General features: G+C 48.6%; 1 protein-coding gene and 1 long non-coding RNA gene across 4 annotated transcripts; one reads left to right on the top strand and one right to left on the bottom strand.

Annotated features, from left to right (window-relative positions):
- Positions 1-45322: 45322 nt before the first annotated feature.
- On the bottom strand, positions 45323-66246 carry Gm11468 (predicted gene 11468). Its single transcript, NR_033467.1, has 3 exons — positions 66022-66246; positions 54412-54482; positions 45323-45409 (listed from the first exon to the last, which is right to left on the bottom strand). It is a non-coding gene; the product is annotated as a predicted gene 11468 (long non-coding RNA).
- On the top strand, positions 53565-62420 carry Gm30733 (predicted gene, 30733). Of its 3 annotated transcripts, none has more exons than XR_001783550.2 (4): positions 53565-53889; positions 57480-57591; positions 58046-59340; positions 59840-61938. XR_001783550.2 is itself a non-coding variant. In XM_017319393.2 (4 exons), exons 1-2 carry the CDS (start codon positions 57619-57621, stop codon positions 58887-58889), a joined length of 1068 nt encoding a protein of 355 aa, XP_017174882.2. In that variant the 5' UTR covers positions 57605-57618; the 3' UTR covers positions 58890-59340; positions 59840-61712; positions 62145-62420. The 3 variants fall into 3 exon arrangements, 2 of the variants coding, with proteins under 2 accessions (XP_017174882.2, XP_030108158.1); XM_017319393.2 differs by lacking the exons at positions 53565-53889; positions 57480-57591 and adding an exon at positions 62145-62420 and having other exon boundaries at positions 57605-58129; positions 58333-59340; positions 59840-61712; XM_030252298.1 differs by lacking the exons at positions 53565-53889; positions 57480-57591 and having other exon boundaries at positions 57605-58129; positions 58333-59340.
- Positions 66247-71468: the final 5222 nt, after the last annotated feature.

Here is a 71468-nt window from a genome sequence, read left to right as displayed (position 1 = left end):
GGCTGAGGGCATCACTGATTTAGGAAGATGAATTCCTGGAACGGCTGCATTGAGTTGAAAAGTGAAGTTCTGAGATCCCCGGGCCCCAGTACATCAGTTCCCAACCTGTGAGTTCTGATCCCCTTGGGGGTCGAATGACCCTTTCATGGGAGTCACACGTCAGATATCCTGCATATCAGATATTTACATCACAATTCCTAAAAGTAGTAAAATTACAGTTATGAGATAGCAACGAAAATAACTTTATGGCTGGGAGGCCACTACAACATAAAAAACTCTATTAAAGGTTCCGAGGATTAGGGAGGTTGAGAACCACTGTTCTAGTGGATTCCATGTCTGTGTCATCAGCCTCCATGCTCTGAAGCAGCTCTTGTAACCTCCTGGTCCACAGATAGAGCCTTCAGCTCTGAACTGTGATAATTCTATTTTTTTAAATGTATTTTTGATGTTATTTATATGAGTATTTGCTTATGTGTATGTACATGCAGCTCATATGTGCAGTTCCCAAGGCAGCCAGAAGAGGGCGTCAGGTCCCCCGGAATCGAAATTGCAGATGGTTGTGAGCAGTCCTGAGGCAGGTGCTGCGAATTGAACCTGGGTCCTCTAGAGGAAGAGGAGCGGATCTAACTCACTGCTGAGCCATCTCTCCAGCTCCTGATACTTCTGGTTATAATTGTTGTTTGCTTCCTTCCTCTAAATATTACATGACTGTGCCACCATCACTTGGGAGTAGAGATGGCCACGGCTGGGCGGCTTTGCTGACTGATAGAGCAGACCAGTATGATGCTGGTCAGGTCAACAGTAAGGACAACGGAGCTGCTGACACTCGGAAGCCGATGGGGAAGGAAGATCGCCCGATCCTTGGTAGGTCTTGGGTTTGTGGTTTGGGGGGAACCCTGGGGACGCTGAGACAGACTGTCCTTTTCAGTAAAAAGATTTTTAAAATATTTTATTTGTGACTTCATGCATCTGTGAGTGTATGCCACATGTGTGCAGGGCCCCTTCAGAATAAATATGCCCAACACACTGGAAGTAGAGGGAAATTAACTCCATACAGCAATGACTATAAATAAAAACCTCACACTTCATTAGCTGTCCGTGTGAAAAAGCAAAAGCTGTGTCTCTCAGACCATGCAAGGAGGGTGCTCAGCACTCAACACTGTTCTTTAACTGGGCACTAGGTGGCCGAGACAAAGCAAGAAGGCAAGAAAGAAGGACGGAAATCCAAGCAGAGAAAGACGCAGCAGAACTGTTTCTATCTGTTGATCCTGTCATCTACTGTATACAAACCTCTGAGGAAAGGGGGTGGGGTGGGGGGAGTCTGTTAGAACTAAGAAACAAACCAGCAAATCTGCAGATCACAAACGCAACAAGAGTCAGCTGCATTTGGTCATGAGCTGTCTGAAAAGGAAATTAGTAAACACTGTCACTTACGAGCGGAGAGCCCAGACGTGAGTCCACACATGGACCGTCAGCAGACTTCCCATGAAGCTGCCAAGTTCACACAACGGCAAAAGGCCGGTCCTGTCCAATGATATTGGGAAAGCCAGACCCCAGCACATTCTCTGAAGGGAGAATGTGGAGCCTGTGTTCACACACATGACAATCAGTTCCAACTGCATTGCAGACTTGCCAATGGGAAGCCAAACTTGTAAATTCAGAGAACACACAGGTTGGTCATTAGCCAGTAAGTAGCCTTGGCAATGGTGTGTGTGTGTGTATATGTGTGTGTGTGTGCATGTGTGTGTGTGTGTATTTTTTATATGACATAAACATGCAGGCAAACACAGCAAAAATAGACAGATGGGTTAGCATCAAACTAAAACTTCTGCATAGCCAAGAACAACATTTAAAGTAAAAGAGACAGCCTACCAAGCTGATGGAGTGTTTATTTATCTGATACAGGATCCATTTCTAAAACATGTAAGAAAGTTCTACAACCTAATATTAAAACCAAACCAAAACAAAACAAAAAAAAAAAACCTAATAACAGCTAAAACCACGCCCCCCCCCAAAAAAGAAAAAGAAATCAAACATGGAGGACCTGAGTAGGCCTTTCTCTGAAGAAGCCCCTCTCGTCAGCTGAAGCAGCCCTTGGGAAAGGTGTGTTCATGAGCCGGCACTTGTACGCCCTCACTCCCTTCATGGACCCTTTGTCCTGGGCATGCGCCCATCTGTGGGCCAGGACAGCACCACAAAGGGACGGAGCTGAGCAGGAGCAACTGCAGTCATCTCTGGTCTGGCCTGTTTGCAGCCAGAGGGCAAAGCCTTTGATGGAGGCTAGACAACAACAGGTTCCTGTCCTGTGAGCTAGCTGAGACTGTGAATTGGTCTCCGAGAGCCATGACGGCTGGATTTCCTGTCCTGGAACAAATTAACAGCAAAGAAGATGGGGGCGAGCAGTGCAGCAAACTCTGGGCTGCTGTTGTTTACCCCTGATTCTGTAAAGTCTAGATTTGAAGGTAGAAGTCCACTTCAAAAGAAAGAAAGAGAGGGGCGGGGAGGGAGGAAGGGGTAGGGGAGGGAGGAAGGAAAGAAGGGGGGGAATCTATTTCTTAGCAAAATTTTTTGGAGTTTCTTAGTTTCTCAGAGCAGGTACTGATATGACTTGCACTCCCTCCGAGTTCACCAGCCACACAGCATCTGCTGCTCCAGAGTCCACTGGGTGTTCTAATCAAAGATGCTCTCCGGGGGTAGATGGCAGCTGTGCTCTTCGGCCCCCAGGCTGGGGAATTTACTTAAAGCTGCAGGCTGTCTAGAGACCCCGATGGCTGTCTGGTTCTGCACGGGATACCAAGATCTTAGGAGTGGAGACCTGTTGGCCTTCTCCCTCTCCTCCCCTCTCTGTGCATGTGCATGGGTGTGGGTGGGCAGCCTCCAGAGCTGCCCCTGCCACATGTTTGCACACCGTGGTAGCGGCCCCCAAGTTGTCACTAGTCCCCTTCTCCACCCCGCACCTCTCTGTAGGCGTGCTGGGATTATACTGCATGCAACAGCATCGCATCAAGATGGGTTGTAGTAATCTCCTCTGGGTTGTGGTGATCTAAACAAGGGTCTGCGTGCACAGCAAGTGCTATCTTTACCCACCGAATCATCGTCAAGTCTCTCAGGGTCACACTTTCTTACCTGCTCACTTCTCAGCTATACCCAGGTACTGTGTGCCAGCTTGGATCTGAAATGTCCCTATAAGGCCTTGCTTGGGTCAAGGGTTTAGTCCCCGGGAGGATACGACTGAGAGGCGATAGAACCTTTAAAAGGTGGGGTCTATTTCAAGTCATTGGCAGGGGTGGAAGCTGTGGGACTCTGGTCTCTCAGAGCTTCCTTTGCTTCCTGGCCACCATACAGAGATCTGCTTACTCGTGAGGCACCTCTGCACTCAGGCCCAGAGACGCAGGCACCCCCGAACAAACAGGAGTTGAAAGTTCCAGAGCCGTGGGCCCAAATAAACCTGTCCTCTCACTCAGACAATTGTCCAGGGTGTGCCTTGCATTCACAGAAAGCTAACTAACACAGATACCGCATACATACATACATACATACATACATACATACATACATACTACAACAAACACTCTACACACCCACCCATGAGTGTGTAAATCAGTGAAGCAGGGTTAATGAGAGCCCTTACAGCCATGTCAATTAATGCCAAAATCTAGGTCTTGGGACAGAGGATAGGAATTGGAAATATGGCAGATTGGACCCACTGCCCTGTGGCTGGTAGATGGGTCCACAAAGACTTGCCCAGAGTGAGGGCTGAGAGACCTGTTCATCTGTTTGGGGGTCATGGGTGCTCATTGCCTTTATGTTGCTGTGACAAAACCTGACAGAAACACCCTAGTGAAGGAAGGATTTACTCAGGTGGATCTCAGTTCACCATGGCGGATAGGAAGACATGACGAAGCAGTTCCTCAGCCCACCATGGCAGGGAGCAAAAAACCTGGCTGAGCAGCTTGTGCCAGTGGGAATGTGTTGCAGAGAACGCTCATATCATGGTGGACCCAGAAGGAAAAGGCAACAGGAAACAGTTGAGGCAATATGCCACACCCCCACATCCCCACATTGTGACCGACCTTCTCTAGCTAGGCTCTGTTCCCCCAGGGTCTTAGACCCCCTCAAAATAGTAACCAGTCATGGAGCAAGCATTCAAACCACAAGACTGTGAGCAGTGGTTCAGATTTAGACTGTGACAGTGAGCAAAGGCAGACTTTAATAAGTCTTTTCCACATGCTCAGATCTGCTCTGGGGATGCTGTGAGGTCATAGTCTGGCTCGGCTCCTGCACCTCCAAAGCCCAGCTCAGAAAATAAGTTCCATCCGTGTGTCAATATGGCACCCAGCCCTTCTCACGGGACGTGTTCTTTCCACTCTTCTGGGCTTTTGCCTCCTGTTTGAAAAATAGTTCTTGTTTTCATTTTCCATGTTTCAGATGCAGCTGTTGCCATGGTCTCTGGGAGCCTGAGCATCCATAGTGCAGCGGACAAGTGAGAGTTTCTATGGAGGTAGGGAGCGAGGGGTGGGGACCAAGAGCTGTGGCCTGGCCCGCAGGAGGATCAGGGAGGAAAGACCTGAGCGGACAGTTGGAAAGGATGCCGGAAGGCTGCAGCCCCCTTTATCTCCTAAAATCTTCACATGTATCAACTAAAAACAGAAAGAAGAGGAATAGGGTAAGGTGTCTGCTGTGTAAACTGGTCCCCAGCCCATGTTAAAGCTGGGTGTGGCCATGGTGTCTGTAATCCAAGCACCGGGGCAGGAAAGGATCCCTGGACTCGATGACCAGCCAGGCGAGCTGAAGCAGGAAGCTCTGGGTCCAGTGAGTGTCGTTGTCTCAAAAGATAAAGTGGAGGCCGGGCGTGGTGGCTAACACCTTTAATCCCAGCACTCGGGAGGCAGAGGCAGGCAGATTTCTGAGTTCGAGGCCAGCCTGGTCTACAAAGTGAGTTCCAGGACAGCCAGGGCTATACAGAGAAACCCTGTCTCGAAAAAAAAAAAAAAAAAAAAAAAAAAAAAAAAAAGATAAAGTGTAGAGTGACTGGGAAAGACACCAATGTCAATCTGATCCCCACAAACACCTTCATGGGCAAATACATCTCATACGCTTGTGCACGCACACACACATGCACACACACACGCACACAGGCACACACATGCATGGGCGCGCACCTGTACACACACAAAGAGAGAGGGGAGTAGGAAGAAAAAAGGAAGTCAGGAAAAGAGGGCCATTGGATGGTGACAAACTGAGTCATGGAGTCAGGAGTGACACTGGTATGAGAGATGTGTCTAATTCTTCCCGGATTCCATCTAGTCACAACGAGGCAAACATCAATGGGAGGTTCTGAGCAGGGGAACCGCTGTAACTGGAAGCCGGGATGGGGGCTGGGCGGGAGGGCAGAGGTGAGAAACTCATGAGCAGCTTGTAAAAACCAGGTGGCTCCAGCCAGCAGAGAAGGCAGGAGGGGGCTGGCCTTGGTCCAGGTTCTGAAGATGGGGTGCACACATTTCCTGGTAAGAAGAGGACAAAGACAGCTCCCAGGTATGCTGCCTAGGTGCGGGACGGATGAGCTTGCAGTTAATAGGGAAGCTGGCAGGATCCCTCGATTTGGTCAGGATGGTCATCCTGTCTGGGCGCTATAACAAAATCCCCCTCATAGAATAGTTTACAGAAACCAGAAATGTATTTTATTTTATTTTATCAGTGTAGACGCTGCAAAGGCCAAGGTCCCGAGACAGAGTCTGGGGAGGCCCCTTTCTGGACCCAGGTGTCCCCTTCTCTGTATAGTTCTGTAGTGGGAGCAGGTGATCAAGTTCCCTTGCACTTCTTTCATAAGAGCACTCATGTCATTTCTGGGAGCTCCACCCCTCAGGACCTAATCACTCCTCGGCGGGTCCTCCTAACACATCACCTAGGGGCAGGATTTTACTACATGCACTGGGGGAGGCCCCAGCAGAGGTAACGTGCCCACCCCTTACATACATTCAGGAGCTCAGCGCTCAAGAGGGTTCAGGGCACAGAAGCACACGTGGGCACTATCACCATGCAAGACTATTTAAATCCTTCTTGAAGATTTCCCAGGGAGAGAACAGCTGGTCCCAGTCTCATGCTGACTGTGAGATCCTAGGCAAGGCCAATCACCACTGAAGCTCTCTGTTGGTCTGCAAACTGATAGATCGTAGCAGCTGCTCTTTGGTGTCCTGTCCAGATCTCTAATCTACAGAACAGGACTTCAGGGTGGATGGACCTCTGCTGAGGAAGAGGAGCTACCCACAGGCTAGCACTGATCCTACCAAGATAAGATCTGGATCAGATGGGACATGCAGGACTGAACAATTCTGGTACACTTGCCACAAGACACTAGAGGCCCCTATATCCCCCAAGCTGCCAGGCTGGGACCACCAGTAACCAAACCCTTGACCACATTTAGTTCTCCACAACGTGGAACTGGAACCATTGGGAATCAATTCAGTGAGATGTCTGAGCTAGAAAACCTGCAGCATCCAGGGCCAGAGGAATGGGAAGTGTCAGCCCGTGCCTACCCAGCCTGGGAAATGGATCCCTGTGCCTTCAGCAAGAGCTTTCTGCTCTTCATCCCAGGGCACACCCAAGTCACTACCATCTGTGAGTAATGCCTTGGATATAAAAGGACGGGTGCTCTATGGGGTAGAGTAGATGTCCACCCTGGCAAGACTGTCTCTCTCCAGTTGATGTCTCTGAGGTAGGGACGTGGAACATGGAGGAAGTCTGTTTCCAGGCCAAGCAGAACATTCATGGAGTCAGAAAACAACACAGGGACAGATATATTGAAGAAGTTTGTTGGGTTGGATCGAGAATTTCTGCAGCTAAAGTCAGAGTAAGGAGGACTCGCTTTCAATGAGGTCAGGGTGAGGAGGGAGCCTCACAGATCATGCAAAAGAGACCAGTGCGAACACTCATCTCCGTGAGTGATGGGTGTGGTGCTCAGGAATACAAAATCAAGACACGCTCCCTTGGCTGGAACCCTGCCTCTTTTCATTTTTCTTCCATGTCACCTCGGACAAGAGACACAGCCTTTCAGCGTCTAGAACTTTCATTTGACAAATGAACTTACACAGACAGAGGCCAGAACACATGGTACCACGCAGGGCCTGCTTCTCCGACGACTGGCTGATCCCTTGGCTACATTCCAGATTTCTTTTTACTGCTCTTTGAACAGCTGCCCAGAACACATCTGGATTCAAACTCCACAGGCACACAAGAAGAGCTCGGCCCATGAAGAATGCAGCTCAGCCTTCTCTGTCATCAGAGGAAGTCAGGGTGGCTGCAGTATGGGCAGCTTGGGGCGGTGTGTGTGTGTGTGTGTGTGTGTGTGTGTGTGTGTGTGGCAGCAGAAGACTTTAAAATCGCAGCATGAAGCCAAGATACAGCATGTAATGTGGTGGTCAAAAACAGAGGAGCCAAGAGGTGTTTTGGGATGGTGCCAGCCAAGTGTTGAGAGCTGGCATATGATGGACAGACAGACGGACACTCTGGCAGCCAGGGGGGGGAGGAATGGGAATGTGAGAGCACCTGCTGTCCTTTGAAACCCAAGAGAATCCACTAGAACTCTCACTACTCCAATCTACACCCATTAAGGGGGCTATACCAGCCAATTATAACACCCACACAAAGAAACGTGAAGCAATCCTAGATGTTTCTGGAGAGGGAAAGAATGTAGGAGGAACCTACTGACCAAACTCAGTGTTGATGTTGGGACAGAAAGAGATGGATGGACAAAGTGCCAGTCTGTAAATGAATGGACTCTGATTGTAATGGTTAATTTTCATGGGTGACTTGACTGCACTTAAAATAACCAAGGAGACGCACTTCTATCATGCCTCTATGTGTTTTACTGAGAAGGGAAGATCTACTCCAAATGTGAGCAAGTACCATCCCACTGTCAGGGTCAGGGTCAAGAGGATTCCTAGAGGGCCAGAGTGAGCAAGGAGCTCATGGTTGTGTTGATAAGACCAACCCAGGTATTGGCTCACGTCCCCTCAGTCAAATGGTGGGCGTGGCGAGTAAGAACTCAAAGCTGAGGTGGGTGATGGTGGCACATGCTTTTAATCCCAGAACTCAGGAGGCAGAGGCAGACAGATCTCTTGAATCTCTTGAGTTCCAGGTCAGCCAGTGTTACACAGGAAAACTCTGTCTCAAAAGAAAAAAAAAATCCAAAACTGGGGGCACAATGAGTCACAAAGTTCATGAAGAAATATCAATCTGACAGAAGCATTTGTCTCTCTCTGCTTCCTGACTGGGTGCAATGTGACCAGCTGCCTCGTGCTCCTGCGGCCACCTCTGGAACCACTTTCAGTGTCACATATTCCCCATGATGATGGACCAAACATCTTCAACTGTGAGCCTAGATAAACTCTTCCTTCCATAAGCTGCTTTTGTTGGGGATTTTGACACAGAAATGAGGACAGTAACTTAACACAATGGCCCAACCCCAAAGAGGATAAATCTAAATTCCGTAGCTAATGGAGCACTTGGGTATGATCACAGCAAGTCACTGAGACCCAGGTGAACAAAGCTAGAAAACAGAAGAAGGAAAGAAAAGAGTGCGCTGTACATTCCTAGTGAAGACAGGACTGGTTGACCAGATGTCTGTTTTCTTCATCACCAATCCTCACATGATATTACAGGATGATGTCATGAGGAAAATGGTCTAAAGTGAACTTAAAAATATAAGTCATAAAGTACTTTTTTTTTTGCAAAAGAGAATGAGTGATACATGTAGTCAGGTGTTCTCATACATAGGATTGTAATAACGAAAGTACAGAGCTGACTTGGAGCCAAGCAAGAAAACTTAACAAAAGTTCGTATCCACACAGAGGTAGGTTGATGATATCATAATAATTAGAGGATGTAGATTAGGGGGAGGGGGATGGGCTCCAGAACATCATGGAGACGCACCATGCTCTACACAATCCAGTCCATTTCTCATTATGTATATCAGAATAAACTCCAGATGTACTGGTAAATTAAATGTAGAAATCATCAAAGTCCCAGAAGAGAGTAAATGAATATTTACACAATATTGTGGGTGTTTGTAAACATAAATATGGAAAGCACAAAGGAAAAGTTTGCTGAACATGAAACCAAAATTAAAGAGCCTTCTCTCTCCTCTCTTAAATGCATTCGTTTCTCCGTGCCGCAGACTTACTTCACGTGCCGTCTCTGGCGTTCATTCATCCGTCCTCTGTGCTCATTCCGAGGCAGGTATTTGTTTAGGAAGGGAAACCACACTTATTCATGGCAAGGTCTTCTGTTTGGGGAGAGATTGACTACCATGGGCAGTGGCCTCACTGCAGTGGGAAATATCCTGTCTCCCCACGCTCCTAGGCACGAAGACTCTGCCTCCTCGGCGATAAAGGGTGGAATCAACTCAGCCTTAGTCAGGGACTTCTGTCACCAGAAGTCACACCCAGGTCAGAAGTGATGACTGCAAATCACCCTCCCCAGATCACAGATTCGCCACAGGGCATACGGCACAACAAAACCCATTCTCCACCCCCAGGACAGGAAATCGATGGTCCCCATGCCCCGGGCAGATGGCTGATTTATAGGTGTTGTCTTCCGCTGAGGAGCACAGCCCTCTCCCAGGGCCAGCAGCATGAGAGCATTTATATGCATCACTGTGCTTATGTAGAGAACAGATGGGAAGCCTTCTGCAGGGGACGCAGTGTACATCATTGCATTTCTCAAGGGGGTAGTGGGGACACTGGGGACAGTGGGGACAGTTCTGATGAGCCAGCTTCCTGGAACCAACCCCCCCCCCCCAGCAGTATTCAGGGTAGGAGAAGGGGGTGTGGGAAGAGCACCAGCCGCTCTGGCTGCTAGCATCTTGCAACTGTCACAAGACCCAAATCTTCTCCCTCCACCTTGCAGTCCCAAGAAAGCCCAGCGTCCTGACACATTCTTAGAGCCTTCTTGAACTCTAACACCTTCCTGCCCTGTGACTCTCCTTACGTGGACAAGGTCACATGAGGCAGAATTTACATACCTTCTCTCTGGAGTGACCTTGAAGAGAAAGAAGCCTCACATTGTTCTTTGGGACTTGAGGACTCTCTCCCTTCAGGACCCCTGTCCTGATGTCTCTCCTAATACTCCGGGACTTCATGGTGGCTATCTATGGCCCTAAGACCCGGGCAAGGTTATTCAACGCCTCTGTGTCTGGGTTTCCAGCTTTGTATAGTAGAGTTAATGATGACCCGCCTCTGGGAGCAGGCTATGTGAGTCAGGACACCAGCACTTCGGCAGGCCTAAGCTCCCTCTAGCATCCAGGCTTGTTTGAATTCAGTTATGCCACGCTCGCTCGCTCGCTGGCCTAGGGGATCTCCCAGCTGCTGCTCCCAACCTGGCAGGCCTCTCTGTGAAGCTCCACCGTCACCTGTGACCTCTCCCATGAAAAGCAGCTGGCCCCAGCAGGGCGCCCACTGCCTTCCTGTGGAGGCCTTGACATTCTCAGAAAATATCTTTGCTTTTCTAAACTGACTCATCTTGTCACAGGCCTGACCCTGAGAGATGGGGAAGGGCCTAGAGGAGTGTCCCAGTGCTTTACAAAGTCCCAGTCTTTGTGACCAAAGAAGGGAATGGTGGCCCAGAGAGGGCTCTGGGTGTCTGGTTCCTGCTTTGAGGTGTGTGGAGAGGGTTTGAACTGCCCATGCATGACAATGTCTGCTCTCTTCTGCTGCCTCCCCTATTCCCTGCTGGGTGTGAGGGGTGTCACAGTACAAGTGACACCCACTCCTGGCTGTTGATCTTCCCTGTCCCTCTCTAGCCACCTGGCCTGTATTGCCTTCCCAGTGACAGACTGGAGGGCCAACTCTATCCCAGCCAGATGGACACGTGTCAGTCAAGCATGCCGCACTCCTCCTTGCTGGGTCACAGCACTTGGTACCAGCCCTGTTTGCCAGGGATGTCCACTCTGCCAAGTGCCAGCATGTTGGCTATTGACAGCATGGCGCCATCTTCCAGTCTCCCCAGGGCCATGGCCAACTGCTGGTCAGGGTAAGTCAGTACTTGTTGCCTAGGAATAGTTTGTTTAGGCAATGACCAGTCTGCAGAGAGTCCTTTCCACCATCCTGCCTACATTCTAGAAACTCAAAGAATGTGTTTCCTACTATCCTTCTATCTCTGGCCTCAGCACCTGGGGATCCTTGGTCCAGGGTGTTCTGAGAGGAAGGAACATAGATAGGGCTTCCTGTTTCCACCTGCCCTCCACACAGTCCCCATTTGGGGTAACAACAGTTGACTTTTCCTCTGGAGAATCACACACACACACACACACACACACACACACACACACACACACACCAGGATAGATAGTCTACAAGTAGACATGTGATCTAGGCTCGGCCAACCAGAAGATGTCATTCCGTTGGTCACATAACCACAGCAGGCCAATGAGAGTTGGCACTGAGATCTTGGCCCGTGTTCCGAGAAAAGGGATTTCAGGAAGTGGGATGTCCTTCCTGCCTTGCGAAGCTGTAGAGATGCCTCAGGGCTTCTGGTCAGTAGCTCGGGCCTCACGGGAGAAAAGCCTGCTTACATAGAGTCAAAGGAAAAGCAGAGGGTGGAGTGAGGAAGGGGGTGCCCACCCGGGGCCCCCTTTGCATCAGAGTCTGTTTCTTGGGATGAAAAGATCTCTGTCTGCTTCTGCCACTTCTTCCTGGACATGCGGTATGGTCGTCAAGAAGCAAGGGCCAGGACCACTTCCACCCTTAGGCAGGTCACAGCCGGGTCCCATCACGCTACCATTTTCTATCAACCCCAAACCAACCTGCCCATGTCTCTTTGCCTTACCCTTCGCCAACCCCTCATGCTTATCCTAGCCATCTTCCTTTCCCTCAGACCTGGTGGGTTCTATGCAGTCTCTGTGTCTTCCTGTCTTTTCCTCTTCTGTGTCCCCTGAGGCTGAGACTCTACTGACCAGCCCTAAGAAGACTCCACAGCTGCCAGTGCCTGGGACCAAGACTGCAGCAGGGACCAGCAGCTCCCGGTCGCTGTTCTCTTCCCTCAGCTAGTACCATTTATTTCACCATTGCACCTGGGGGCAGACAAGATAGCTCTGTTGGTGGAGTGCTTGCCTGGCAAGCATGAGACCTGAGTTTGCTCCCTGGCACTCATACAGTGTGGTGGCGAGTGCTTGTAATCCCAGCACGGGGGAGGCAGAGACTGTCAGAACCTGAAATGTGTTCATATACACAAATATGAAGCACACATATAAAATCTACCTTCAAGTCATACGTGGTGCTGTGTGGCCATCTCTACCAGCCGCCCACAGAATCCTTCATGTAACAAAACTGGAACTCTAACCAAATATCTGCATTTGCTCTCCACCTTACCAAGCCCGGGACATCCACCCTCAACTTCCCGTCCCTATGAAAATACCCATGTAGGTACATCATGGGAGAGGAGTCGTACAGAGTTTGCCTTCATGAGACTGGCTGGTTTCGCTGTACCATAACCCTTCACCCATTTGACTTCTCTCCCTTTTGGGAACGGAATACTACTTTACCATGTGGGTAGGTCACATTTTCTTTGTTTGCTCACTGAGCAAGGGGCACTTGCATGATATTTAACGCTGAGGACACCGGCGCATGCGTGTGCACACGTTGCCTTCCATTGTGGAAATCAGTTCTTTGGAATGGGATGGAGTGGGTGAATCACATTGTGTGTTAGTTAGGTTCCCTAGAGGAAGGGATCTGTTTTGTTAGAGTGGCTTAAACAGCATCACCTGCGAAGACCAACAATGACTGGCTCACACGGAAAGACCTGGAAGGCATGAGGTTGGATGCTCTTGCAGGTCCAATCTGACCCTGATGGCCTGGAAGAGGCCCGGAGAGCTGCTGAGTTTCAGTCCATTGCTACAGCAATGGGATAGATGAACCAGCCAGCAAGAGGAAGAGCAAGCAGGAGAAAAACAGCTTCCTTCTTCTGAGTCCCCCATCCCGTGCCACCAGAAGGCGCCACCCACGTGTTTCAGATAATCCAATCAAGAAAAGCCCGGAGCTTGCCTCTTAGTTGGTTCCAGATCCAGACAAGTTGTTTCCTCCTTGGTGCATGGGGTAAGCCTGGAGCCTCATGGGGGCTTGGCAGCTGTTAGTCTCACTTCTATGTGGAGCTGCCATACTGCTTCCAGTGGTGACCTTGCTATTTTACAGTCCCATCATCAGTGTGTAAGATTTACCAGTCTCCACATCCTTATCCCAAACTCATTATTTTCTGCTTGTGTTTGTTTCCATAGCAGCCCTCCTAGTGAGGGTGAGAGCAGCTTCTCAGCCTCGCTAGTGATTTTTAAGATTTTATTATTTTTATTTAGTGTGCAAAGGACTCACCTGCATGCATGTATGTGCACCGTGAGTGTGCAATATCCTTTGAGGTCTTTTCTGAGGAGTAGGATCCCCTGGGACTGGAGTTTCAGACAGCTGGTAGCTGCCCCGTGAGTGCTGGGAACTGAACCTGGGGCTTCTGGAGGAGCGGCCGGTGCTCTTAACCTTTGGGCCCCCTCTGGCATTTTAAATTAAAACTCCCCAGAGTTTTCAATTTCCATCCTTGATGGTGAGTGAGGGGTACTAGAAGTGTGCTTATCTTTCTTGGAGAAATATCCATCCAAGGCGTACCGCCTTTCTTGTCCGTCACTTTCAGTCTTTAGTCTTCATTCAGCAAGTATCTCTTAAGCATCCATTGCGTCAGACGGCATTCTTTGTGTTAAAGATACGACAATGACCTAGACAAGAAATAAAAAAATAAAGTAAAATCAATCAAAAGAATAAATCAAATCAAAGGCCATGCCTCTACAACGCCAACAATCTTCATCTACTTATAACATGATTCCTGCCGCTGGGGGTGGTGTGGAATGGAGTCATGCCTGTGACCCTCTAGAAAAGGCTGGGTACCAGTCAGCCTCCCTCCTGTGCTCACCCATTTTTCCTCCCCTGCTCTCCCCCTACCCGTAGTCTCTCCACAATCTCTCCCCCCCCCCACAACCCCCGTGATGGTGGTGCCGAGAATTGAACCTATGGACTTCAGAATGCTAGGCAAGCCCTCTACTAGTGAACCTTGCCTCCAGCTCTTTTGTTCACTGTATATTTTAGACAGGGTCGAGATAAGTTGCCCAGGCAGGGTCTGAACTCAGCCTGTAGTCCCGATGGGCCTGACCACGCCAGCTCCAGGCTGCTGCTACCTTGTCTTTTTTTTTTTTTTCTGTCCTTGCTCTCTCCTCTTGGCTCCCTCTCTGGTCTTCTCTCGTGCACACCATTTTGGCTCCCTTCTGTCACTTTGTCTCTGAGCCCCTGGCTTTATATCTCCTGTGCCTTTTCTCTTTGTGGGCATTTCAGTTTGGAGCCAGAGCCACCGTGGACCTATGGAAGGGCCTGTTCCTCCTTCAGATTTTTTCCTATTGCTTGTAAGCCCTGTCGTAAGCAGTGTGCTTTTTAGCCCAGAGGAGACCCATATGAAGAAATAGTGAGAGCCATTTCTGATGCATTTACTAGTTGTCTTCTACAGGGACAAATAGTATATTTGAACTCTGAAAACGCAAGACAACTCAGGTCCTTACAGCGAGGATAGATACACGGTACAGCTGTGACACAAGGGACACTGAGCGTGAACCACGGGCGACTGGCTGCACACAGGCAGCCATCTATACGCTTCTGGAAGTTTCTACCCAACATGACAGGGTCTCTCAGCAGAGACCAAACAAGTCTTCCATGCCCTTAGGAAGAGGCGAACAGTCCCCTAGTGAAGGCCACCTTCTTCTCCAGGCCTCTCTCGGTCTTGTTTCTCTGTGTTCATGGAGGGATAGACCTCAGTGCATTCCTGGTCTCTGGAGGCTTGCAGTCTGTACCATACTGTCTGCTGCTCCTGGACCGACCCAGAAACATGAGACAGGAGGGCAAACACTAGAAGCTGCCAGCCGGGCCCTCCTCCATCAGGAGTCTGCAAACCTGTATGTCTGAGCCAGGCATCCCACACAGATGGGCTCTGTTAGCTATGCACACAGCCAGGGGCTCAGTTCATGTCAAGTTTGTGATGGATGGTGATGGGAGCCAGCACTGCCAGCCAGCCATAGGAGATCTGAAACACCAGACAGCACCAGGCCCTGGACCTGGGTTGGGGGCAAGCCTGAGTCCCCACAGTGTGACTTCTACTAACTCAGAAACTAACTCGGAAGAACTCAGAAAGGGTTCGGCCATGGTCAGAGCATAAAAATACACTCTTATGAAAATGCAGGAGGGGACTGATGCCTCATGGGGTCCTGTCTTTCCTCTTCATGACTACTGTCCAGGTCCCCAATGGCATTACTTTAACTGAGTGCCTAGAGACCAGCCTTCTGCCCTTCCTGGGCTGCCCACACAGGGAGCCAGCTACATTCCTCGTGCCTCTTGGAAAGTTTAAGGTGTGTGCGTGTCTCCTTGACAACTGCACTGTTCTCTGAGCTGAACCAGTCTGAGAATCGAGTGCACAGGCATGCGGATGAGCCGGTCAGAGTCCCTCCTGACAGTGTCTCTAATTAGCTTATGGAATGAGAAAGCCCTGGCAAGATGCCAAGACGGTTCCAGCACCCAACGGGGCCTCCCTGCTTGGCTTTTGCAGGCAACAGGATAAAGGCTTCATCTGAGTCAGCCACTGTCATCCAACAGACGAGTCTCGTTGGGACGTTATTTTCTGTGACAGTAGATGCCAAAACAACTTTCTAGTGGCTGCAAGTGGACAGTGGGGTTCAGGGTGTCTCTGCATGGGGTAGGACAGCCTAAGGGTCAGTCCACATGGGGAAAGTAATGAGGAGAGAAGGCAAAAGAAAGAGCTGGAGATGGGAGATGCTGCCTGGTACCACTGCAGTAGGCCTGCCAATGAGTGTCTTGCCTGCTACCTATGTGATGCATTCATCTCAGAATCAATCGACCGACTTGGACCACTCTCGAGAGTAAGGAGGTCCATTGGCACTGTTGGGGGTCCGTGTTACTTTGGGCTGTCCCCCAAGCCAGAACGATGGTCACACTAGACCGGTGTGGGTTACTTTACCCCTTTATCCTGGACCCTTGGTCAAAGGGATGCCCACCTCCGAAGAGATGATGTGGAGACTGCCTTCCCTCACAGGAGCACTTGGAAGATGCTCCACCATGGATGGAGGAAAGCACCAGGGTGCGTCAGCCATTGAGAGTGGTCCTCCTTACCGGTCCCCATTTCAAATCGCCTCCTGTCTAGAAGTTCCCATCTCAGAAGCTCACACCTCCTTGTGTGAGATGTTAGTCTATAATGAACTTTTTTTTTATGCTCATTCAAACGAAATTCCTTTATCCTCGTTGTAGCTAAGACACAGAAAGGGGAAACCTCACAGAGCCAGCTGTGCTTGCCTTCCTGCCCCCTCGACTTTCTGCGAAAGGACGCTTAACTTCTAGTTTAGTCTGGATGGCCGTTACTGCTTGCCAAGGCTTAACAAACACACATACATTCTGTCAGAGTATGTGTGCGGTGGTGGTGGTGGTGGGGGTGGTAATAACACTTTTAAACTATAGGTCTTTAATGTGCCCCTCTCCATGACCATAAGAAGCATGTATTTTCTCTTTGTTATGTTTGCTTTCAGTTTTGACATCAGGCTCCATGTAGCCCAGGCTGGCCTCAAGTAGCAAAGGATGGCTTTGAATTTCTTCTGACCTTCCTGCTTCTAACTCCTGAGTTCTGGGATTACAAGCATGAGCCACGTCTGTAAGCCAAAAGTCCCTGACTACCCCAAAGCACAGCCAGACGCAGATGTGTATCTCTAGCCTTCAAGTGTTTCCCAGTCGCTGCCTTTGAAAATGGCAGCAGAGACTCCAGCTCGCTGCAGCTTTGCTCTGGGGCTCGAGGTCTCCACTGCGTCTTTGCCTTCCTGTGAATGGCCATTATCTTTTCAAGGCGTCTCTTTCTACCCATCTTGGACTTGGGGTGTCCCAATATCTAGAGAGCTTTGTGAATGTATCAGAGCAAAAGAAAACACAAAACAGCTTAGGAAAGCCACAGGGGCCCGCCAGGCCTCTGTACAGTCAGCCCTGAAGAAGGACAGATCTCCTGAGCAGGCCTCTGTGAGCCCTCTCTGACTGGGCCTGTTATCAACACCCTCAAATAACTTATTTGGGTATGAAAGAAGCCTTCAACCCAGGAGAAAAAATTATAAACATCTCTGGGAATAAAATCCCTATTCTGCTCCCAGCTTACAGTTTCCACACTGTTTCTATACGTCCTGTCAGGGCCAGGCAGGGGCAAGTGATAAATGAGGCGTCGAGCGCCGGCTGAGCTGAGTCTGTGTTTTCACAGGCAGACACACATTTGGAGCTGCCTCATCCTGGTCCCTCAAGAGGGATTTGCCTGTGGCAAGCCAGGTAGTGCATCCTCCACAGCCGGCAGCTAGAACACTGGGTTGCCCTTATTATTATTACCATTTTTTTTAAGAAACCTGGGTATGTTTTCAGAGACATCATCAGATCTATGTGAATTTAACTACCATATTTTAAAATTATTATAGAGAAAACCTGGCCTTTGTGTGGGGCATAGGCCTATGAATTTTAATGTGTAGACCACTTTGTGTAAACACCTCCACAGTCAGGGTTCCCTCCCTACCTCTAAACCAAGCCACCTCCTCCCTTTCCTCTAGAGTCACCCCAGGTCCACCCCTTCCCCCAGCTTCCTCTCTATGTCAAAGTTACACAAATGGAGATGTGTGGTGTGGAGCTGTGGAGCCTGCTAATATTCGCCAGGCTCAAACAAGTGGCTGTGTTTACCTGTGGTTCCTGCCTTTGTGTGGCAGGTCTTGGTTGAGGTCCCACCTCATGCCTGGACCACCTGGATGGTTTGGGCTGCAGGACAGTGCCTGTGAGTTTCTGTGTGACTGTAGTCTTCCTTTCACCAAGATCACACAAGCGTGGGTGCTGGGTCACCTGGCAGAGAACTGCAAATTGTTTACCAGGGTGACCAACCGTTTCATCCACTTCTTGCTCCAAAAGAGGAGCCCGGGCCGGGTGTTCCCAGCCTCCATCATCAGGCTCTTAAAGAGGCAGCGATGGCATCTCAGAGTGGCTTCCTCCACATTCCCATAAAGGACAGGGATGGGCAATAGGTTTTTGTTTTTGTATAATTGTTTTGTCTTTGTTTTTCTGCCTTCTGAGTGCAGGGATTAAAGGCATGTGCTTTTTGGGGAGCAGGCAGGAGAACATTTTATCCTGCACAATACTGCCCTCTGTGTGGTCTCCACCCAAGAGTCAGTGTAGGGCTCCTACTGGGCCTTTATTGTTGTTTTTTATTATTATTATTATTATTATTATTATTATTATTTGAAGAATTAGGGAGTGAACTTCGGCTCTCTCAGACAAGCTATCTAAGTTCTCCAGCACTGAGCTGCAGTCCCAACCTGGGATTTAAGGCTCCTTTACATCTGTTGGCTATGAATACTTTATCAGATACACGACTCTTCTTCGATTGTCTCTCCTGGGAGCAGGCTGGACTCTTTCTGCTTTTTTAAATTAACATGTATTTATTTGTTTCGTCTGCATATGTGTATGTGAAAGGGTCCAAACATGCAGTGGCATGCATGTAGCGATCAGAGTGGGCACCGCTTGTCTCCTTCTGCTGTGTAGGCTCCAGGGATCCAACTCAGGTTGTTGGTCTTGGCAGCAAACTCCCCACCCCCACCCCGAGCCGTCCTGCCAGCCCTGGACTGGGTTCTTAATCCTTTGTTTAGTGCCTTTCACACACTGAAGGTTTCCTGAAGTCAGTGTTGTCAGTTCCTGTCCTTTGCTGATCTAGCAATGGTGTTTATGGACTGAAATCACATCTAAAACCACTTTCCTTGCCCAAGGGTGGAAGTTATTCCCCTGTTCTTTGCTTGGGTTGCTTTCAATTGTTCTCAAATCTATACTGCTTCGAAAGTCATCGGAGAACGACATTTCAGTGTTGCTGTTTACAGCTGTCCTTTCTGGTGAGTTCTGAGTTCCCAGGTTCCAGGTTCCCGGGTGTGCCAAGGGATTAGATTTCATCCTGGATGCTGCATATTGTGGAGTGAGACTCCATCTGGTTTAGACCTTGCCTGCCAGTGTCACAGGGTCATAGGAAGGTTGGAAGGGAGGGAGGGAAGTAGAGAGGGAGTTCAGACTGCCAGAGGTTCCCTTGTTCAGAACTAGGGGTTCTCCAGTCTCACCCTAGAAGTAGTATTATCTGTCATCCATTATCCATTCATCCATCCGTCTGTCCATCTGTTTATCCATTTATCCATCTATCCATCCATCCCTCTATCCATCCATTTATCCACCCATCTGTCTGTCTATCCATCTATCATCCATCCACTCATCCATATCTATCCATTTGTCTTTCCTCCCATCCATCCACCCATCTGTCCATTCATCCATCTATCCATCCATTTATCCATCCACCCATCTGTCTGTCTGTCCATCTATCCACTTATCTATATCTATCCATCTGTATGTCTGCCCATTCGTCCATCCATCCTCCGTCCATCCATCTGTTTGTTCATCCATCCATCCTCCGTCCATTCATCTGTTTGTCCATCCATCCATCCTCCATCCATCTGTTCATCCATCCATCCTCCGTTCATCTGTTCACCTGTCCATTCAGCCATCCAGCCACCCCTCTATTTCAAGCTCTGCCTAATTCTGTCTTCTTCTCTGTCTCTTATTCACTTACTGTTTCTCTTTCTGTCTCTTTGTTTTCTCCTCCCCACCCCTACCTATTTCCATCTTTGGGGATTAGAGCACATGAACACAAAATGTAAGAAAGTCACTGTCTTAGTCAGGGTTTCTATTCCTGCACAAACATCATGACCAAAAAGCAAGTTGGGGAGGAAAGGGTTTATTCAGCTTACACTTCCATACTGCTGTTCATCACCAAGGAAGTCAGGACTGGAACTCAAGCAGGTCAGGAAGCAGGAGCTGATGCAGAGGCCATGGAGGGATGTTCTTTACTGGCTTGCTTCCCCTGGCTTGATCAGCTTGCTCTCTTACAAACCTAAGACTACCAGCCCAGAGATGGCACCACCCACAAGGGGACCTCCCACCTTCACCACTAATTGAGAAAATGCTTACAGCTGGATCTTGTGGAGGCATTTCCCCAACTGAAGCTCCTTTCTCTGTGATAACTCCAGCTTGTGTCAAGTTGACACAAAACTAGCCAGTACAGTCACCAATGCAGTGGAATTTAAATTTCCACAATCTACATCAATGGCTATTGAGCCAGAGTCTGTTTGCTCATACTCCAAAAGACCCAATGAATGGAGGAAACATTTCTGAAGCAAGGGGAAGGCTTTGATAGGTAACCCAGTGAGATGATGGCTAAGTGACCTCAAACGCCCTCTTGTCTCACCCAGCAGCAAGCTTCTTTCTTCTAAGAGGGGAATTGACAGTCAGAACCCATTGGCTGTTGTATGGGAAGGGAAATGGAGATGGGGCAGATTCAGGTATACTACCTTGATGAAGGGGCTCACAGGAAGCAGGCTGTGTGCTCAGGGATTCAGGGGCTATCCCTTGCAAAGGATGCTGCTTGGGTTTAGATATGACATGACCTCTAAGTGCTTATGTGTTTGAGAGACTTGAGGAGCTTTGAAGGCGATAGATCCTGAGAGCTCCAACAGTATGCTGACGGCTCACACTTGTGCAGATCTGGAGAGGATAGTCACAGCTGGTCAACAGCCACGCTATGCCAGGAAGGCAGAGTTTCCTCCTCAGGCTCTAGCTGCTATCAGTACTGAGTTCCCCTGGTGGCGATACATGTCTTAAACACCTAGGACACAGATCTTTCTAGAGCATGGAACTTTATCATGAAAACCAAAGGAAAGGGGGCTCTCTACTTCCCTCCTAGAGCATCTACCTCCATATCTCGAAACCGTAACCATTTCCTTAGTTCCAAAGGGGGTCCATGTCCATCAAATCATCAGAGCCAAACTGATGAGCCACGTGACCAGCAAGGCATCACCTATAAAGCTGGGCTTTGTGTGAGTCTTGCCTTCCACACATGCCTGAGGAAGGAGGGTACATTTCTCCAAAGGAAATCAGGCTGTAAGTTGTAGGGAAGGGGATTCTATCATGGCTTGCTATGTAGTAGATTGTTTAGCTCAGCTAAAACACTTCAAAGGTGTGGTCTCATCTTAGCTTCATTATTCAAAAGGATCTGTTGGTTCAGATGAACAATCGGATGATAGGTCTGGGCATCAGGAAGAGCTTTATCAAGGTTTCTGCACTGTTGTTGTTGTTATTATTATTATTATTATTGGTGTGCCCATTTCCTTGTCCTCAGCACAGCTTTCCAAGGTCACTCAATGGCTTTGAAGCTCAAAATTCCAGATCCTTCCACACCAAGAGAGATTTCCAAGAAAATATGCCATGTCATTCGTTGGGCTACTTTGGGCACAGATCACTGTAGGCTGCTTGGATCAGGCCTACATTTGCTGATCTCATTATATGGCAAAGGGCATAGAATAACTCTTAGACCAGCCAGGGCTCACTGCTGTCTCTAGGAGTGGGTCAGTTTCTGTGAGCCTGGAGGACTACAAAGGGGAAAATGAGTGACCCCCAGAGAGCGTGGTGGGGAAGTCAGAAACAGAGTGGGCAAACAGATGCCTCTCAAACCGTCAAACAGAGGCCGTGGTCTTTCCGAACCTGAGAACTGAGCATGGCAGATGCTCACCTAGCACACCATTTAGCAGACACTTGGCATAAAAGTGTTTACGGTGTTATTGAATTAAGAGGAAGGAGTGATTGGGAAAGCACGCATTTCTATTGACAGTTACATCGGCTTCACAGTGCTTTCTCGCAGTGGTAGATACTTTCACTGAAACAGGTATTTTTGCTGTAGTCGTGCCTATGAAGAATTGTCAAAATATTTTGAAGTTAGGTGATGATATGGTATCTATTAAAAATTCTCTCCTCCAAAGCCCCTTTCCGGCACATGGAGCATCGAGGGCAAGGCACACCAATGTCAAAACCTTCATTTTACAGCGCCTTATCTTAGCTCCCAGACTAACCAAGTGCTGTCAGAAAGTGACACATGTCACAAAGCTCAAAACACAGACAGTTCTTAGGAAGAGAGCTGATGGCCGGCGTTGACACAGAGCCCCGGGTGGTGCCAATATCAAATGATGTAGAATTCTAAGAAGGGCTTTGACTTCAAAACTCTTGGTCAAGGTGAGATTTGAGTAGTCGCGAGGACCAGGAAGCTGATCCTGGAAGCCAGGTCACTGCTCTGGTGGAAAAGAGGGTCCCCAAGCAAAGCTGTGGAATCCAATAAAGGAGGGGATGCTATATCAAAGGGCCCCAAGCACATTCAAAGGCTAATGGTTCACATGGATATCTCATAGCCCCCTGCATCTGTCACCCTCTTGGCTAGGATTTATTATTTATTTTAAAAAGAATTAAAAAGCTAAATGATCCTGGGAAGGAAGGTGCCTGGAGAAGAAGCTGGTACCAGCTTGCAGGAACCCACAGAGCATGCTGGTCCCCCAGCAATGATTGCTATACCATACAAGGAGCCAACTACAGATTCACTGCTTGGGGGCTTTGCTGGGGACTAGTCATAGGACACCCCCCTCAGCTTAGCATCTGTCAGGATTCTGCTACCAAAGGCTGAAATGACACTCAGGGTTTGAATAGCTTTGGTTCTGGGAGCTGCTATTGCCTGATGGGATCCTCAATGTCTGAGCCCCAGCCAGGAGCCATCCTATAGAGCCAGGCTCACTGTGGTGGCTTTCCTCTGTGTGACAGCCACATGCCCAGGCATTAAGGTCTGATCTGTCTTTTTCTCCTATGTGTCCAGGCTATTGCTCTCTCTTATTGATGTGTTTTAAGATCCTTGTCATGGGAGACTTTATAGGTGAGGACCTAGAGCCAGCTGTACCATGTCATCCTGCAGCAGGTGGGCAGGGGCATCACCTCCTCAAAGGATATATATGTATGTATGTGTATGTGTATGTGTATGTGTATGTGTATGTGTATGTGTATGTGTATGTGTATGTGTATATGTATATGTATATGTATATATACACACATACATATACATACATATATACATATATATATACATATACACATATACACACATATATATGTATGTATGTATATGTATATATATATTGAATCAAGTGACAACATTTACCTAAAATCCCAGCAAGTAGAAAGCTGAGGCAGGAGGATTGTCAGTCTGAGGCCCCGGTTTACATAAACAACAGCAGGGGGGCTTGAAGGAGGGCTCAGTGAATAAAGGGCTTGCCACACAGCATGAAGACTTGTTTGGCTCCCCAGCACTGTGTAAAAGCCATGTATGGTGGCACATGCCCGCGACCCCAGCGCTGTGGGCAGGGAGCGAAGACAGACAGACGCTGGAGGTTCGCTGGCCAACCGGCTTAGCTGAAATGTGGGAGCCCCAGGTTCAGTGAGAGACTATTGTGTCTGCCCTGCGACGCCCCAGCAGGTGCCCTGCCCTGAGCAGCCAGCAGACCAAGCCCTGCCATTGTCTCTCTGTCCACCACCTGGGTTGCCTTTGGCTACGACTCTCAGCTCCAAAGATTTTCTCTTAGAACACAGGACTGTGTCTCTTGTTAGCTTTTTGTCCCAACAACACTGGTTTCCATGGCAAGGCTCTGCTTCCTCAGGGTGGAGTGAGGGGTTACACAAATACCAGCTTGATACCTAAGAGATTCTTGTCCTCCCATGGGATTCTGGGAAGTCAGCATGCAGTTTCCTTAACAAGTCAGGCTTGGTCTTGCCTCGGGATCTTGGCATTGGATACATGGCCGCCTGATGCACTTTTAAATGCACTGTAAGTTCAGCGCCATCCTCCCCCTCCTTCTCTACCTCCTCTGGGGGAACTTTTCTGATCCTATTATAACAAGGACCCCTCTCCCGTTATCTCATGTACTTTCCGGCCCCTGCTGTCACTCGATGTCCAGCATGAGTGAGGACCTGGGTTCCATTCCCTGTCGTTGAAAATATAAAAATAAAAACACTGGCAAATGTGGCCTCTGACCTGGAACTGTAGTAACCTGCCGGCTGTGGCCAGCCCAGCACACTGGTTGGCAGGAATTGAGAATGCTCCCCGGCACGGTCGGCCCTAGTGCTGCTCACACAGGAGGGCTCTGCAGACCCACTCAGCTGATCAGAGCAGGACTTCAAGCTGCAGCGATAGATAGGTTCAGAATAACTCCTCCCAAGTTCAACCTGGGCCTGCTGAAAGTACCTGCAGCAGCTACCAGGACACATACCCTTTCCAAGGGCAAGCCCAGGGCCCAGAGCCAGCCAAACTATAGGTGCACTTTTTTGTTTTGTTTTGTTTTTGTTTTTTGGTTTTTTTTGAGACAGGGTTTCTCTGTATAGCCCTGGCTGTCCTGGAACTTACTCTGTAGACCAGGCTGGCCTCAAACTCAGAAATCCACCTGCCTCTGCCTCCCGAGTGCTGGGATTAAAGGCGTGCGCCACCACGCCTGGCATTCGGTGCACATTTTATGTCCCTCGCTGCCTGACTAGCAATCATGCCCATTGGTCAAGCAATCTCTAGGCAGACTGTATGAGGCATGCTTTCTCTCCATCTCCGTGTGTGGTAGTTTGAATGGGAAATGTCCCCGCTTGTCTCATGTGTGCAAACCCTTGTTCCCTGGATGCTGCTGCTGCTTGGGAAGGTCATGGAACTGTTAGGAAGTAGGATCTTGCTGAAGAAAGCATCCCTGGGAGGTGGTGGGCTTTATACTTGGGGCCTTGTATGTCTGGCTTGCTCTCTCAGGTTTGTGTTTGCAATTCTAGATGTGATCTATGCCTTCTGCTCAGGGCCCCGCTGCTATGCCTGCACCGCTACCACCACCACCACCATTATGGGCTCTCCCTCTGGAACCATAAGCCGAAATAAAAATTTGGCCGTAAGTGACTTGGAGTTATAGTGTGTTATCACGGCAACAGAAAGTAACTAATACACCCCGTGAAATGGGGAAAGTGTGTTTCAGCCGATGGTGAACCAACCACCACAGAAAGCATGGCCCTAAACAGTGACCCTCACCCCACTGAATGCAGCCATGGGCTAACTTTGGCCCGTCGTATTGCTTCAGTGTGACTTAGTTTGAAGACACAAATGCCAGAAGTTGATGTTCCAAGTGACAAGCCATGGTGCCCGCTGGTGCAAGCACATGTCGTGGATGACTATGTTTCAGGAACTCTGAAACTCACTGACACCAAAACCCCCTGGTAGGTTGACCTGAAGGCATTTGTCCAACTCAGGGATGTGGCTGAGAGCATTGCTCTCTCAGCAGGTAGGGCCATGCCCGTTTCAGCTCTGATTTCCACTCCAAACTGCAGCTGCTGTCGCTGCCTGGGGACCCTATCTTTTTACATGTTATTGTAGATCATTTGCCCTCGCTGCAATAAAAAACCCTCAATGGGCTGTCTGGAATGTGTCAATCAGCGCCACAGAGAACCTGATGGATCAAGAAGCCGGGGTAGGTGTGAGACTCAGGTGAGCAACCCTAACTCCAAGCCTCTGAAGGCCACATCCTCTCTTCCACCAGTCAGGCATATATCTAGTCCCCTACAGAGCGGGGAAAAAAGGGTTGCAACTGGAAACCGATGGGCATGCCAGTTTACCCATAACAGTCAACATTAGAAAAGCACCCACCAGCTTTTTAAAAATCTTGGTTCCCATGGGCTGGAGAGATGGCTCAGTGGTTAGGAACACTGACTGCTCTTCCGAAGATCCTGAGTTCAAATCCCAGCAACCACAAGGTGGCTCACAACTATCCGTAATGAGATCTGATGCCCTCTCCTGGGGTGTCTGAAGACAGCTACACTGTACTTACGTATAATAAATAAACCTTAAAACAACAACAACAAAAAAAAAAAAACCTTGGTTCCCAATGGAGTCTTTACCGTCCCACAGTGAGGCAGACCGTAGAGCAGCCCACATGAAGTAGGAACAGTGGGGATCCTAGGGGAGACGTGATGACTTGTGAAAGGGTCAAAGACACCTACAGCTCTAGATTTATTTAAAAACAAAAGTCAATCTCAGACCCTCAGTTGAAGTGTATCGTATGTGTCGCTTCATCTTCTGCAAGTACTGGTTTCCACCTTGTGGAACACGGGACTTCTGGCCAGGACAATAGCATCAAACAGAAAGTCACTCAAACTGGGTAATGAGAAAGAGTGTAACAGGAACCATGGACAAAGATGGATGGCTAAAGAAAGGCATGAAGTAGCATGTCCCTTGGGGGGGCTAGTGGGGCAGTGGCAGCTAATTTTATTATCACCTGTGGCCAAATATCTGGCCACTTACAGGAGAAAGGGCTTATTTTTGCTCATGGCTTCAAAGGTTCCAGATCCTGATTGCTCAGCTCCTTGGTCATGGGCGGGACATTATGGCAGTGGTCCCATGTGGTAGGGGGCTTTCTTTACATCATGGTGGACAGGAAGCAGGAACAGAAGAACAGAGGGGGTCAGGAGTAAGATACTACCAGGACCATCCCATGCCCTGCTTCCTCCAGTTCAGCCTCACCTCACAAATTTCCCCAAACGTCCCAAGATAGCAGCCACACTGTGGTTCAAGCACTTGACACCTGACCTTATGGAGACCTCTGATATTCCAATTCTAACAGGCAAAGTCTTTCAAATAAGGGGACAGAGAGGTTGTGTAGAACGTGAGTTACAAACAGGTTTAACAGCCCTGGGAACAGGTGTCCAAGCTCACCAGTTATACACACACACACACACACACACACACACACACACACACACACACACACACAATCACCCAGTATAGGAACTCTCTGTCCCCTAACTGGAAACTACACAGGAGGAAAGCCCAGTGATGTAGATCACACAGCCAGCATCCCAGACTGGAGGAGGATGCTCCCACAAAAGATGTCACTCATCTGGAATTTTACAGGGTGCTATTCCTCCTGGGAAAAGCTCTCCAGGGAAAGATGCATTCTGAGATACTGGCCTTGTGGTCTAGAACATCTCTGATAATCCAGGAACATTATCTGGTTATAGCCGCATTCTTTGTTGAGTCCGTTTTCAGTTCTGCGACCGCTGACACTGTAGACATCCCTCCTTTAAAAGCCATCCCATAGATTATAAAACATCTTTTGTGGAGGTCTCGGGAGACAGATCAGCAGGTAAGAGTGGTTGCTACACAAACGTGAGGCTCTGAGATCAAACCTTCAGCAACCACAGAAAAAGCCCAGCACAGCCACATGCATGCCGGTACCCTGGCACTGTGGTGGGGATGGAGACCGGAGGATCTCTGAGGCTTGCAGGGTGCCAGCCTCACTTCATGGTCAATGACTTTGTCTCAAGGGAATAACATGAAGAGTGATATTGAGGGACACCCGGTGTCTTCCTTTGGTCTCGATTCAAGACCTGCACATGTGCGTGTGTGCCTATACCATATACTCAACTACACAAACACACACAACGCATCATGATCACAGTACAGTTTATGCACCTTGAAAGGAGTCCATACATTTCGCTGGTGACATTCAACATAAGCCTGTCCTTTTCACTATTTATGTAGAAAGGCCCTGGGCAGTGGTGCCAAAGAAGCCAGGACACTTTGAGCAGATCTGACAAAGTGCCTGTATCCTTCAAGTGACAAGCAGGGACCATCCCTCAAGGCAGTCTTTGTGAACACAGCCTCCATCATGATGAAGGACAAATATGTCCCAAAGAGATTTTTCTCTTTTATGATTAGTTTTTATCATAAGGTAGGTCTTATTTACACTCTGACCAACTGTGTTCTGCTAATTTACAATGATTTCAATTAAAATAAGTTATTTTAAAATTTGAAGACCCTGAAATTTTTTAACTGTGTATGTGTGTATGTGCTGACTGAGTCAGCAAGTCAGGTCAACTAGCTTGCTCCTGTGATGTGTCTCCACCTTCTGAGCACTGGGATTGCAGGGCGTTCACCACACCGACCTGGTGTTTACATGGATCCAGAGTCTGTTCCTCGTGCCTGCATAGCAAGGGTTCTGCCCACCGAACCATCTCCCCAGCCCCTAAATTTTTAAATTCTCAATTTCAGTCTGTGCCCATATGTTTGCTGTGACATAATAGAGTGATCAACAAAGGCATTCCAAGAATGAAAAATGATACTTAAATCACATTCTGCAGGCTCAACGAGGAAGAAAGAACAATGCAAAATTCCTGACGGAGTGAGACTCCTACGTGCGAGTTTTCAATAAACTGACTCTTAAGAGCACCTGCCACCAAGGTACCGAGCCCAACTGCTCAGGCTTGAAAAGTTATTTTAAAATAGTCTCTTAAATATCAATATTTATAACACGCCAAGTATATCCACTTATTCATTTCATATAAATATTCTAAATGCATATATATATATATATACATATATATATATATATATAACATAGTTACATCCAAATATGCATTAAACTTGTGATAAATATTCAGAGGACCTGTCACATGACATCTAATTCTGGAGGACATAATACAGGGTGTGTCTGGCAGAATTCAGCAGGAGCCAAGTTCATCAGCAAGAGACTTGCCTTGTCTGCTAACAAGACTGAAGGAAATAACAAAGTTCTCAGAGTCAGTTAAGGAGCCATTACTCCATGTGCCAAGTGACAGGGTGACCTCATACCATCAGGGATGATAACTGCTGGGACCTCAGCATGAGATTAGCAAGGACTTGAAGGAGAGTCGAAGAAACTTGGTAGAGTGGAGAAAAAGATGCCCGAAATACTTAGAAAGAGGCAACTTGGGACATGGCTTCTCTCACCTGCTGTCAGCTGAGCCTGCTGACATGTCACTCTGTGCCCCCCCACCCCCCGCACAAATAGCCACACAGAGAGGGTAGAAGACCCAGCCCCATGTACTGAGCAGTGTTTCAGGCTTGAGTCTGAGACTCCTATATTCACTGAGTATTCATTATCATCTCACTGTGAGAAAGTGCCACAAAGGCGACTTGAAGGAGGGAGAGTTTATCTTGTCATGGGTCATGGCCCATCATGAAGGTAACAATATGGTGGCAGAACTGTGAGGTGGCTGTTCACATTGTGTCCCCTGTGCTCAGCTGGCTTTCTTCTCTGTATCCAGATCTCAGCTCACGGGATGGTGTCACCTGCATTCAAGGTCGGCCCTCTCCTTCCTTGGTTGAACCTAGTTGGGAAAGCCACCACAGACACACACCCTGAGCCATGTCTCCTAGGTGATTCTAAAGGCAGACAAGTTGACCATCAAGGTCAACTATCACAGCATCTAGCACCCTGCACTCATTCTGAGCCACTGTCCCTTACTCCTCCCCTGTCTATGGGTGACATCCATGCAGTCATTTCTTCCTTCTTTCATTCTGCAAAAGACTGTTGTGCATTGTCATGTCGGGTGACACATAATGACAGCTTGGCTAATGATGGATCCAATGTGGTGGTATCCTATAGGACTACCATGGAGCTGGAAGGTCCCAGTTACCCACCCAGTGACACTGCGGCTGTCATGATGTCACTGTGCAGCATGTTGCTCACATATTTGAATGATGAGGGTGTGAACAGCCCTGTCATTCCACCAGCTGCTCACAAAAAGGGTGCGTGGATTACAAACTGCACAATCTTGCTGAGGGTGACAAATGACTATATCATAGGTTTGTAAATGTACTTAGAGGCTGGAGAGACGGCTCAGTTGGTGAAGAGCACCCAACTGCTCTTGCAGAGGACTCGGGTTCAATTTCCCACCCTCGGATCCCATTTCTCAAGGGACTTGACACTTAAGGCTCGCTCTCCTTATCTATGATGAGCCCTTTCTATTACCAAAAAGTGTTCATCTCCATGGCTACTAGATCCAGCACTGAACAGCTCCGGGGACTTGAGCATCTCTGGCATGCTGTGTTTTACATTTACAGGGAACATGTCCCAGATGAGCCCTTTCATTGATTTACAACTCCGTGCTCTTCTTCTGAGGCAAAAATAATAATAAAATAAAAATATATTTCCATCCAGTTGGTCTGTCAGCTGTCACCAGGAGATGAACAGGAGGGACCATGCCTGCCACACACTAGGGTGTTGGTTGTGAAGCACCTACCAGCTGTTCAGGCCTGGCCAGGAGTGCCCACACATGTAAGGGTTGATCCCACATCTGCTGGGTGCCTGCAGGGAGGGCCCCCAGCAAATAGTATTAGAAATTCACTAGCGGGAACAGCAACACTGACTGAGTGGTCAGACTCTATGCAGCCCAGAAAAATGTGGTATGCATAGAGCCAGAAAACACAAGGAACTTTACTTTAAAAAAAAAAATCACGCGCGCCCACACACACACACACACACACACACACACACACACACACACACGAGCTGGAGAAAGGGCTCAGCATTTAAGATCATTTTCTGGTTTTGCAGGGGACGCAGGTTCAGTTCTCTAGCACTCAAGTCAAACAGCTCACAACCATTCGTAACTCCAGCTCTGGAATGACATCCAAGAGCAATGGCACAAACACACACGTGCACACACATGCACACATGTACACACACATGCACACACATGCACATAAGCCAGACCTTTTTTTTTTTTTTATTGTAAGAAAATCTCTAAAAATGAGTAAGCATTGGAAGGAAGTATTTGAATTGCTTTGAACTTTGCTTTTAGAACCTGAATTGGGGAATCCAATGTTCTCATGAGCTCGGGCATCCCACTCAAAGCAGAATACACAAGAAGCCTGCTGTGGCAGAGCATTCAGCCCCGAGGTAGGGGAGACAAAAACATAAGGAGCTCAAAGTCATGTCAACTTGAGGTATGACACTGTGTGTGTGGAATGGGGGTCAGGCCACATGACACCAGAGTGGTGTCTTAGTCAGGGTTTCTATTCCTGCACAAACATCATGACCAAGAAGCAAGTTGGGGAGGAAAAGGTTTATTCAGCTTACATTTCCACATTGCTGTTCATCACCAGAGGAAGTCAGGACTGAACTCAAGCAGGTCAGGAAGCAGGAGCTGATGCAGAGGCCATGGAGGGATGTTCCTTACTGGCTTGCCTCCCCTGGCTTGCTCAGCTTGCTTTCTTACAGAACCCAGGATCATCAGCCCAGGATGGCACCACCCACAAGCCCCCCTGTCCCCCCCAACACACACACACACACATTGATTACTAATTGAGAAAATGCTTTACAGCTGGATCTCATGGAGGCATTTCCTCAAGGGAGGCTCCTTTCTCTGTAATAACTCCAGCTTGGGTTAAGTTGACACACAAAACTAGCCAGTACAGGGAGGTTGGACTATATGACACTGGGGGAGAGGGTTGGGCTACAGGACACTTTGGGGGGATCAGGGGAGAACACCCATGTTGTGTCCCAATGTTGCATCTACTTTATGCAGATGTTGAGCCAGTTATTCACAAGAAGGGGCTAAGAGATGAGCAAGCAAAACTGGGCGTACTTGCCTCTGGGTCTCACTGGCTATGTGGCTCCCCTCAGTTTGTCACCATTGTAGCTTCCTAAGAGAAAAGTTGTTTTTTTGTTTTTTTGTTTTTTTTTGTTTTTTTGCCACAGTGTCACCTAGCCCAGGCTGGCCTGGAACATGCTATGTAGCTGAGGCTGGCCCTGGCCCTCCAACGTCCAGCAAGTGCTGGGGTCTCAGGCTTGCACCCCGCTGCGCCACTCCCAGTTTTCCAAGGGCAACTGCTAACATTCCACAGGGCACTTTCTTTCCCCTTCTCAACTGTAGTAAATAAACTATTGATTTTGTTTCCAGGGTAATTTAAGAAGCAATGGAGCTCCAGCTGGTAGCAAACAAATTTAAGTGTTACGATTAGTTATTTCGGTCATCACATCTGCCTGGGGACCATTGGCCCAAGGGACTACAGTGTACGCTGCCCAAGCAGTATGTGGTAGGTGACATTAAGGAACTAGAGTCCAACTGCCCAAGGTTATCGGATGCTGAAAAGGCCTTGCTCCCCCTCATGACCAAAGCCCTCCCCAGCCTGTGCTTCGAGAATATTCTGCTATGTCCCTCTGCCCTTCAGCACCCCCACCCCAGACTCCCCAGTGCTCTCCTGGCCCATTTCACTCCACCTCCCCTTCAATATGCAGACTCTGGGTTTCAGTGACGTTACTGTTCAAACCTCTGAGCCCTCTGCCCCTGCTTGTGTGTCTCTCATGACATCATATGAGACGCAGAGGGCTGGGGCTAGAGCTAACCTCTTTTGCTAAGGATGAGAGCTCCCCAGAGTGTGTCTCTCCTCTCCTGTCCGTCCTCACTCCGCTGTGGGAAGCTCCCAACCCCCTCCCCCTTTCATTTAATCACAAAATGGCCTTGAGCCAAAGGCAAAAAAAAAAAAAAAAAGCAAAAACAATGTGACAAACTTTTCACGGTGGCTTGCCTGCATTGATGAGCTGTGTGCGGGCGAAGCGTGTGTGCGTACGTGTGTGACCAAGGTACAGAAACACAAGAGCCTGACTAGCACTGGGATGACAGCATCTGACTGCTTGTGTTAAATACACGTGCGGAACTAATCTCTTATGCTTTTCGGTGTGGCAGATGTCATAAATGCTTAACGTGGTATGGATTCCGATGCAGTCTTAGTGTTCTGAGCAAAGCCCTGGTTTGATTTTCCTGCAGCAAACAAGGAAACTGAGGCAGGTGACTTACCCACGAAGTCACAAGCCCAGCACTGAACCTTCTCCAGAGAAGGTGGGTGTAGGCTTGACTCCCTCTGGCTAGCACCATGTGGGACCTGAGGGGTGCCCCTTTGGGGTTGATACATTCCTTACCATAGTGTTCTCCCCCCTGCAGGCATGAGAAGGCACACACACACACACACACACACACACACACACACACACGCAGGTACTCACACATACACGTAAAACTACACAAAAGTAAGTAAAAAATATTTAAAGAGAATCTTAAAAATTATTTATCTTGAGACAGGTCTCACTTTGTGGCCTAGACTTGGCCTCCTCAAACTTATGGCAATCCTCCTGCCTCTGCCTCCCAAGTTTTGGGATTGTGGGTATATATCACCATACCTGGCTTTGGCTAAAACTTTTTAAAAGGATTATATCAGTGTCTGTTTTTCTGCTATGCTAGCATTTATGGTCTCCTTAAGGTTGGGTATACGAGCATGCTCCCGTAGGTGGGGTGATTAATGTACTTGGCCTGTGTGTGTTTAGCTAGTGCTCCTGGGGGCTTCCTCGAGCACTCACTGCAGGCTGCACAGTGTTCTTAGCACCTCACAGACATGGCCACTTAAACCAGACACCCACCTTTGGGCTAGGGTTTATGAGCATGCGTACCAGCGCCAGGACTGGCCAGGCAGTTCATGAGAATCGATGTCTTTGGTGTATAAACTGTCATCAATCTGCAGTTCAGAAAGGATGAGAAGGCCCTGGCATTTCACCCCTAGAGTGAAAACGAAGAAAAAGGCTGCCCCGTGCCCTGCAAAGGATAGGGTTCTACCTCCTTTGTTCAAGGCGATGGCCTTTCATGTTCTAGGATTGTCTTCAGCTCTTTGACTCACACACACTAAGGCCTAGGGAAGGTCTTGAGCAGCCTGTCCCAGGGCCCTGCCTACCGCAGAAACGGGATTCTCCTCTTAGGATGCCCTCATGGTGGGGCTGCTGGGGATGGTGCTCTGTGGGTGTGAGGTCTCCATCCTTACACCGCAGAGGGCCATGGAGCGCACAGCTTTCTCAGTGTTCCCTGGGCAGAGTCGGTGTCTGCTCTGTACACAGGAAAGATGCATGCTCTCCATGCAGCAAGGGAGTCCCAGGGAGCCTAGCCCCAGCAGAGACGAGCTTCCTTCTACCTACCCTTCCTCCCTGCCTTCCTCCTTCTCGCTCTCTCCCTCTCTCCCTCTCCTCTCCACCCTCCTCCCCTCTCCTCCTGTTTCTTTCCTTTCTCTAAGCATCACAGTTGTGCCCTCCTCATTCCATGACGTCCTCAGGGGAACAAGATGGAGGTTGTGGAGGGCTATGACTTCCCTTCTGAGCCCTGTCTCTATTAATTAGAAGACAATAACTAATATAAGAAGTAAAGGCACTTTGCTTTACAGAAAATCAAATATTAATTAATAAATAAACTCAAGGACTCAGGTGTTTAAGAGATTCTTGAGGGCCAACTCTCATTGCAACTTAATTAAGAAACTCATGGAGAAGCACGGGGCAATCAAACAGAGGGTGTCAAGTCCGTGATTCAGGGCTGCAGAGCGCCGCAGCCTTCATTAGTCCCGCTCACTTCCATGAAAGCAAAGTAGGCTTGCGCTCCACTCGGGGACTAATCCATTAGTCACTGCAAAATCTCCGAGGACAGGGCTGTCCATTTCAAACCTAATTTGCAGCTACTTGCTCACGTTAGTGGTTTTAGAAAGGAATCCGTCTGCTTCGACCCTGCTATATTTGGTTGCTCGACACAAATATGGAGGTGCTCCATGCCCCTGTCATGGAGCTGCGATGTAATATTAACAATTCGTTTCCCTGATAGCAGCTGCATTTGTCAGAGGCTTGGATGCGGGCCCATAGAGAAATGTCACTCTCAGCCACTTGGTGATGTGTTTTTGCAAGTATCATGCACGGCTTAGGTCTGTGATGATCGTTCCAAGGAGAGAAAAGACAGCAAGGCAGAGGAAGAAAAGAGGGGGAAGGAAGGAAGGAGAGACTAGAAGAGGGTGTCCAAGAAGTGGGGTGTTCAGACAAGAAGACCTCACACTCACAGAACTGTCGCTCCCCTTCAAAGATGAACAGAGTCCAGACGGACAACAGCTGGCTGCACTGTGCTGTCCAAGGGGCACTAAGAGGGGCCGGGGTTGGTTATTCAGGCTTCCCTGGGCCTAGGGTACCAGGCCTGGAGGTTAGAAAGCAAAAGAAGAAGGGTTCTCAAACTGAAGCTGCCTCTCTCCTGGGGACATGGACACGCGTCCTGTGCACATGCGTAAGGACACGTAAGCACGGTGTGTTCTGTCTGCCAAGCAAGCGCTTTCTGGTTCTCCTTTCTCAAACACTCGGTGTCCGTTTTCGAACAATAAAAGGGCACTTTTCCCTGTGAGGAGCCCTCCCATGAAGCGTTGCTTCTGAATATGAGAACTTCTCATATTCAGACAGGGAAGCGCTTAGCACAGCAGACTCCTTAAGGAAGATGTCAGCATTGTGCCGTATTGCAACAAAACTTAGTTCTGAGGCTTAACAAGTATGTGTGTGTGTGTGTGTGTGTGTGTGTGTGTGTGTGTAGTGTAGTGTAGTGTAGTGTATATGCAGGTGTGCACATTTTGAGTGGCTTCAGTTAGTGAGGAAAATAAGAAAAAATATAAAGACAAAAGCATGAGAACATGGTGACGTCTAGCTTAGGAGTCAGCCATCTTGGACGATGTCACGCACTGGTGTGAGGTAACAGGGTCTTGCTTCAATGCATGACTCAACTGCTAGGCTGAGCCTGTAGAGCAAAGGTTCAGGGACTGGGGCGATGGCTCAGGGGATAAAGGGCTTGTGTTCCACGTTTAAGAACTGAGTTCAGATCCCTTCAAAGGAACACAAAGGCCAGGAGGGTGTGGTTACCTGCCTGCAACTCGAGCCACATACACACAAACACACACACACACACACACACACACACACACAAACCAAACCAAACAAACCAAACCAGAGACAACCAGCGGGTGCCCACAGCAAGCTGTCTAGCAAGATCAGAAGCATTAGCGAGCCCTTGGTTTGATTGAATCCTGCCTCAGTGAATAAGATGGAAATGGGGAGTCTGAGGTCAGCCTGAGCTACATTAGACTCTGTCTCAACAAGAAAAACAAAAAGAAGTCAGCCTTCAAAAGGAAGAAGTCTTGGAAGCTCTCTCTGCTTCCTTTACCTGTGAAATCTCCCCAGGAAGATTCTGGAACTTGCTTTCTTGTCCACACTCATTTGCATGGTAATTTTCCCCGGATTTGCTTGTATGAATGGCTCATGTACTTTTTTAACTCTTCAAATTAGCAGCATTGCACCGTCTTTTCTACTCTTTGCCTTTAAAAAAAGAATTATTATTCTTTTCTGGTTTGTTTGGGCCATGTGCTCTCCTCTCTGCAACACACACCCACTGAGCTTTGTCTATTGATTGCCAGGACAGCTGTCTGCCTGCAGGGACCTGGACTTCCTCCAGCTGTCCTAAGCCAGGGCAGTAACTGTCAGGTACAAGTCAGAGCTGGGATCCAGGCACAAGCACAGCCTGGGATGGATGAAAGGAAAGACATGGGGCATTTTGAGGGAGAGAGAAAAAGAGAGAGAGACACAGAAACAGAGAGATAGAGAGAGGCAGAGAGAGAGAGAGACAGACAGAGAGACTCAGGGCCCATGTCTCTATCCCCCACAGAACTTCCATCCTCCCTGACAAGACTTAGGGCCTCACCAGCCGCCTCAGGATGGCCTAGGCCCTGTGTTAGTCAGATCTTCCTTTTATAACTGCCATGTTCCTCTTGAATTCAGGCATCTACACTTGGCTTGGACAGTCTGGATAGTGAAGTCTGTCCTTGGGGAAGGACAGAACGGAGCTCAGAGCAGGGAGAAATCAGGAGAGTTGAGGCCTGAGGCCAGGGCTGACCCTCTCTGCTTTGCCTGGGTCTCAGGGAAGAGTGTCATACGGTAGACAGAAATGTCACTCCCATAGAAGTAGATGGTAGGTTAGGTTGGATTGGATCAGTCAGACAAATGAAGAACTGAAGGACCAAACACCGACTGTCCTTAGCAACAGGGGTGCCTGCAATCCTTATCCCAGGTAAGGAGCCTTAGGCCGAAGCAGCCAATCTATCGTGAGGAGGGATGGAAAGGGTCACACCACCCAAACCAACAGAAAAGCCTCCATGAAATGGAAGGCTCGGCACGCATATGTGATCCTCACTCCCCGAAGCTCTGCTCTGAGCTTCTAAGTGAATCTGTCGTGGGCAGAGCTTATGTGAAAGCGTTGTTCGTGCCAGAAACCAACACACCCGACTCACGGACTTGAAGGTCACACCTATTATCCCCAGTAATGGAGGGGTAAATAACCCAACTTAACCGCTGCCTCAGCCTCCCTCCGCTCTGCCATCCTCAGTTTCTTGGCTTGGTTTCCAAGCGTGTCTATTCACGCTAACATAATGGTTGCTCAGGTGGAGTTTGTGCGGCTGGTTTCTATCCTCAACCTCAGAGCCAGGAAGAATTTCTTCTCCTGGACCCAGTATCTGAACGATCTTCCCTAGACAACATCCCCACACCAGAATGTTAACCTGCTGTGCCTTGTAGCTACTCAGAGCTGAAAAAGAGGCTTGCTAAGACACTGGGGTCATACCGAGGCTCAATAGTGGAAGGCATCCCATGTAAGACAGGAAGACCACACTGGTGCTGACCACTGGGTGGGGTGACCTGAATCTCCTGCCCCTGATAACTGTCTCATTGCGCCAAGGCACATAGTACCATCCTTGGTTCCTCACATGAAAATTCTAGAAATTAGAGTCAGTTACTGTGACAGTTCCCTCTGAGATGTCTTCAAGGGATCTGAACTGACCTTGGACAAGGTTTACAAATGTATGAACTTGTCAACATGGCTCCTGGGTAAGGAGGGTGGGGGCAGGGTACAGAGTGAGCCAGCCAAAGAAGCTATGTTGCCAGTCTGTCTCATAAATGGAGTTTGTATGGCAGGTTTCCTCTCTCTCTCTCTCTGTGTGAGTGTGTGTGTGTGTGTGTGTGTGTGTGTGTGTGTGTGTGTGTGCACACGTGCGCATTTGCATGAGTTTATATGTACCCTGTGCATGCAGGTACCACACAGAAGCCAGAAGAGGGCATCAGACCCCTTGCAATTGGAGTTCCAGGTTGTAAGCCATCTGGTGGGGGGCTGGGAACTGAACCTGGCTCTTCTCTAAAAGCAGCATGGTCTCATTCATAACTGCTGAGCCCTCTCCAGCCCAGGACTGGTGTTTCTGAACACTGAGAAAATCGCTGCCGCCGGTGGACAGACCACCATCTTCTCTTACATGGTTCCTGGAGTTCAGCCCCATGCATACCAGAGATGGCGTTCAGGCTTCTCCCTGACACTGCCCTCAGTCAGGGAGAAGCAAAGAAGTTCAGACAAAACCATCCTAGCTAGTGGCTGACCTCCCTCCGTCTCTCCCTCCTTCCTTCCCTCCCTCCCTCCCTCCCTCCCCCTCCCTCCTTTCCTCCTTCCCTCTTTCCTTCCCTTCCTTCCTTCTTCCCTCCCTCTCTCCCTCCCTCCCTCCCTCCCTCCCTCCCTCCCTCCCTTCCTTCCTTCTTTCCTTCCTTCCTTCCTCTATTCCTTCCCTCCTTCCTCCCACTCTTTTTCCTTGACATTTTTCCTCACTCCTGACAAATTCCCACTTTGATGTTATGTTGGAGACAGAGGGAGAGTTTTGGTTACAATTTTTATTTCTTCTTTTATGATGGGATAATTAAACTTGGCCTGGGATGCTTGCTGTTCCCTTCCCTCAGGATCTCTCTCTCTCTCTCTCTCTCTCTCTCTCTCTCTCTCTCTCTCTCTCTTTCTCTCCCCTTTCACCCTCTTGGATCTCCAAATAGCCTGAGGCAGTGAGAACCTTCAACCAAGGGTTCTAATCCCACTGCCATAACAAAGGGCCCCTAAGGGCACTCTGGAGAGATGTGTGCTAACCCCACCCCTTTTCCAGAGTGATGACAAATTGATCTGGGGTCAGGACCAAGTGTGACTCACAAGGCTCCAGGGACACAGTTCCTTGTTCTGGTCTCCCTGGTGGATGCCCGAGGGCAGTCCCATCAAGCGCTTGGTGGCGTCTGAATCCTTGGCCCAGTTTCTGGCTGAGATGGCTGTTGGGTCCTGACATAGACCTCTGTGTCACAGACCTCGTGCCGCAGAGACAGAGAAACGGGCGAGATGACTCAGCTGGCTGTAAGCCCAGAGGATGCATGCCGTGCCTTCCAGAAGACAAAATAAAATTATTGAGAGACAGAGCAGAAAGTCCCCAGCCTAATGTTCTCCAACTCGTCAACACAGAGGGATGATAATTTGTTAAAATCCAAATAGTCCAAGAAGGAACGACCATTGGAGTCAAATTGCTTATTAAGTCTATTTATCCCTAGCCACATCATTCCCCTACTGAGGAGCACTTGCCACTGTCTGCTCCATTCATGTGCTCCACCCTGTGCTCCGTTCACGGATGTCCCTGACCTTAGAGTCCTGCAGACAGATGACCACTCTCAGAAATAAATCAAAAGAAAGTAGCAGGTATTAGTTCCAAGACGACACAGTGGGATTCTTTCTACTCTGTCGTGCTAGTCTTTGGAACATGTGGCAAGACTGTGCCACCTCCATCAGACTAGAACATTGATCCTCCGTGCTACCTCCATTAGACTAGATCATTGATCCACTGGTGAACAAGAGCCTCCCACAAACCCACATTGAATATATAGAATTTAAGGAGTAGGGGTGGGGAATCGCACTCAGTCAGCAAAAACATGAGGACCTGAGCTTAGATCCTCCATAGCATGTAACATCAGGCTATGGGGACTCCTGCCTATAATCCTCATGCTGGTGAGACAGAGGCAGGAGGATTCCTGGAGTTCTATGGTCAGATAGTCTCAGAAAATTAGATGAGCTCCAGGTCTGGTGAGAGAACCTGTCTCAAAAATAAAGTGGAGAATGAAAAAGGGCACCTGGCTGTTAAAGTGATTTTTATTTGCATAACGTGATTTGCATCTTAGTGGCTTACTGACTCTGTCTGCTGACCTAAGCCTAGGCCTAGAAGCTTCTAGATTCTATACAGTCCAGTCTAGGCCTGCCTGGAATGTTCTCAGCCTCCAGACTTGCTGCGGAATAAGCTCACCCTTTAGCTCTTTCTGAGCTCTGGCTGGCTCAAGTGAGCTGTTCCGGGTCAGACTCCCCTCCAAGCTGACTGATTCCATCTGGCTTCTCTCTTGGTCTCTGACTGAATTGCTCTGCTTGACCTCATACCAGTTTTGACAATTTGTTCTAATCTTCAGGCTCCTCTTTCCTGGTTTGTTCTGTCTTTGTCTTCGCCTAGTTTGTTCTCTCTTCAACCTGTTTCTGTAAAACTCTCCTGGTAAAACTGCCTCCTCTTCTCTCTCCACACGGCCCCTCAAGTAGCTTCCCTTCCTCTCTCTTCTCATGAGAGCTGGGCATATCCTGTTCTATCAAATATGTTTCTGATTCATCATTTTGTCTGCCACTCAATTTTCCATCACTTTCAAACATGGGTGCCTCCTTCTACAAACTAACTTTACTTCACTGTTTGGGATTAAAAGCGTGTAATAAGGGCATGTCTGAATTTCAGCCAGAGGAATGGATTAAAGGTGTGTGTTGGACTGAGCCATACCACAACTAGATACTAGTTTTTTTTTCCAGTAAATAATACAATCTGAGTAAATAACATAGTGTGATCAAATATTCTGCAATACCCAGCACAGACCATTGGTCTCAAAACACCACACACACACACACACACACACACACACACACCACTAAAGGGTGTGTTTTTCTTTTTATAGTTTTTGCTTTTCTCTTGACTTTATTAAACTATGAAGAGTTGAGTCCTGTTTTTTACCTTGGCACAGTCTTGCTAACCCTTACCATCACACCAACATTCTCCTCCTCAGAATCCAACAGATACACACAGTGAAGGCCTGTGTGGTGGTTAACATCAACTGTCAACTTGGAGGGCTCTGAAATCACCCAGAGACCAGCCTTTGAGTGTATCTCTAAGTGGGATTCTAAACTGAGCCAATTGCAGGGGGAAAGCCCACCCTGGATGTGAGCAGCACCAACCCTTGGGCTGGGGTCCTTGACTGAACCGAGGGAAGAAAGCTGAGCGTGGGTACTTAGTCCTTCTGCTTCCCGACTGTGTATGCCTCCCCAGGCGCCTGCCTCCATGCCTTCCCCACTGTGGTGGACTGTCCCCTCAGCTTATAGACTCAAGACCCCCCTTCTTTCTCAAACTTGCCCTTTGCCCTTTGCACCAGCAGTAAAGAGAGTAGCTAATACAATCTTATCCCTCGCTAGAGCCGTGGTTCTCAACCTTCCTAATACTGTGACTCTTTAATGCACGTTGTGATGACTCCCAACCGCAACCTTATTTTGTTGCTACTTCATAACTGTAATTTTGCCGCTGTTATGAATGGTAAGGAAATGCAGGCTATCTGACATGTGACCCATGTGAAACTACACGTTCGACACCATATGGGGGTCGCGACCCACAGATTGAGAATCACTGCTCTAAACTCATACTTCAGGGTGCTGAATGTCGAGCTCCATCAGACCAACACTTTGGTACTGTCCGAGGAGACAGAGGCTGACTTTGGCCACCGGGAGCTGCACCCTGACACCTGGTCTGATGAAGAGACCCTATCCAGATGTTGTCATTGGAGATGGACCATCACAGAAGGTCAAAGGGGGTTGAAAGCAGAAATATGGGGTGACAGCAGGGATGTGCACCCACAGGATTCAGGCATTTGTTGGCATTTGCAATTGTTTGAGCTGCAGACCTCAGCCACATTGAGAGCATCTCAAGTCTCTTAAGGAAAAGACACGTGGGAGACTGTGCCCTGGACAGCGATGCCTTAACCACAGCTCAGAGATCAAATGAGTCCTGGTGGCTTTTGTTCCATAAAGAGGATGCTGTGGGGAGATGTGAGACAGTAGGAAGCCTACAGATGTGAAGTGACAGAACTAATCTCATTTTATTATGGTTTTTAAAGGAGTCTGGGCTCAGCATGCAGACCCGCAGTAACTATTCTTCTCCAAGGCTCACTACGTGCAGTGACAAAGTACTCCCCATATATCCTCCAGGAGACCACCCCAGCCCTGCAGCTGCAAGCCAAGAGAAATGAAAGCACGCGTCCACACGGCTCTGCGTGTACGTGCACACAGTACTGTCAGGCAGACTCACCACACCATGGAGATAACCCAGACCCCTGTGCCCTAAGGGTAAGCTAAAAACACAAGCCATTGAGATGGCCCAGTGGGTAAAGACACAGAGCAAACCTGGGCACCTTAGTTTAATCCCTGGAATTTAGAAGATGGAAGAAGAGAAACCATGTCTCAAAACAAATAAACAAACAAATCATAGCAGGAAAAAGGTCACTGCAATTTTAGGATAGTTCATCTGCCAAGTGCCCCGATTGTGATGAGGTACAGTTTATACCCATGTTGGCACTTCAGTCTCTACATATGGTATGGTGGTTTGAAAGAAAATATAGAATACAGAATATAGAATATAGAACGTAGAATACAGCTCGTATGTTTGAGTACTGGTCCCCAGTTGGTGGAACTGTTTAGGAAAGATGAGGAGGCATGGCCTAGTGGGAGGAGGTGTGTCACTGGGTCAGACTTTGGGGGTTCAAAATAACCATGCTATTCTCTCTCTCTCTCTCTCTCTCTCTCTCTCTGCCTCAAAGTTGTAAATACATGATATGAGTTCTCAACCGATTCTTCCCTCTGCCATCATGGACTCTACCGCTCTGAAACTGTAAGGTGGACTCTTTCTTTTAGTTGCATTGGTCATGCTGTTTTTATCGCAGCAGTAGAAAGGTAACTAAGATGTGTGTTTACCATTGCAGACTTGGGCCCCACAGAAAGCTGATTTGGCTATATGATCATTTTTTAAAATAACATATTTCTAAAATGTGTCTGGTTCTGGAGCCAGGAAGATGGTGCAATGGGTAAAGTGTCATACGGGGGTAAGGAACTGAGCTGGAATCCCTGATACCCACATAAGAAGCTGGGCAGGAAGCAACACCTTACTCCTAGGTCTGGGGAGGTGGAAAGAGGCACAACCCTGGGGCTCACTGGCCCGCCAGTCTAGCCAAAGCAGTAAGCTCTAGGCTCCGCAAACAAGGTAGGAGCTGGAGAGATGGCTCAGCACCTCACTGGTCAAGAGCACCGGCTCCTCTTCCAGAAGTACTGAGTTCAATTCCCAGCACCCACATGGTGGTTCACAGCTATGTGTAATTCCAGAAACAGTGGATCCAACCCTCTTCTGGGTACAAGGGCCCCAAGCATATAACATACCTGGAGGTGTTCACCTGTATACTTAAAACTGCATTATATAAAACTTAAAAAGACCTCAGAGAGTGACTGAGACAGTGCTCAGGACTGATGTCCAGCCTACACACACACACACACACACACACACACATTTATACTCACACGAACGAAAACTCACTCGATTTAAGTTTGACTTTTGGACTCTAACGATCATTTTCAATTAGAAAGTCTTCGGGAAAGAATTAGATATTCCTTTTTATTCAAAGGAATCTTTGGAGAAAATATGTCTGATCAGTACTTGACTGAGCTGATTCCCTGAGGCTTTGTAATTATTGTTTTTTAAAGTAAAATTTCACCTGAAGTGTTGACTCTGTTGGCGTTGCAGTGAGTGAGCGTAGCTCGCTGGAGTGTTTCGCTCAATTCAGGTGAGGAAGGAAATGTTTATTTATGCAATTAACCGCATACATGAAGGACTCACTGTTCAGAAAATATGGAAATGAAAATTTTGAAAGCAGAAGGAGTTGTCACGCCTCCGGAGCTCCGAGGTTCAGGTCCCCTATAGCGTTGACAATGGCTCTTGGCTCTCAGAGAAGAGAGGGTGGGGTCACAGCAGCTCAGACCATAATTAATTCTCATTAATATTCAAAGGACGGAGAAGAGAGTCAGACAGAGGTGGACTCTACTGCTGGGTCACGCTCTTTGTGTCTTTGGGGGAGGGTCATCTTGTTCATTCTTTGATGGAAATACACACAGGGGGTGTGTATATGTACACATGAAGTGTTTCTCTGTGTGTGCACGCACACGCAGAGACCAGGTCGATACCAGGTGTCTTCCTCTGTCACTCTTCAACTTAATTCTTGAGACAGGGTCCTCCCGTCTTTCTCTCCCCAGCGTGGGGCTTGCAGTCATGGGCTATCACACCCAGTTTTTAGCTGAGACCTCCAGCTTACAAGGTGAGCATTCTAACAACTAAGGCATATCCCCCAGCCCAAGAAATTTTTATTTAGAATGGGGGGGGTGCCGACAGAAGAAAGGGCTGCTGGTTCTTGTGAGAAAACTCTCTGTAAGGAAACGCTGCTGGTGTGTCAGAGACACCTGCCTGTCAACCCTTCAGGGCTAACTGAACTCTGCTGTAACTTGCCAAGTGGTTGTTACCACAGCTTCAAAACCGGTTCCAGAGTCTCTGAGCATAAGGCTCTCCATAAGACTCCCAGGAAAAGTCTTTAGAAGAGACCATCTCAGCAGGCGGATAGGTCTGGGATCTGCCTGTCCTGTTGGCTGGAGTGCTCGCCGGCAGTCATGTTGGAAGTGTGAGAACAAAGACAGGGAAATGGGTGGGACCAAGGAAGCAACTCCAGGACCCCGAGTTGTTGATGCCATTCTGTTCCTGGGCTCTCTGGGAACCTAAGTTCCCAGACTTAGGTACCATGAGAGAAAACAAATACCCGAATTATTCAGAGAGGCATGAAAGACTTGCAACTTTAGCCAAAGTGGGAGTCAAGAAACTGGATGCCCGTTTTTTTCAAGCACCTGTGACAAGCATGGTCCTGACGTGACAACACAAATGCTTGTCTAATGCTCCTCTTTCCGGTTGGGACCTTCCTGGCTTGAACTGACAGACACTCCTGGTTTTGATGCTGTTGTTGTTTTTATGGTCATGCAAACATCCTTGATACTGTATGGTTTTCACTTTGCCACACAGACAAATCCTTCTTTGAAGCCAACAAGAAGAAAGCTCCTCCCTCCAGTCGCTTCCTGATCATAAACCTTGGAATATGCATCTAAATGAGTTCCTGCTGGTGGGCAAGGGTGAGGGTGAGGGTGGGTGGGGAGGGTGCTAAACCCTGGAGGTCTCAAAGCTATTTTGCTAACACAGATGCCAAGTCAATCCTCAGATGACTTCTGCTGTGTGCTTGGTAAGCAGTGGGCCAGGGTAGCTATCACAGGGCTCAGTGTCGATGGCGGATCATTAAAGCTGGGGTACCGTTTACAGAGTCCAGCGGGTGCTTACAGAGTCCCCAGCAACATGTTCTGCTGAACCTCCAAGTTCTGCTTAGTTTTATGAAAGACGTGGCAAGCGAGACATAGACTTGCCTGTGCCTCACTCGGTTGATTTATGATTCTGAGATTCCACTGCCTCAGCAAAACCCTCTCCAGGTCTCTCCTGAAGAAACGTCTATCCAACCGGCGCTATCCCTGTGGAGACACAGCCCTGATTGGGAGGAAGCAGGGACGGACTCCTGGCTTTTCTTCTGTATGAAGGGAGGGACTCCACAGCCTGTGAGGCCTCTCAGAGGGTCCAGGAGGACTCCGAACATGTCAGTGCCTCTTCTGTCTTCTGCCAGGGACTGGCTCCCAGTCATGTTCTTCCCCATGGTTGTGTCTCTGCTCGTTAAGTTCTACAGAAGAGTCGGCATGATTGATTCTCCCTGATTGAGAGACGAAGAAGGGAGTCAGGGACGGGTAGAATCAGGTTGCAAGACACAGTCCAGATGTTTCTACAGGAAAAGGTGTTTTTAGCATGAACTTGATGTTGCAATGAAAGCCATTTGCTTCTAGAAGAGAAAGTTTTCCTCTCTGTCTCTGTCTCCGTCTCCGTCTGTCTCGTGTGTGTGTGTGTGTGTGTGTGTGTGTGTGTGTGTGTGTGTGTGTGTGTGTGTTAGAATTCTTAAAATGTTAAAAGTATAATCCTCACGAGTTGGATGGATGGATCTATCCAAGCCGTGTAATTAAAAGTAAATTAACGGGGTGAATCCCATCAGGAAGTGAGAACAGGAACCCCAGGTTGTCAAGGGACAGAAAGCACACTGGGAGGCACGTTGAATTAGAAGCAGCCACTTCCGTATTTTAATGGACAATAAAACCTGATTGCTTGAACTGTCTTTAATACCACCAAGAAAAATGGCATGCTTTGTAGCGCTTGTTTATTTTGCTATTACTAGTGTGTGTGTGTGTGTGTGTGTTTGTGTGTATGTGTGTTAATATGTATGTGTATGTGTGTATTGTGTATGTGTATATGTATGTGTGCATGTGCGTGTATGTATGTGTGTGTATGTGTGTGTGCGTGTGTGTATGTGTGTATATGTGTGTGTGCATGTGTGTGTATGTATGTGTATATGTATGTGTATGTGTATGGGTGTGTGTGTGTGTGTGTGGGTGCGTTCATGTGAGCTCTGAGAACCAAACCTGGATCCTCTGCAGAAGCAGCAAGTACTCTTAACCACAGAATCATCTCTCCAGACCCTTAAAAACTATTTTCAGTTGAAACAGCTCCATTTCAGCGTTCACACCTGTGGTATCACGTCAGCACTTAGAAAGTTTATGCCCGTGCGGAGACGGCTCTGTGGGCAGGGTACTCACTGTGAAAGCATGAGGAGCTGGGTTTGAGCCCCAGAATCCACATAAAGAAAGCCAGGGGTGTCAGAGGGTAATCCCAGCACTGCAGAGGCAGACCTAGGCAGGTGCCTGGGGCTTGCTGGTCAGCAAGGCTTAAGACTCAGTGAGTCCCAATTTAGAGAGACTGTCTCAGAGAGGTGGACAGCACTGAGGAGCAACACTCAAGGTCTCTGTCCCCACCCCCACACGCACATACTCACGCACATGCACGCACACACACATGCATGCACATGTGCATACATGCACACATATACACGCGCACACGCACAAACACACATATAGACATACACACACACATGCATGCACATACACATGCATGCATACACACAAATACACAAGTTCCTGTTTGGACTCTGGAATATTTTGCATTTTCAGATTAGGGACCCTTTACCTATAAGCCACAGCCTCGTGCCACCTGAGAGTCCAGAGTCCCTTAGGAGTGTTTATTGACCTGTCTCTAACTTCTGTTTCTCATAAGCATCCATATACCTGTTTTCTTAGCATGTGTCTAAACATGTCCCCACACCTCAGAGTCGCTCTTGGCACATGTCATCAGTCACATGTCAACCCTGGGCTTCCGTTTGGAACTCAGCTGGACAATGAGGAAGCAGAAATAAACAAGGCCTGATTTCAACCGGAAGAAACAAGAGCAGGTCTCCCAAACTGTGGACTCTGAGTTCCTCTAAATAACACCTCAGAGCCACGGGAGTGGGGTAGGGTGGGTGTGAGGGATGAAGGGGCTCTAGCACGGCTAATGTGACTCTGGAAGACCTTGCCCTTCCCTTGTTCCCTCTTCCTTGCTAAATAATAATAATAATAATAATAATAATAATAATAATAATGATAATGATAATGATAATGATAATATCACATTCCTAAAGCTAGCCACCAAGGTCCATTTTCTTATTTGGCTATTTCCTTCTCCTGAGCCTGACTACCAAGGTCCAGCTATCAAAGAAGTGAAGTCCAACAATCAAAAGCCCCCTTTGGCTCACCTAACTAACACATCCAATTAAAATTAGATACCTCATCCTAACTCGGGGTTCCCCCTTTTACCTTTGTAAACCACCATTGCCTATGGACCATGTCTGCCTGCGTACCTATTCAGAGGCAGTCCTTTCTTCCTTTAGGACAACACTCAAGGTCTTTGCCCCCCTCCCCCCATGCATGCACTGGAACACATGCACACACATATGTATACACACTCATATATACATGCACACACACGCACACACACATGAACATGCATGTACTCCCACCTCTCCCTTGTTCACTTCCCTTTCTCTGTCATCCTATATTTCCTGTCTTTGTCTCTTATTCCCTACCCTTTTTCCCTTTGGGGCAAATAAACCTCCATTGTGCTGAGAACTTGGACTTGGGTGTCTTGTGCCAATACCAGTCCTTTCAAAGGAGGAAGCCATTGGGTCTTGACTTAGAAGGTGCTATGTCTGTTTTCTGTTACTATAACAAAATGCCTGAGACCCTAAGGTTGAAGCCAGAGGTCTGGGGATTCTGATGGAGGTCTGTTTGATGCACCATTATAAGCTGGTGTTGGCATCACATGGAGAAACAGAGCAGTTGAGGCAGCCCTGGGTCAACAAGAGACCCTGTCCGGAGAAGAGAAAGTTTGAGAGGTCTTAAAGAACGACAGCTGATTTTGACCTTGTCCTGCACAATCGTGTGCATACTGGAACATACAAACACGCACACACACACACACACACACACACACGTGCACACACGTGCACAGACACACATATCACACTCACATGCACGCATATACACACCACACACACCATACTCATGTGTGCTTATTCACACTAGAGAGAGAGAATAATAAGGACTGAGGGGTAGAGATGGGCAGCTTCCCTCCCCTGACTTCCCCCAAGTGCTCGCCCTGAATGAGACCCATTCTTGACACGGGACCCTGGGATGACTCTCAACCCCTTTCCTCTGTACTGGAAACAAAGCACGATTTTCTAAACAGAAGGGAGACTCCAGGTCCCCTGTGAGATCTCATCCTGGCCAGAGGACTCCATAGCATGGGACGAGCTAGGCTCACTCCCAGGCTCACATGGTTTCGTTTCTGTGTTTTAGTTTTCATCTGTGGAAATTCCAGCCATCCTCTCCCTGAGGGCGCACACCCTGCAGGCCAGCACACATTCTGAAGGGCCTCCCTCACCCACCCAGGAGCAGCCCAGCCAACAGTGGCCCTGCCCTCAAGCACTTAGTAACCTCTATTCCCTTCCTCCCAGTATCGGATTTCACGGTGATAACATCGTCTAGAGGAGGCTTGTAGCTCCAGCTATTTCTGAAGAACAGATGTTTCCTCTCTGTCTCACACCTTTATTGCTCCAAGTGACAATGTCATACCCGCCTCTGCCTAATAGACCTGCTCAGGCTCATCTGTCTTGCGGCTAATTGCAGCCAGAACCAGCAAGGTGTAGGATTCCTGGCCTGCTGGTTGTCTATTCTCCTACAAACTGTTGCAGCTGATTTCTTTTGGTTCTGATCTATATGTATGCGTGTAGGTACGTGTGCACACAAATGCAGTGACCCCGGAGGCCAAGAGAGGACACTGGATTCTCTGGAGCTGGAACTACAGGCAGACAGGAGCGAGCTGCCCAGTATGAATCTTGCCCTTCAAGCATGAAAGGAGATCCCCAGCATCACCTCACTGGTTCCTGGACGTGGGAAGAGGCCAGAGTCACCCAGTAGCACAAATACTCTCAGGTGACAAACATGGTTTCAGGTTGGCTGTGACCTTTTTACTCAACAACAGCAGTGAACACACCCTCTCTTGGGAGCCAGAGCGGCAGGGACCACGTGACCCCTCGGAGCTTCTCCTCCTCGCTACCCTTCACAGTTCATCCCTCTCCCTTCTCTCAGCTGCGGGCACACTGATCTCACTGCTGTTCAGAAAAGCCACGTTCAGTCCTGCTGCAGGATACAGGATGCTTACCACATCTCCCAGTCGCTCATCAGGTCTCTCTGCTCTGTGGGTACCAGGTTTAGTTTGTATTCTTTGCCACTGAAGCTCCAGGGGCCTCTAGGACTCTCTGGTCACAGAGTGGTTTACATTTGGGGATGACAGGGAAGCCACTGGCCCTGTCAGTCAGGGCTGAGCCCCACAGCACCAAGTGTCAGTAGAGATGAGGTCCTGTGCTGGCTGCTGCTCGGTCAGGACGTTTTGTGTAATTGAAAGGCGAAGTTAACAGCAGTAAAGAAAATTAACTCGGATGCCCAACGGTTGGTGAAGCAGAGCGTGGAAAACAAATGGAGCAGAGGCGACCAGTGAGCTCAGCTTGTCCCTTTATAAAGAGACAGAGGAACCTGCCTGGGGAGGATGCCTGTGTGGTTAAATCAGGGCTGTGGCTGGGACCAGGACACAGGTTGAAATCAGCTGTCCCCTCTACAGCTGTGCCCTGCACAAGGCTGCATTAGGAAGAAGCTCTGCAGCCTGAGAGTCCACAGCACACAGGCACACGGGGACCTGGCGCTACCAGACACACTGGTGGGGCTTAGATCCCTCCATGCTCTGTGGAAGCGTCTCATGGAAGCCACTCCACAGTCCTAGGGGTGACAGCGGGGTCTGTCACTCTCCTACTTCCTGTATGTCACACTGGGGCAGAAGAACAAGCACTAAGCTGTATGTAAGCGCCCTGCCTGTGCTCCTGTAGGTACAGGAAGAAAGCCACTCTCCATCCATGTCCCAGAGTGGGGACAGGGAGAGACCCTCTTCCTGTGGAAGTCCCTGTTTGTTCCTGCAGCCTGACCCAGCCTGGTTTTTTTCTTATTTATTTTTTGTTCTGACCAATATAGAATTTTTTACTGGGTTGAATATGAAGCCAATACAGTATCTAACTCCTAATCCCCAGAGCCCCAGAACTGGGACTTCACTGGACAAAAGGGACTCTGAGCAGGATTAAATGAAGGACTTTGAATGGGAGGTGAACCTGAGTATTCAGATAGCCCTGGTGACATCCCAAGGGTCTTAATAGGAGGGGAGGGGTCAGTGGTGAAAACAGAGTGGGGGTGGGAGAGAGGCAAACAGAGACAGAGACAGATAGACACAGAGACAGACAGACAGACACAAAGAGAGACAGAGACAGAAACAGAGACAGACAGACAGATGGGCAGACAGGCAGACATACAGAGACAGACACACAGAGAGGCTGATAGAGCCTGAGACAGGCAGATGGGCACACAGAAAGACAGACAGGCAGATACACAAAGAGAGAAAGAAGAGACAGAGACAGACAGACAGATTGACACACAGAAAGACAGACAGACAGACAGAGAACACCCAGTTACTCAGTTTTCTTGGAGAGAGGGATGATGAACGTGTCAGATGAGGTCATGAAGCAAGAAGAGCAGGCAGCTCTGCAAGAGGAAATGCAGGAAGTGACTCTCCCCGCTTGATAGCCCAGAGCCGAGCTCCATCCCAGAGCCGGATCGGTAAGGCCTGGGTGCACATGATATTAAGATACATGGAATGTGTTAAAGGAAGAAACAAGTGTATTATGGACAGACTGCATGAGATGAACACGGCCTTTTCTACATGGCTTTGATATGGGTGAGCATTTAGGAACTTAGAGTTGGCAAACAAAAGATATATTTTACAGAAGAAATGGTGGTTTGGGGGCTGGAGAGACAACACAGTAAAGTTTTTGCTGGGCAAGCTCAAGGACGTGAGTTTGAGTCCCAGCACCATTGTCCAAGCCAGGCTCAGTGGCACACACTGTAGCTGCGGAGCTGGGGAGGCAGAGACAGGAGGGTCTCTGGAACTCCCTGGAGAGCAACTGATGAGAGACATCATTACCAACCACTGACCTCCACACGCATGCTCACACACATGCACATTTACACATATATGTAATTGTGGGTCCCCTCTTCTAAAAGTTAGAGTCACCTTTCCATTGGAGCTGGGGAGATGGCTCAGTGGTTAGGAGCCCCATTCCCACTCTTCCTGAGGACTTGAATTCGGTTCCCAGCACCCACTTTGGATAAGACTACAATAACCGTAAACTCCAGTTCCCAGGGGATCTAGAGACCCAGGCCTCTTCCACTGGTGACTATACCCACGTGCCCCCATGCATAATTACAAATAAATAATGTTTAAAGAAATCAACTTTCTGTGAAAGGAGATCACATCAAAAACTTCCGACATAGCTGAGCTCAAACAAGGAACATGGCTTTATAATTTCATTACTTCCCATTTAGTAAAAAGCTCGGGGTGACTGCCACCCATTGTCCCTGCCCTGTGTTTTTGTAGACTTAGGTGCAGTCATAGTTTGTGGCTGGTGTGGGGGTGTTGAGCACTGAGGGCCTTAAAGGGAAACACCTCACAGACAGCTGCTGTGGAGAAGAGGGCCACTCAGGGCCTCTGCCCTGTCTCCTTACTCGGGGCTTAACGTCCCTGGCTGTGAACGTGTACACGTGTGGATCTGCAGTAAAAGGCCTGACAAGGGGTGTGCAGGTGTCTGTGGGTCAGAGCACCAATGCCATTTTGCATTTTTGTCCCCAATATTTATCCCACTGGGAGATTGTGGCACGCCACGCGCTGCTGGAATCCTGAGAGTCATCAGGCCTGCAGCCTTTTGTCCAGGATGTCTGCATACTGCCATGTTTATGTCTTTCCCCATCAGCGATGGATCAGGCCTGTGAATAGGCAGGACTCTTAATGGCTGGTGTGACTGATTGGATGGTGGCCGAGCTGTCACTGTGGAGCACAAAGGTTACCTTCCTCAGAAACAATCAATGGATCATTAAGGTGTGCTTTGCTTGGTCAGGCCACGGCCGCTGCAGAGACAGACCTCAGGGTCACTCTGAAGCCTCGAGCCTCAGATCATTTCCGTGGCTAAACCTGTGCCGGAACATGAGGATTTCGGGCCTTCCTGTGGCTCTGAGCTGGATAAGCCACTAATGGGTTCAGGAGAGGAAAGAGGGATTGTATGTCTCCCACTGAGAAGGGCGGAAATAGTCTGAGAGGAAGGGAGGCCTTATTAGCCTTCACAGGGACCCCTGCTTTGACAGAAAGAGGTGGGCAATGAGGTCATTAAAGGGAGCTGTGGCTAGGATTGGGGAGATGATTCAGTCAGTGAAGTGCTTGCTCTGTAAGTGTGGGATGTGATTCCATACCCAGAACCCATGCAGTAAAGCCAGGGGCGGCGGCTCGTCGGGTCTAAGGGTGGGATGTGTGAGCTGGTTGGGTCAATGAGCTAGCAAATCACCCAAAGCCAGAAATAACTGGTTCAGATTTCTCTGTGTGCTGTGACCAAAGTGTGTGGTGTCTTCGGGACAAGGATCTCAACCATTGAGTTCTGGTGTGTTCCAAGGGCAGTGGCAATCAGTGGCAATAACCTCTGCTGTTTTGAAAGTCTCTGGAACACCCACCGATGACCGAAAACTGGAGGGGAAGTGTCCCACACTGAGCACTGTGGGCTTTCGATTTGGGTACCTATGGCTTTTTGGAGAATATTGTCTCCTGTGTAGGGCAAGGCCAAGTGAAGTCTTTTATTATGGATATATGTAAGTAGAAAGCTTGGAGAAAATTTAAATGGATGTATTGCTTAAACTCAATACAAAATGCCCCCTTCTAAGGAACGAGCTCTAAAAGACAGGAAGGCTGGGCACAGGGCACCCTTCGTGGAGGTCAATGGCTCCTCAGCTCTCTGTAAAAGGCCTGACAGTTTTCCAGTCTCTGGGGACAACCTGAAAACCAGATGAGCGCCTTGCTCCTAGGCAGGTTGTTGGGATTTCCCCTCTGTTCCCACCAAGCTTGCCAGTCCCATTAGGTTTATGGGAGCCTGTTTCAGCCCTCCCCCCCCCCCACCACATCCTGGCACCTTAGAGCATGCCGATCAGCCCTGAGCTGGACATGGCCTGGGAGTGCAGGTCCACTGAGCCCGTCTCCATCCTGGAGCAGTCTGTGAAGGAAGCAGCCAGCAAGGCCCTTCTTCACCCAAGGACGAGAGAGGGAGGGAGTCTCTGTCACTGTGTTTCCCTCACAGTGACACATGCAGTGAGGGCATCCTGCACCGGGTATATAATTCTGCCCATGGACAACTGAACAGGAAGCCCCGAAGCAAGCCGACCTCTCAGCACGCTCCTTGTCCTAGTGTAGCAACGATGTGGTGACTCTTGTGTGACTACTTGGCTTGATAAGAAAGCCCTCTGTCCTACTGCTGTTTGGGTCAGAGGTGTCTTAGCTCTAGGGCAGGTGTCTGGGAGTGAGAGGTGTCACCTGCCAAAGCCTTGTAAGGCCTCTGGGTTTGTTCTGGATAAAAAACCCTTGGCCCACTGTGAGCTGGGGGATGATAAGGGACAGGGACAACTATGGCAGAGTGGCCAGGGAGGAATAAGAGGAACCATGACGTATTTGCATGAATTAGGTGGTAGTCAGGGCCACAGAGGAGAGGTGAACATTTCCTGAGGACCCACAGATGAGGAAGACAGAGGTGTGAATGGTGGCCTGGCCTGGAGACATCTGGATGGAGCTGCTGAGAGGAAGGTTTGAGTCCCCGCACCTCAGATGGACCAGAAGGATGCTCAGACCTGGCTTTCCATGGGGTTTGGATCCGTGGCTGTGGTCCTGTATTTTAACTCTCTCTGTCTCAGCTTTGGGTTCTCAAGAACAAGTCTATATTCTCTGTCCCCATGTTCCTGGTGTCATAGCCAGTGCTGGAAAACAGAGCAGTCGGGCTGTGTTTCTACTAGAAGCACACACAGCTGGAGAGAGAGGTGCATGTGTGTGTGTGAGTGTGTGTGTGTGTGTGTGTGTGTGTGTGTGTGTGTGTGTGTGTGTGTGTGAGTGTGTGTGTGTGTGTGTGTGTGTGTATCCAGCCCTGAGACTCTCAGCAAAACGCAAGGCAAGAAGGGTTAGGGAATTCTATCCTTAGTCAGATTCTTTCTTTAAAAATTATTTTTATATGTATGAGTGTTTTGCCCTTGTTCGTATCTGTGCACCACATGCAGTCAGTGCCAGAAGATGTCAGATCCCCTGGAGCTGGAGTTACACAGGGTTGTGAATTACCGTGTGAGGGCTGGGAATTGAACCTGGGTCCTCTGGAAGAGCATCAGTGTTCTGGGCTTTCTCTTCAATCCCTGGAGACAGATTAAAAAGATATTTTGTTATTAATTATGTTGTTTTACAAAATGCTTAGTACTTGGCTTCATTTGTTAAAAATAGTATTTGGATCTGTGTAGGGCCCTGCGTCTGCTCTGCCACAGAGCTCGGCCACTAAGGGAGGCAGGATGCAGGAAGTTGGCCACACTTACCTGACACAGTCCCTGGGCAGGTGTTGGGCTGTAAGGCAGCCCTGGGACACCACTCTGGGAATGGGGAAGCACAGTCTGAGGCGAGGGAGCTGGTTTAGGGGTCCCCAGGCCTGCAACAAGGCCAGGGCCATCTGGTTCTCAGGCTCTCGGACACCCAGGCACTGCTGGACCCCCAGAAGAGCTGAGAATGAAATCTGGGCCCATGGGCTGGATCTAGCCTGAGGTTGACGGGGAAAAGAGCGGGTGCTCCAACTGGTCCCTCAGAGAGAGTCCTTGGCTTGTCGGTGGTTGTCCTGAACTTGGTGGCAGTTGTGGCTGGGAGCACAGAAAGGCCTTCTATGGGAGATTAGATGGTAGCTCTATAGGCGAAGGCCTCCTCCATGACTCCCACGGTGGATCCCGATGAAAAGAGGCAGTCCATGGTTTTTTGTTGTTGTTGGTTTTTTTAGTTTTTGATTGTTTGTTTGTTTGTTTGTTTGTTTTCAAGACAGGGTTTCTCTGTATAGCCCTGGCTGTCCTGGAACTCACTCTGTAGACCAGGCTGGCCTCGAACTCAGAATCCACCTGCCACTGCCTCCCGAGTGCTGGGATTTAAGGCGTGCGCCACCACGCCCGGCTTGAGGCAGTCCATGGTTTTAAGGCATTTATTGTCATAGAAAGTGGATGAGTAAAACTGTACCCAGAGCGGGCCTGAGGTTAAATACCTTTTGCAGGAAGGAGTGTCTGGGTAAGAAAGCTTATTGGCTAAGCCCTCCAGGCCTTAGGTATCTCATTAAAATGGAGATCTGTCTTGAGCCTACATGACCGAGGTCACATCCTCTATCTGTAAAGGGGTTTGGGGCATTGCCCTTAATGTGACTGATGGTCACAAATCTCTGGAGGGCTGCAGCTACTGACAGGGGCCTGGTGCCTGGAAACAGGTGAAACGCCTTCAGCATCTCCAGGGCTTTGAGCCTTAGCTCAACCGGGAACTAGGCTACCTTTCACAGTCACACATCTGCCTGAATCTTATGTACTTTAGGGGAACACATACACTCCCACACGCACACATATATATGTATGCCCCCACACAACACATGCACACCCCTGCATACACACACACACTACACTCATGCATGCATACACGCATACATACATACTACACTCATATATGCACACACTACACTCATGCATGCACACATACTATACTCATGCATACACACACTACACTCATGTATGTAAACACACTACACTCATGTATGCACACATTACACTCATACACACATACTACACTCATGCATGTATATACATACTATGCTCATATATACACATATATTATACTCATGCATGCACACACACTATACTCATGCACACACACACTATACATTCATGTATGTACACACACACTATATTCATGCATGTAAACACACTCTACACTCATGCATGTATGCACACTATACTCATACACACACACACTACACTCATGCACACACACCATACTCATGCAAGTATACACACTATACTCATGCACACACACATACTACACTCATGCCATACACACTACAATCATGCATGCACATACACACTCTACACTCACGCATGCGCGCACACACACACACAGTACACTCATGCCTGCACATGCACACACACACACACACACACACACACACACACACACGTACAAAGATACTCACTGTAGCCTTACCCACACTATGGAGAGGCCTGAGAACAGTGCACACACCTCGTATGCAAATGAACAAGCAACCCCAGAGGATAATCACAAAAAACAGTCTGTAGTAAAAAGAATTCAAAACTTTATATATCAAGACAAATCCCAAAATAAAATACCCCCAGGGGGGAAAAGCCATTAGCAAAAAAGCAATGTGTTTTTATTTCTAGATTAAAAAAAAATCAAACATGAAAAATACATTCTGTCATTATTTAATTATAACTTTTAATCAAAGTCAAACAAAACTTTAGAATTCTATAAGTTTTAATATTTTTTAAAAATTGTTGGTTCTCACCCTACCCTACCCTACCAAAACCAGCCATTTTAGTTCCTGTAGTTCCTGGTGTTTCTGTGGCTTTGGAACTCTATCCTTGCTGAATGGTCTCTTTTCTAGCTCCCTTCTCGTGGCTGGGTTGCTGGAGTTGCCATTGTGACCAGCCAAGGGTCTTGGGGGTTCATTTCTCTACCAGTGAAAGAACTAGAAAGCAGAAAAAGCGCTCAAGACACAGTCAGGTAACAAGGGCAATACAGGTGAGAAAGAGCACACAGCAAAGCCCTGGGAGGCCTGGGGTTTTATGTGGCTTTGGTGGCCTGAGATGGGTCCTTTCTCCTAATTTGGGGTTGGTCAGCCTGCACAAGGAAAAGAAGCTCGGGGCCCTACAGATTTAGGTAACATTGCTCGGATCAGGCCTTGAGCATAGCTGACTAGCCAGGGCCAGTCAGCAGAAGGGGGCCCTGTCAGCAGGAGAAAAACACCCACCAGGCTTTTATCTCAGGTGAGGAAGACGAGGAAGGTGGAAGTTTGCCATCCTCCTTATCTATCTGTGGCCTTTTCCCTATCTATCTGCCTGTCTCGGACCTCTCTGGCTCCCAATGGCTCCTGTGAAACCTGGTCCAAAGAGTTGGTTCTCAGCCCAGTATCTCTGATCCACTCCTTACCCCTGACCTGAGCCAGCCACACACGTCCTCCCTCACAAAAAACAAACAAACAAACAAACAAACAAACAAAAAAAAAAACGGGGTTCTTGGAAGCAGGGAGCTAGACAAGACAGTACGGGTTTTCTGTGATGGGTGACCGCACTCTGGGGACCTTATGTGCAGTGTGTTTTCCACAGCTCATGACAGTGGACTGCATTCGCACCCTGAAGTGCTTAGACTCGTGGCTTGCCAAGAGGGCGTGCAGTTCTGCCATGTTCTTGCTGCCCAAGAAAAATGAAGTTACAGGAGGTGAGGAGTCTGCCTGTGTGTTTGATCATGGTTTCTGAGTCTCAACACAGGCATTCATCAAACCACCACACTGCACACCTTATACACACATACTGTGTGTGTGTGTGTGTGTGTGTGTATCACGGGGAAACCTCTAGTGCTATTCCTGGCCTTGCATCTTATTTGAGATTGGATCTATTAGTTGTTCACAGCTGCGGACCACAGGCTAAGGGACTGGCAAGCTTCCTGAGAGTCTCCTGTCTCCATCACCCATCTCTTCCCATAGGAACTCCAAGTTGCAGACACTACTACCACACCCGGCTTCTATGTGGGCTCTGGGGATTCAAACTCACGTTTTCAAGGCAACGTTTCTCTCTGAGCCATCTCCCTGGCACCCTGGTTTCTATTTATCAATTACCCTCACAAAGCTGGCTGCCATTAGAGAACTGTGCTTTCTGTTGGCTTCGTCTTCCAGCGTCCAGCTTCAGTCTGTCCCTGTCACTAGCCATCCCCGAGTTCTCTCCCTGCCTGCGACCCACCTCTCAACACATCCACTCAGGTAAGGCATGGCTTTCTGTCTTCCTTAGCAACATCCTGGGCAAGGGAGAAGGGCTGCTCCCACCTCTGCTTCAGAGCTGGACCTAGAGATGTCCCTCCATGTAGGGGACTCTGTGTCCTGAGTCTGGGTTCCCACAGCGTCCTCTTCTCTGTCCCCCTTGTCCTCCCACGGCTTACTGAGAAAGGCCTCTTTCACTCTTCCAGTCTGCAGTGACCTCACCCCGACCTCACCCTTGACCTCTAGCAGGCCCTGCAGGCTCCTGAGAAGTGTGAGCCCTGCTCACTTCCGGCTTCCAGCTTCTGCTCTCAGCCCTGCTCCTGGTCTGAGCTCAGCTCCTTCCCTCTGGAGCCGACAGCGTTTCCCAGTTCCCCGTCTTCCTGAGATCACGAGGTTGTTCCCAGTGCTGTGTCTTTCCATTTTAATTTGTGGAAGGATTGTGGGGGCCTGGAAAGTACATCCCTCTGTGAGTGATGCCATGAAACTTAGCTTCAAATTCCAAAAATGGCAGGCAGAAGAAGCGAGACTCCTGTTATTCGGTTTCTTTTATCAGTCAACTGGAGTGAAGTTACTGTGGCAAGTTCATCTTCCCCAGTGCCGCCCTGGATGGGACTCCAGACCCGGGGCCTCTGTGCTGAGAGCTCTCTCTATGCTCCTCCAACCCAGGCAGGCTCTCAGGAGGCACTCAGATCCCTGGGCCTGTCACCTGCACAGTGTAAGGCAGGTCAGGCCATCTCTCCCCAGGCAGAAGGCCTTCGCCTAAAGTGACCTCATTAGAGCATCCCTGGGGCTCTAGAAGCAGAGCCAACCACTCAGCTGTGCCCTGGCACCCTTTTCCTTGGAAACCTCCCTGTTTTCCTTTGACTGCTGAGGGCAGGGAGCACTCCAACAATCTCCCTGTGGCAGACCACCATGTGCCTTCTGTGTCCAGCAAGCGTTGGCCTTGGCCCCAGCAGGGCCCCGGGGGCCAGGCATCCAGGGTGAGCTGGAGCCTTCAGTTCCACAGGCAGCATTGGCTCCTTCTCCCACTGCCTCAGCCCTGCCTTGAGCTTTCTTCGCTTGAGCTGCAGAACTGAATAAACACAGGGTGTGAGGATGGATCCTGCCTGGCTGTGCATCCCTGACTCCAGCTGCTCTGAGCCCCGGTTGCCAAGATCTACAGCGTTAAGATGCCTGAGGCCATCCAGGCCTCCACCAGAGCTGACTGCAGAAGGGTAGGGGTTATTTGACAATTGTTTGGGCTGTGCTGATTTGTTAACTTACCATGGTCCCCTGCTTACATAAGCTCTTCACACCCCAAGTAGATGAATATGCTAATCACTGGTTTCTAGTATCTGTCCCTGTCCCTTCCATACAAATAGCTGCTGTCTTTCTAAGAGTACCCTAGGCCTGTTCAATTAGCAGGCTCCCCACTTTTGGTGTTGGTCCCAGGGAGTCAAACATTGTTTAGCATATCTGTGAACCACTTGGCAGAATTTGAGGTCCAGCCCTATTCCCCCATAGAGAAAAATGAGACCTGCCCTTGTTAACGTTTTATGTAATTATTCTAGAATTTGAGTCTGCTTTGTCACCACTGGCCATTTGTGTGACTTTCTTCTGTCCTTGCTTTCTGTCACCAACTCTTTTGTAATTATTCTATGTGACAAATTTCAGTTAGGTTGCTCGTGTGATCTCTTCACTGTGCTTAGAGGAAGGATCTCTCTCCCACTGCAGGATCTGCCTGATTTCAAATGGGGCCACTTCCTGCGTGGTACAGCCGCATGAAAACCCTGGAGGCTCGTGTCCCTGCCACCCTGTGATTTAACCCAGAAGATGCTAGAGCCCTGAAGGACTATAGTGCTGGACTTCTCATGAAATGTACACACGCCTCTTTTAAGGTCTTCCTTCTTTCCTGTGGGTCTGCATGTCCTTTTGAGCTCACGGCTCTCCTGCCTGACAGACTCCTCTGGGTGTTCATCTCAGTGCAGAGTGGCCTCTTCATTTCTGCTTCTTTAAAAATGTGTCCATTTTGTCTGCAGTGTTTCTGATGGGAAACCCGGATCACGGCTGCGGGCCCCATGCCGTGGCACGCCTTCAGAGCTTTAATAGCTGCCATTCCATTTCCTCCTACTTCCATTGTTCCCTTGACAAATCGGCCGTTCCCCAACTGTTTCTTCCTTCGCCGGGCATGGCTGGCTTTGCTCCACAAGAACAGCAAACGTTCTTAATGGCTGAGCCCCCTCCAGTCCTTCCTTTGGGAATTTTAATTACGCATTCTCCGTTTCTCCACAGTACCCCACACGCCCTAGTGTGCTTCTTTGGTTTCTTGAGGGTTTTGTTCCGTACCTCCTCAGCCTTGATCGTTTTAGCAAACTTCCGTGTGCCTCGTCTAAACAATCTGTACCAGCCTCGTGCGGCGTCCCTTGGAACTTGCTCTTTAATTTGACGCCCTTTGGCTGTATTTTCAATTTCAATTCATCTGATAATGTACCTCAGCTTTTCATTTAAAAAAAATTGCTAATTGATGTTGCAAATTTGTCATTAGCCACTTCAGTGACCAAGCACCCAGGGCCTCCTGTTGCCTGTTTTTCCACCACTTGGCATCTGGTTGCTTTCCCCTGTGAGGTCTGCTAACCTTCTTGTGAGAGACACTGGACACTGTAGTCTTTTCATGATGTTGTTTATGGTGGAGGTAGGCACCTGTTCACGCCCAGAGTTAAAACACTTTAGGCTGACCTTCACCTTCACAGTGCAGAGTTTATGTCGGCTTGTTCTTCTTGTGATACAACCTCCTAAGGGACTCAACAGAAAGCCCTGTGTGTTTTCTGGAACTCTGTGTTGTTGAGCCTTGAACTCCAACTTCCCTTGTAACAACATCTATGATATGGGTGACACCCACGCCTAGTTCAGCTCAGTCCCTGAGCGCTGCGCTCTGTGCAACATATGCCCCCTCAGAGTTCTCTGGGCACCAAGTGCTGGTGCAGACAAACTTGGCTGCCAGGACTTCTCTTTTCCTCTTGCCCCTGGCTTTGGGTGTCGACTTTGGTCTCCCCCAGCTCCTGAGCCTAGCACACAACTCTCAACCAGCTCAATGGCGCTCACACATTGCTCAAAGAAGAGAATGATGGAGCCACCTCTGCTTGGTTTGCTTTTTCTCTGGGGCACAAACCTCAAATCCTGGCAACCTGGGTTGCCTTTTGAGTGAGGCTTTCAAAAAATAGCCCCCACCCCCTGTCTGGGTTTGTATACGTCTGTTCTTTCTAACTCTCCCTGGCTCTGCGTGTTTGCCAGAAGCTATTCCATCAGGTTGGACTAGACATGGGGACCTTCTTAGGTTTCAATGAGGCAGCAACACACGGAGATCTGGGGTCGGCAGACTGACCTTATCTCCAACCTAGATGAGGGCAGAATTATTTCAGCTGTTGACTTCTCAAGAGAACTGAGGGCTGGGGATGTCGCTCAGTCAGGAGAGTACCTGCCTAATATGCACAGAGCTCAGTGTTCAATCCTCAGCATCGCATCCAACCTGGTCAGATGGCACAGCACTCGGGAGGGGCAGGCAGGAGGATCAGAGATCGAGTCATCCTCCTCTACAAAGAAATTTGAGGTGAGCCTGGGCTACATGAGACCTTGTCTTGAAAAACAAATTATTTTTTAAATGCACCACTGCAGTCATGGACAGAGATTGGGGAAGTCTCTGGTTGGGGAGCGAAAGCAAAATACCAAAAGGCAGGCTTTTTTTTTTTTTAAATATCAGAGAGATGGGTGACAATCAGCTGCAGTGATGGGAAACCTCTGGGGACTGGGGAGCCGAGTAGACCAGGAGGTTGACCCTGGTCTCCCTTGGGAGAAGGCTGGGCTACTTGGGGCCTGTGGCAAGTTGGGAGAGCATCTCAAGAAGGCAATAATCACTTTAATAGCTTGTTTGATGTGAAAAGCATACGTGGACAGATTCTTTTTAAATGAGAGCTGGGAGCCAAGGTTTACATCAGAGGCTCTCAGGAGTCCCAAGTCCAAATCCTGTCTTTATTCCCCTTAGCAGGAGGCCCTTTGTAGGCTATCAAGCACATCTCTAAAGTGGACGCAATGATGAGGTCACCTGTCTCATGGGATATGTGGGAAATCTGACAGGTATGTATATATAAGACACATAGACCCTGCTGTCACCTGCCTGGAAAATCAGTTGTTAAACATAAACCAGTTTACAGCACAGGGCCCTCCTTTAACCTGATTCAGCCCACAGCCACCATGTCTGAATGTCCATCTGGTCAACCTGCCTTGTACTACTACTTGTGAGGGACAGAAGCAGGTAGAGTCTGCTCAAACACACTTGTCAATGGAAAGTGGGTGGACAACTGGACTTCTTTTGAGTGCCCTGTAGCTAAGCAGCTCCTCTCTGCTGCAGGCAGAAGATGCAAGTTCTCTCTGACTTCAGAGAACACTATAGTTGGCTCCCAGCCCTGCCTCCCTTGCGGTCATTAGCTGAGCCCCCATGCTCTGCCTGTGACAGGAGAGGGCGGTCCCGATCATCTAAATGTTTAATAACACCCATCCTCCACTCGCTGGGTAACCGAACCCAAACCATCGGGTCCTCAAAGCCACAGACTAACAAGGCCATGAAAAGGAAGATGTTTCTGTAATGAAAATTTCATCAATGCAGATTTCACATTGAATATCAAGGTCTCAGCATGAAGACAACATCAGAGTGGACACTGCTGTGACGCTGACCTTCATCCTTGGAGACAAGAGCAGAGTCGGGCAGCCTCAGTCTTCTGTGACAACATAGCTGCAGGGAAGGTCTGGGGTGGGGGTGGGGGAGTTGGCAAGACCCCACCCCATTCCCTCTGAGGGGTCTTGGCAACTCTACTTTGCTCAGTTGACACTCTGGTCCCATCTCTATCCAATCTCAGTCACCTCTGTCCCCTTATCCATCTCTCTCCTCTTGCTCCTTAGCAGAAAACGACCTGCCAGGCCTTGCTCTGGCTGACCCTTTTCTTTAAGCTATCTTCTCCAGAACCCACAAGCCCTCAGATCTTGTCTCAATCCAGGACAAAGAATACTATCCAGGAAGAGTCCCTAGATGATCTTTTAAGAAGTATAACTGGCACTACCAGTCCCTTTCCACCTGCATTCATCTGCACACACACACACAAACACACACATACACACCACACACGGAGTTTGAGGGGAGAATCATAGTGACAAATGTATATTGTGCACTGAGACTAGCTTTCGTACAGCATCTATTTGCCTGTGAGAACTGCAGGTCCCCTGTAAGCCAAGTGTAGCCTTGATGAATTTTGCATTTCATGTTAATAAGATGAGACCCCTTGATATGATCTGATCCTGCACCTGTGACTTAGGCTTCTAGAAAGCCTTGGTTGGAACCCAGGACTGCCAGGAGGTCTTCCCTCCCCAACACTGTAACCCATGGTGCCACAATGTGCTCAGATGTCTCTGGAGCAGAGGCTGTGCACACACCAAGGGCAGATGCACCAGTAGCTTCAGCTCGCTTATTTACAGCCTGACAAGAAAGCGCATAGAAATTACTCTTCCCCTTCATACGGTGTCTTTGTGAGGCTTCCAACAGTGAGGGAAAGAGAGACACAAGCAACTCCAGACTCTAAGTCACCTTTCCTTAAAGAAACTCCCAAACGCCAAGGGACTGCACAACAGGCCGTATTGCAGGTTCTGGATCCTTCCAAGGTCAAGACGGTTTTTTAAAAACCATCTTCCAAGCATAGCTGGTGACCTTGACCATCTCCAGCTCCTTCGACTTTGTACTGGACAATGGGGGTCATGGGAATTAAAGCTAGAAAAGAGGAGCTTTAAAGACCATTTAAGGTGAAGCTTCTGAGACCCCCGGGGAGAAAGGGAGGCTGGCTGCAGGAAGAAAGTCTGCAGCAAACAGGCCTTCTCCGAGGTCTCCAAAGGAAGTTAAGAGGCTTTACATTTTGATAAAGCTTTTCCTACCGAATGCTTGCAAAGACACAGGTGTCCCTGTCTCTCAAAAAAATGGCCGCCGGGCAGTGGTGGCGCACACCTTTAACCCCAGCACTTGGGAGGCAGAGACAGGTAGATTTCTGAGTTAGGTCGAGGCCAGCCTGGTCTACAGAGTGAGTTCCAGGACAGTCAGGGCTACACAGAGAAACCCTGTCTCAAAAAAAAAAAAAAAAGGCATGTGAATTTGTACATGTTCACATGTTCATATGTGTTTGCATACCTGTAAGTGGATATGTCTTTGTACTATGATGAATAACATTATGTTTTAAGTTTCAATTACTGTACTTAAGAGATCTAGAAAACTAATGTCTCTAACCTGTGAGTTCTGCTTGCTGAAGGACAGATAGATTCCTGGCACGCTGAAGGGCTGTTCATGTATGAAAACAAGCCACGTGCTTTCACTTCTGTAAACGAGCTTGGTTGCCCCAACTGACAGGATACGCTGGAGCACAACAGGAGTGTCGTAGGCAGAGAATATATCAGGATGTATGCTTGCCTCTGGTTGGACGAAGGCAGGAAGTACGCAGCATTGTGAGTTTTGCCCTTATAAGCCCCTGACTAACGTAATCTGTGCCATATTCTGAGCACAGGTCTTGGGTATGGTCCTGGCTAGCATTTAATAAAGCCTGCACTGGTCTTTCCTCACCCAGTGAGATTAACAGTCCATGTCTGTGCGTGCACATCTGGGCACTTGCATGCATGTGGAGGCAAGAAGAAGCTGGGTGTCTTCCTCTCCTACTCTCTATCTTATTCGTAAGTCAAGGTCTCTCGCTGAATCTGAAGCTTGCCTATGTGACTAAGCTGGCTGATCAGCAAGCCCCAGAGACCCTCCTGTGCCTGCCTCCCCAGTGCTGGGGTGACAGGCACACACTACCACACTTGGTTTTTTACATGGGTTCCAGGGATCTGAACTCAGGTCCTCAGCCTTGTATAGACAGCGCTTTACTGATTGAGTCATCTCTGCAGCCCTGGAGGCCTGTGACTTTCCGCCCTGAGATTATCCAGCTTCCATGTACCTGCCAACAGAAGGCAGAAAAGCAACACGATGAATGCCCAGCCCAGCCCAGGGAATCAACCCTGGGCTTTTATCAGTGGGGGCTGATACTCTTTCATATAGCCCAGGCTGGCCTCTATCTCTCCGTGTATCTAAGGATGGTTTCAGGTAGCCCAGGATGGCCTCTATCTTGCCATGTATCCACCCACAGTACCCATTGTCTGTTGCTGCATGGAAATATTGTCTGTTCCAGCTCAAAACGTAGCGGTTTCAACCAAAAACCAGCTGGATCTGCTTCTTCCAATCAGGTCCCAGGTCAGACATGGCTGCACCACGTCTGCAATTTCCACCAGGAAGACCTGAGAGCCCGGAAGTCAGGGCACCATAGATTGGCTTGCCTGGGGACTTTCTTCGTATGTGTAAAGTCGGCCTGGAGAGCTCAGAAGTCAACCCCACTAAGACTGTGAGCAGAGATCTAAGAGACTCACCCCCACCCCACCCCACCCCCGTGTAGCTGGAGCTCTCTGCCAGCATGGACACTTCAGGGTGATTAGGCTCCTTCTGTAGTGGCTCAGAGTCCTAAGAACAAAACGTCTAACAAGATGAAAACTCCAAGACCTCTCCTCACTCAGTTTATGTTCTGGAAGCCCCAGAGTCATAGGGATGGGGAGTGGACACAGATTCCACGTCTAAGTTAGAGGCCTGTCAGACCTCAGTGACTCCCACAGAATCAGCAGCTCCAAGTGCATCCTGGGAATATCTCTGCTTCTTTATTCTCCTGTGCCCAGAATCACTCCCACATCGCTCTGACCACAGATCCTCAGTTTGGACTGTGCTTGGGGCAGACCCCACACCAAGACAAGGCACAGCCTCAGCTTCCAGCCCCCCAGGACACACAATGGGAACAGGTTCTACCTACCATGGAAGTTTGTAAGGGACACTCCCCCAGAGACATGCTCAGATGTCAGCACACACTGCTCTCTTCCACAGAACTGCTGGGGTCTTCCAGGTCCCATTTATCTCCCCCGGTAGCAGCTGCCTGCTTTTGCTTCTACAGCACAATCTTCCAGAGCTTTGGAATGGACTTTGCACTGCAGCTTGATGAAGAGAAAAGCAGCGGTGGATACGCAGGGTTCACAGAGGTGGCACCCGCCCTCCTTTGACTGCGCTTCGCAGGCTCTGAGACAACAGGCAGAATTTGGATGGATTCCCACTGCACGGCTCCTAAGTGGCTCCATTTAAATAAACACCCCCTGGGAATTCATATCCGCATTCCCTGCGGGTGATCCGCTCTTCTCCTCCTCACTTCAAACATATAAAATTGAGAATATGTCAGACCTCGCACGGGCTCTTTACAAAGTGTTCCCCATTAACCAGGGCCATTTCAGCCCCATGTTCCTGCCCTCCTCTAAAGGCAGCCCGTGGCATTTCCATAATAAAGAGCCGTTTATGGCTTGAAATCTTGACTGTTGAAAAATGAATTCCAAAATCCCCCTGGTTGATTTATGGCCCATATGCTTTCTTTGTTGCCGCGTTCGTCACCCCTGGTTAAAGATAGAACGTATTATCCGTCCGGGCTGGAGAGGTGGCTCAGCAGTTAAAAGGCTGGCTGCCCTTCCAGAGGACCCAGGTTCGATTCCCAGTACTCACAGGGCAGCCCATTTCCAGGGGATCTAATGCCCTCTTCAGCCACCAGACACGCGTGTGGTGCACAGATGCACATGCAGGCACTCATACACGCAATTATTTTAAAAAGAGAAAGTATTGTCACATCATAATTATACATGCTATATGTGTATGATTATGCATTTAGTTGTAGAATTATAATTTTAATCTTGCTGGTGGGTGATCTCTTAAAATCCTAATTTGAGAATCTTAACTGGCCAAAAAGCCTGTGAGCCAACCCAGAGAGATGCTGCCCACCCAACAGTGGAGGTCATGTCATGGGTCAGGGTGTTCCTGAAGGGTGAAAAAGTGGTTGCCATGGAGATCTCCATGAAAGTGCCCTGTCTCAGTCCAGGAGGAATACATTGGGCAGGGAGGGGTCCTGAGTCTGTTGACCCTTGAAGTTATCAAAGAAAGGACATGCTGCTCTTGCAAAGGACCTGAATTGGAGTTCCAGCATCCTCATTGAACAGTTCCAAACACCTTGGAACTCTCACTCCAGGGGTTCTAATACCCTCTTCTGGCCTCCGTGGGCATCAGCACTCACCACCACGCAGACATTAGCATAATTTAAAATAGTAAAAATAAATCTTTGCTGGGCAATGGTGGCACATGCCTTTAATCCCAGCACTTGGGAGGCAGAGGCAGGCAGATTTCTGAGTTCAAGGCCAGCCTGGTCTACAGAGTAAGTTCCAGGACAGCCAGGGCTACACAGAGAAACCCTGCCTTGAAGAAGAAGAAGAAAAAGAAGAAGAAGAAGAAGAAGAAGAAGAAGAAGAAGAAGAAGAAGAAGAAGAAGAAGAAGAAGAAGAAGAAGAAGAAGAAGAAGAAGGAGGGTTTCAGGGAGGGAGTCGGGGGTTCAGGACCCTCCTCACTTCTAGACACCTGTGCAGATACCCTCCCCCTTCTGCTCTTCCATGTGGGCTCAGTGGGTGGCCACCCTCATACCTTCGAGGTGACCATGAGACCCCCATATGGTCATGCTTCTTTCCAGAGCAGACCAGTTAGGTTCACAGCCACCACCGTGAGCCAGACCACTGTAGCCAGCAGTGTCCAGGAGGGCAGAGAGGAAGCCGGCTCACCGGTTTTTTGTCTCCATTTTCCTCTTTCTCCAAGAAGAATAAATAACTCCTTCGTCACTTCCATCCGTCATCTAAGGCAAAAAAAAAAAAAAAAAAAAAAAAAAAAAAACCAGACGATAACGATGTGAATATATTAATCAGACTCTCCCTGCAGATGAGTCTCTGCTTTAGTTAGAGATGGTAATTTGGCGCTGTGATTTTCAAAGTCAGTGAAATGCTAAATAGAAGCATGTCAGCTGGTATCAGATAGAGCCCCAAAATAACATCCCTCAGAACAGATCCTTTGATAAAATATCCCCAAAGAATATCAAGATATACATAATGGGTTTGGTTGTTTTTTTTTTATAACCGATTTGGCAGATTTCTCTCCCCTAGCTTCCAGCTTTCTAAGGATGATTTCATTCCAAAATGCTCTTTAAGTTTGCAAAATGTGCTTGCCACTCACCCTGCCCCCCCCAGCCCCCGCCACTCTGAATTGTCTTTTTCTGCATTTTGCCGTTCCTTTTAGATGGGAAATTGATGGCTTCTTTCATGCTGAGTCACTGGAACAGGAGTGGCCTGATTTCCAATTACACGTGAGGAAAATGCAGTCTAGGGAGGGTCTGCGAGCCCTATGGGGCATCCCTGACAAGGCTGAAAGAAGCCAAGTCCTTAGCCAGAGCCATCTCAGTGATAGAGGCCGGCAGGGGGTTTGTCCCTTCGAAGTTGGCATTGGGCTGGTAACTGTCTTTGTTCCGTCTACTGTTGTTCCTTGAGTCTGAGGACAAGATGTCCTAAGAAAATTTTGCCTGGCAGCTTGATTGAGGGCTCTAGGATTCAGAGCCAGGAGATGACAGATCTTGGTGTGAACTAAGATTTTGTTGAAAAAAAAAAAGAAAAATGCCAGGCGTGAGGGCTCATTTGTGATATTCCAGCACAGCATGTGGAGTGCTGGGTGAAAGACCCTGTCTCCACAACAAAACAAAAACAGACGGGAGGCTGGAAAGGCGGCTGAAGAGTGCCTGATGCTCACACTTTCAGGGGACCACAGTTTGGTTCCCAGTACCCGTGTCTTTCAGGTCTCCACTCCGCGTACCACTATCTCCAATGGATGCAACAGTCTCCTCTGGTCTAGGCAGGCATCCGTGTGCACATGCATACAACTACACACAACACTCACTGATAGTTAAAAATAAAAATAAAAATAAAGCAACAGCAGCAAAAAGGAGGGATGGAGATGTATCTTTATTGATAGAGCACTGGGCTGCCAAACACAGAGCCCCAGGCTTGATTCCTTAGGATCATAAAAGACCCAGTGTGGCGGCAGCCCAGGGCTGCGGCGTGCTTGTAATCCCAGAGTGAAGAAGGGGGATGCAGCAGGATCAGAAGTTCACGGCCATCCAACCACATAGCAAGTTCAAAGGAGTCTGGGAAATGTGAGATTCTGCCAAAGAAAAAGAAAGCTTTATTTTTACTAATAAGATTATGATTTTAAGAAAACACTTATTTTTAATCAAAACAACAAAAAAAGAGATGTTATGAGTTAGACTTCAGAGCCCTGACTCTTGAGTTCTCCTGATTATGACTGTATTTGGAGACAGGGTCACCTTCTTTTTCAAAGTTCAGTGACATTATTAGAGTGGACTCTGGTCCTGTATGGACAGCATCTTTCTAATAAAGTATTGGGGCACAGATGTAGGCTGAGAAAGGCCATGAGAGGTGAAAGGGGTCGGGGAACCTCACTCTCCCAGGAATTCTGGGAAATCCTTAAGACCTTTTAAAATACAGGATCAAACACAATTAATGCTGCTAAGCATGACAGGCAAGCACTTGCTAAGTTTATTTTTCTGAACCCTTTGGTATTTTTCTGTCACTGAATGATGCTATCAGGATTGGCCATCAGACAGGCTCCTCCTGTGGGCCTAGCCATCTTTGGTGAAGAACTGTCTAAAAAGAAAAGCATGACAGAGCCCAAGAACCATTGAAGACATGACTGTGGTCACAGGAGGCTTTGTTCCTGAAAGGACCGGAGTCTGCATGGGACACACCAAGACCAAGTCAACCTGGGGAAGAGAAAGTGACCAAATAAGGAAATGGGTAGCTTTAGGGATGCAACTTAGTGGTTTTTAGCAAGCAAACAAACTTGGCGCCATGTTGGCCCGTGCTGGGGCCTGCTAGAGCCCTTCAGTTCCCATTAGCCTGCACCAGCACAGGGAAAATTCACCCTCCACCAGGCGAGTTCAGGGGAACTTAGCAGAGTTAACGTGCAACTGTTTCAGGAGTGACTTCCCTGGTTGCTGTGTGTGTACCGAGTCTGTGTACAGTCGTCTTGGAAAGCAAGACCCTTCCTTCCCCCAGCGACTGAGTAAAAGCCTCGACAGAGAGGAGGGTTTGGCTCTAGTTATATTCCTGTCATGGGGGTAAAGCGCTCTGACCAAAAAGCAACATAGCAGACAAAGGGTTAATTTGGTTACAATCCCAGGGCATAGTCCTTCATCGGAGGGGAGCAAAGGCAGGGACATATAGGGCCACTTCCATGGTCAGGAGCAGAGCTTGCCTGTGCTCGGTCCTGAGCTAGCTCTATTCACTTTCATATAGTCAGGGCCAACCCAGGAAGTGGTACCATCCACACTCCTCCCACCCCAATTAACAATAAAGACAGTTCCCCACAGGCCAACCTGACGTGGGTAATTCCTCAGAAGTCTCTCCTCCTCTAGGGCTGGAGAGATGGCTGAGAGATGAAGAGTCCCTATAGTTCTTGCAAAGGACTCTGGTTCCATCCTCAGCAGCCACATGGTGGCTCGCCATCTGTGACTCCAGTTCCAGCAGATCTCATGCTCTCTTCTGACCTTGGTAGGCCCTACGCACACACGTTACACAAAACAAACAAACAACCCCAAAACCAAATCCATTCAGGTAAAACACTCACATCACATAACAAAATGCATAAACCTAACGTTAATTTTTTTTTATTTATGAAAATACTCTCTTCCCAAGTGATTCCAGGTTGTGTCAAGTTGAATGTCAAAACTGACCAGAATTCTAGAAGTTAAGCTGTAACTGGTGATACTCAAAATGACCACATTACGCGCACATACACACACACACACACACACACACACACACACACACACACACACACACACACGGTCAGCTTGTCTTTCAGGCTGGCCAGGAAATCCTCTTCTATGCAACCTTCCTGGGTTGCAACTTTAGGGCCACAACAAGGCTCTTGGGTGGTCTTTTGCCTACCCGTGATCATCATGGTAGACTGGGTTGTGCTGGTAACAAGAATGGGTTAGCAGTGGCAGCTACAACAGAAGAGGCAGCCATGGCAGTGATGAGGTCCAGCATCTACCGTGACAAGAAGGTAGTAGAGGGCTCCAAAGGCACCTGGGGGAGAGGTAGTGGAGATAACGGACAACAGTGGATGTTAGAGAAGAAACAAAACGGGGAAACAGCCGAAACGGTGGAAGACAAGATGGCTGCAGAAACGGTAGCTAGAAGAGTTCAGAGAACTGAGGGCTCCTAGCACCCAGGGACTGAAAGTTGTAACACTCACTAAGGTCCCCAGCACCCAGGGCTTGAGCACAACACTGGCCAGTAGTCACTGTCATGAGTCCTGGATCATCGGCCTCTG

The sequence above is a fragment of the Mus musculus genome, chromosome 2 (assembly GCF_000001635.26).
Source record: "Mus musculus strain C57BL/6J chromosome 2, GRCm38.p6 C57BL/6J".
NCBI classification, from domain to species: Eukaryota; Metazoa; Chordata; class Mammalia; order Rodentia; family Muridae; genus Mus; species Mus musculus.
Note: the sequence above shows the minus strand (reverse complement) of the source record. Positions and strands in the feature narration are given on the sequence as shown.

Bases quoted from the DNA above. Each gene is read 5' to 3' on its own strand.
- Gm30733 (XM_017319393.2), top strand. From the start codon at position 57,619: ATGGTTTCTGAGTCTCAACACAGGCATTCATCAAACCACCACACTGCA. The intron at 58,130-58,332 runs GTAAGGCATGGC...TCACTCTTCCAG, and splicing joins CTCTCAACACATCCACTCAG to TCTGCAGTGACCTCACCCCG.